General features: G+C 42.1%; 5 protein-coding genes across 5 annotated transcripts; 3 read left to right on the forward strand and 2 right to left on the reverse strand.

Annotated features, from left to right (window-relative positions):
• Positions 1 to 26212: 26212 nt before the first annotated feature.
• Positions 26213 to 29247, forward strand: Burs (Cuticle-tanning hormone bursicon). Its single transcript, XM_080271412.1, has 3 exons — positions 26213 to 26389; positions 27516 to 27641; positions 29028 to 29247. The coding sequence occupies exons 1-3, from the start codon at positions 26213 to 26215 to the stop codon at positions 29157 to 29159; spliced, it is 435 nt and encodes a 144-aa protein (XP_080127538.1). The 3' UTR covers positions 29160 to 29247.
• Positions 29248 to 32236: 2989 nt separating this feature from the next.
• Positions 32237 to 38520, reverse strand: Manf (mesencephalic astrocyte-derived neurotrophic factor). The gene is made up of 5 exons (XM_080271549.1): positions 38440 to 38520; positions 37072 to 37153; positions 36350 to 36457; positions 34235 to 34393; positions 32237 to 33278 (listed from the first exon to the last, which is right to left on the reverse strand). Exons 2-5 carry the CDS (start codon positions 37151 to 37153, stop codon positions 33112 to 33114), a joined length of 516 nt encoding a protein of 171 aa, XP_080127675.1. The 5' UTR covers positions 38440 to 38520; the 3' UTR covers positions 32237 to 33111.
• Positions 38521 to 40636: 2116 nt separating this feature from the next.
• On the forward strand, positions 40637 to 44457 carry Gos28 (golgi SNAP receptor complex member Gos28). Its single transcript, XM_080271548.1, has 3 exons — positions 40637 to 40821; positions 41932 to 42067; positions 42624 to 44457. Exons 1-3 carry the CDS (start codon positions 40637 to 40639, stop codon positions 43014 to 43016), a joined length of 714 nt encoding a protein of 237 aa, XP_080127674.1. The 3' UTR covers positions 43017 to 44457.
• Positions 44458 to 48095: 3638 nt separating this feature from the next.
• LOC145398605 (calmodulin-like) lies at positions 48096 to 50699 on the forward strand. The gene is made up of 3 exons (XM_080271413.1): positions 48096 to 48196; positions 49221 to 49425; positions 50349 to 50699. The coding sequence occupies exons 2-3, from the start codon at positions 49228 to 49230 to the stop codon at positions 50586 to 50588; spliced, it is 438 nt and encodes a 145-aa protein (XP_080127539.1). The 5' UTR covers positions 48096 to 48196; positions 49221 to 49227; the 3' UTR covers positions 50589 to 50699.
• A 2674-nt stretch (positions 50700 to 53373) lies between these two features.
• Positions 53374 to 63147, reverse strand: LOC145398796 (uncharacterized). Its single transcript, XM_080271605.1, has 8 exons — positions 63116 to 63147; positions 58918 to 59075; positions 58253 to 58424; positions 55757 to 55954; positions 54882 to 55126; positions 54327 to 54533; positions 53834 to 54026; positions 53374 to 53533 (listed from the first exon to the last, which is right to left on the reverse strand). Exons 1-8 carry the CDS (start codon positions 63145 to 63147, stop codon positions 53374 to 53376), a joined length of 1365 nt encoding a protein of 454 aa, XP_080127731.1.
• Between the last annotated feature and the right edge of the window lie 1853 nt (positions 63148 to 65000).

The following is a 65000-nucleotide window of genomic DNA, read 5'->3' on the forward strand; positions in this document are numbered from 1 at the left end:
GTGGTGGTGTGGTAGTGGCGGTGGTGGTGGTGAGAGCAGGTGCGGTGAGGCAGGCCGCTGCAGCCTTATACGGTGCTCCTACCCAAAGCCACGCCTCCGCCCACCTCACTCTGCCCCCTCAGCTGGTCTGGGCAGCTGGAGGGACAGGCACAGGCGCAGGCAAGGGCGCAGGCACTGACGAAGGTTCAGGGACAGGTGCAAGGGCGGGAGAGACGATGACACGCAGGGGTACCAAGGACGATGCTAAGGGTACGGTACAGACGCAGACGAAGGTACTGACGAAGGTACGAGAGGACGAGAGGACGATTTTTAGTCAAAGGCGTAGATGAAGTTACAGTAATAAGCACAGGGTGAGGCAAAAACACAAGGACAGGAGAGGTAGGAAGCTGCACTGCCACCCACACATCTTGACTCACCCTCTTGTTATCTCGTTCCTCCAGTCAGTCACAGTTCTTTTTATCCCTCCAGTCAGTTACTAGTCCTTTTATCTCTCCAGTCAGTCACAGTCCTCTTCTCTCTCAAATCAGTCACGATCTGTACTCTGTTACAATCACGTTTTTCTGACACTGTATTTTCACTCCTCTTCTCTCACTCCTCCTTTTTCCACTTTCCTTTTAATTCTTTCTAGTTTCTGCTTTTTATTTCACTTTTTTTGGAGGTTGGGTCTCTCTCCCCCACTCTCTTCCCACCTAGAACTGAAATAGGGACCTGGGTTGATAAGTAGATGGTTGTGTTTTGTTATTATGGGGAGTGTTTAGCAAGTGTTATCCTTGTCAGTTACGCAGAGGCTCTTAAGCAATTTCGGACAGACTTTTCGAACTGAAGGGGGTTGATATAGCCTAATTTAAGCCCCCCCCCAATTCAAAATCCTAACTATAATGAATAAAATCTCTCTCTCTCTCTCTCTCTCTCTCTCTCTCTCTCTCTCTCTCTCTCTCTCTCCACCTTCTCAAAATCTTCAAAAATTTTACTTAGCCTCTCTCACCCGTAATTTTTCCCGCGTATGACCAAATCTCATAGAACAGATATCGGAGTGTGGTGGTGGTGTGGTGGGGGAGTGTGGTGCGGTGGTAGTCGGGTGTAATGTGGTGGTGTTGTGGTAGTTTGGTGTGGGGGTAGTGTGGTGTGGTGGAGGTGTGTTACAGTGGTAAGGTACTGGGGTTGTGTGGTGTGGTGGTGGTGTGGTGTGGTACAGTGGTAAGGTACTGTGGTAAATCTGCTCGCCTATGCCCCTATCTCACATTAGCCACAGACGTCACAGTGCGGTGGTGTGGTAGTGCGGTTAATTTTGCTCACCGTATCTCACAGTACAGATATCACAGTGTGGTGGTGTGGTGTGGTGTGGTGGTGCGGCGCTCTACCACACACCAGCGTCGTCGCCACAACACTGGGGAGAGTAGCTGGTGTGGACCGGTGTTAGCAACCCACTACACCCCTCCCTTCATCCCTCCTCTCCCCCTCTCTCCATCTTACCTCCCTCCTCCATCCTCTCCATATCTTTCCTTCATCCCTCCGTTCCTCTTCTCCTTATGTCCTCTTCTTCCCTCCTTTTCTCCTCTCCCTATCTTTTCTTCCTCCTTTCCTCCCTACTGCCCTCCTCTTCCCCTCTCCCTGTCTCATCTCCCTCCCTCCCTCTCTCTCCACATCCCCTCCCCACCTCCCCCACTTCTCTTCCCCACTCCCTATCTCTTATCCTTCCCTCTTACCTGCCTATCTCTCTCGCGCTTCCAGATGCTTCCTCTCCCCTCCATCCCGTCCCTCCCTCTCCCCCTTCCCTCTCCCCTCCCTACCTTAGCTCCCGTCCTCTCTCCCTCCACATTTCCCCTCCACTTCCCCTCCCTTCCCACCTCCATTCTCCCTCCCTTTCCACCCCACTCTCCCTCCCTCCCCGCTTCTAAGCCTCCCCTCCCCTCCCTACATCCCCTCCAGTCCCCCTCCCTCCTTTCCTCTTTACCTCCTCCCCCTCCCTACTTCCCCACCAGTCCCCCTCCCCCTCAATTCACCCCCCCACAGGTCCGCCTAACTAAGATAACAAGCAGAAAGTACACAACCTCCATCCCTATATACCAACTACGCATGCGCCGCTGATGACGTCACTGATACTCCGCCCACCTCACTCCATATTGACTAAAAAAAGATAGTAGATTAAATTATACTTCTTTTACATTAACTTAGCGTAGATATTCGTCCTTTTACACTAACTTCGCCTAGATTTTCGTCCTTTTGTAGCTTATTTCACGTAGCTCAGTGGCAGAAAAAGACAATACTACGGTTCTGCATCCTCTCCACATCGCTTCTTCGTGACCAGCATCATATTCTAGCGTTGATCCATTGCCACAGCTCAGCATTCAGCATGGAGAGATGGCAATTTTAGGCCAAGTTAGTGGAAAAAGACTACAGTATCTTTATTTTCCATAATTTTTAGCCAGGTTTGAGTAAAAGGAGTATTGTTTTTACGATAAGAAGATCTCCAGAACAGTGAATTTTTATGATGAGATCGTTTTGTTTTGTATTACTCAAATTTGACAGTGAAGTATTTGGTGTTGTATAAGTGAAGAAAAAGTACACTACACTACACTACACTACACTACACTACACTACACTACACCACACCACACTACACCACACCACACTACACCACATCACACTACACCACACCACACTACACCACATCACACTACACCACACCACACCACACCACACTACACCACACCACACCACACCACATCACACTACACCACATCACACTACACCACATCACACTACACCACACCACACCACACCACACCACATCACACTACACCACACCACACCACACTACACCACATTACACAACCCACTTCGAGGTGTAAGGTCCCGGGGCTAGGCTAAGGTGTAATCAAGCACATAAAGGGCATTACAAAAAAAAAAAAAAAAAAAAAACTACGCACGTCCGCCACTCCGACCGGTGCTGCAGGAGGAAGCACGAAGGAAGCTCCCTAACATCTCTTCCTAAGCGATTTATTTGGCTTATTACACCTTGCCGTCCTCTTCTGTGTTACATAAATCATTCCAATTTCGCCATTCTCTGCATAAATAACGTACAAAAGGATATTAGCCAGTCGTTTGCAAAAATAAATCGGTGTGGAAGAGGTGTTAGGGAGCTGCTTTACCCAAGGAAAATGCGAGCCAGTATCAATAATAGGTCGTGGCTGTGTAAAAATCGATGAGGTTTAGCCATCAGGTAAGAATGAGTCTCCTTGGTTACTAGTCAAATCACTCCTCCAATCTGACTACACCTGAGCATTCGACTGATGTGGAAGGAGTTAGGGATCTTTAGCAGGTTTGAGTCTCCTTGGTTACTAGTCAAATCACTCCCCCAAACTGACTACACCTGACCATCAACTGAGCTGGAAGGGACTGGGGATCTTCAACTGGTTTGAGTCTCCTTGGTTACTAGTCAAATTAACCCTCCGATCTGACTACACCCAACCATCAACCGAGCAGGAAGGGGTTGGGGGTCTTTGTCAGTGTCAGCAGCATAGCACCGTACATGGGGGCAGTAGGTGGGGGCAAGGTAGGGGGTAGAGGCTAGTTTTTCCATAGCTAAGATTGCATATGGAGGGCAGAGTAGGATAGGTCTGTGTGTGTGGGTGGGTGTTGGAGGGGAAAAAAAAAACAAAAAACAAAAAAAACAGTTGTACCAAGATGACATTGAACAAACGAGCTAAAAAATTGTGATCAGTTACTTTTGAGATGCCCGGACACACTGCGTTTAAAAGTCCACTGGAGGTCATAAACAGAGGGATATATAGATTAAGGACGAAGGGTTGAGAGTTGACCAGTTGTATATATGAAGGATTAAAGGAACAGACCAATTCTTGCATTAGAGAGTTGGACAGAAAGGGGTGAGAGTGAGATGTTATGTGTTATGTATTAGCAGTGTTATTTTATATATTTTTTTTTTCAATCTGTTCATCCTCCTCTCCACTCCTTTGTTCACTCCTCTATCTATCCTTCTGTTCATCTTTCAGTTCACCCTTCTCTATTTATCCTAATTTGTTCATCTCCCTTTGTTCATCCAGGCCTCACAATAATTCCATATCCCCTCTTCATCTTTGTTCAAGCTTTGTTCATCTTTGTTCACCGTGCTTTGTTCATCCAGGCCTCTCAATCATTCCGTATCCCCTCTTCATCTTTGTTCACGCTTTGTTCATCTTTGTTCACCGTTCTCTGTTCATCCAGGCCTCTCATTCATCCCACACCCCATTCGTCCTTCTGTCCTACCTTCGTCCTGTCGCAAAAACTCGTCACCAATAAGACCAAAGCCCATGCCCTCCCTTATGGCCACGTTGCTTCCATCCCCGCTACACCTGCGCACACCTGGATCCAAATCATGAGGTGGGATTGCGTCTCCTTGGTTACTAGTGGCGGTTCATTTACTCCTGGTACACCTGCTCACACCTGGATCCGAGTTATGAGGTGGGATTGCGTCTCCTTGGTTACTAGTGGCGGTTTGATTTTCTTCCTCACATAGCTTAATGGTAGAAAAAGACTACTGTGGCTCAACACCTTTTCCATAGCACTTCTTCGTGACTAGCATCTTGGTGTTCATCTATTGCTAGAACTCAGCACTCAGGATGGAGAGATGGCAATTTTAGACCAACTTAGAGTAAAGGGAGACTAGTAACCAAGGAGACTCATTTCTACCTCATAACTAAAGCTCAATAACTAAGGAAGCTCCCTAACTCCTCTTCCTAAGCGATTTATTTTGCTTATTACTCCTCACTATCCTCTTCTGTGTTATTTAAATCACACCAATAGCACCACTGTCAACACATTTATAGCCCAATCCGAAAATAAATCGCTAAGGAAAAGGTGCCAGGGACCAAACGGAGGGGAAAGAGGAGCAAAATTGGGGAGAGACAGAGGAAAGGGAGAGAGGAAAAGGGGAGAGGGAGAGGAGGGAGAAGGGGAGGGGAGGAAGAGAGGGTGAGAGCGAGGGAGAGAGATGGAAAAGAGGGAGAGAGGAGAGAGAGGGAAGAGGGGGGGAGAGGGGAAGAGGAAAGAGGGGGAGAGCACGGGAGGAGAGAAAGAAGAGGGGAAGAGAGAGGAAGAGATAAAGGAATGAGGGGGAGAGAGGGGGGAAGAGGGCAATAGGAGAGAAAAGGAGAGAGAAGGAAAAGGGAAGAGGAGGAGGAGGAAAGAGGGAGAGAAAAGGGAAGTGAAAGGGAGGAAGAGGAAAGAAGAAGGGGGGAGGGGGAAGAGGGAGGGGAGGGGAGGGGAAAGGAGGGAGGGAAAATGCAAAGGTTAGTTGAGAATTGGACGCCCTTTTTGGACGCCTCTCTCTCTGTCTGTCTGTCTGTCTGTCTCTGTCTCTCTCTGTCTCTGTCTCTGTCTGTCTGTCTGTCTCTCTCTCTCTCTCTCTCTCTCTCGCCACGTAAGACGACTCGGCTTCAGGGAACGAACAATCAGGTCTATACCCACATATATATCTATCTACTTGTTTTTTTTATCTATTTATCTATCCATCTATTCATATATTTATCTATTTATTATCACCACTAAGGAAAATGGCGGAGCTCCCTAACACCTCTTCCTTAGCGATTTATTTTTGGATATGGCTGGTTAATATCCTCTTGTACTTTTTTTTTTTTATAGAGTATAGTGATGATTGAAGGATTTATATAACAGAATTAGGACAGTACAGTGCAAAAGGGAAACAAAATCGCTTAGGAAAAGGTGTTAGGGAGTCCCCGACGAGAACACGTGTACAAAATATCCGAAAATATTGCTATCGGAGGGGTTGATTAGATTTGTAGGGGCTGGAGAGGCGGAATGCGCGGAATGAGTCGCAAGGGAAGAGGTGTTACGGGATGGGAGTAATAAGGTCGAACCAGGGACACCAAGTATTAGCATTATTGGACCCCGCCTCTTCTGAACACGCTCGCTGACATTGAGATACCTTAGTCTTTCTTAACACTCTTCCCTGAGCGATTTATTTAGGGTATTACACACTAACATTCTCTCGTGCGATATATATTTCTAGTTTCCATTACCAAAATGATGAGAATATGAAGGTTTAATAGTCAAAATAAGTCGCCATGGAAAGGGCGTTAAGAAGCTTTTTTTTGTGTGACCTAGAATGTGGCCTTAAGTGGATTTACATATTTCGTAACAGTTCCTCCTAAGTGATTTATTTTGCATACATTTCACATAAATAAATTGACTCAAACCGTGTCGATAATAAAGCTACAAGAGAGAGAGAGAGAGAGAGAGAGAGAGAGAGAGAGAGAGAGAGAGAGAGAGAGAGAGAGAGAGAGAGAGAGAGAGAGAGAGAGAGAGAGGTAATCCATTAAGGAACAGGAGAGTGATTAAGCAACTAGACGGTAAACTTATGTGCTAAACACCACACCACACCACACCACGCCACACCACACCACACCACGCCACACCACACCACACCAAACCACAGCTGCGGAGGGCGGGAAGGCGGAGGAGGCCTGAAGGACGCTTGTTGATGTAAGCGACCTAACTGAGATTCAAGAAGGAACGAACCATTTCAGAATCGATTACTGTACGAGGAAGAGAGAAATTTGTGTGTGTGTGTGTGTGTTATCATATTTCTTTCATCTGAGGGAACTGGGTTAATCTTGCAATCTGAATATTAAGCCACGATGGTATAAAATCCGATGAGGCTTATATTTGATGTAGGAATGCGTCTCCTTGGTTACTAGTCAAATCAAGCCTCCAATCTGACTACACTTGGGCTTCAACTGAGCTAAAAGGGGGGGGGGGTTACAGACCTTTGCCAAGTGAAAGGAAAACGACTATAGTTCTGAAAGAAATGAATAAATAGGTTAATAGATAGATAGATAGATAGACAGATAGGTGGATGGATGGATGGATTGATAGATAGACAGATGGATGGATGGATGGATAGATAGACAAAGTAGATAGATAAACTGAACTGGATGGCTCTATAGATAGATGGGTACATAGATAGATAGACAGATAGATAAATACAGATAAATATTAGCTTCAAAATCACAATTCAAAGGGCAAAAGGAAAGATAAAACCTCATTTATAATATATTTTTATCAACCACCAGGTGAGAACAGAAAATACCTGGCCATTTCTTATCTATCGCCACCTTATCTGTGTTGTGGCATGCAGGCTAATCTGATAGACATAAAATCTCTAAAATCACCTCCAATAATAATAATAATAATAATAATAATAATAATAATAATAGTAATGATAATAATGATGATGATGATGATGATGATGATGTGGAGGTTTGCGTTCGGTGATGGTGAGTGTGTGGATGTAGGGCAGGGCGGGTACTGGTCCCACGCCCACGCCCACACACACACACACACACACACACACACACACACACACACACACCGCACCCACGCCCACAGCCCCACACACACACGCCCAAACTCCACACACGCCCACACCATCCACTAACACGCCCACACCCCTCTTAAACACCACACACACACACACACACACACACACACACACACACACACATACACACTGGCGACTCCACCCAGGGCCGCCCACACCATTCCGCCGCCCACAGCCCACGCCCACACGCCCATACCAGCTTGCTCTAACATTTGCTTGATGGAATGCAGTCTTGGGGTATCTCTCTCTCTCTCTCTCTCTGTTGATGTTTGTCAGAGAGAGAGAGAGAGAGAGATTTTCGTCCTACTGCAGCTCATTTCCCGTAGCTCAGTGTCGAAAAATACAGTACTATGGTCTTTCATCCCGTAGCACTTCTTCGTGACTAGCAACAAGGGTACAGTACGCGTTCTCAGGCCACATTCCCTTCACTTATGTACTCCATTGGCCAACCCCCTCCCCTTTCCTCCTCTCTCTCTCTCTCTCTCTCTCAGGTCATTTGGAACTTTGCCACCAGCTTTATGATGATGATGATGATGATGATGATGATGGTGATGATGATGATGATGATGGTGATGATGGTGATGATGATGATGATGATGGTGATGACGACGATGATGATGATGATGATGATGATGATGGTGATGATGATGATGATGGTGATGATGATGGTGATGATGGTGATGATGATGATGATGATGATGATGATGATGATGATGATGAAGCTCGGCCCAATATATACAGCGAAATAAGGATGGTGAGGCGAAGGGGAAGAGGGGAGGGAGAGAGGAGAGGGAAAGCAGAGGGAAGGGGAAGGGGGAGAGGGAGAGGAAAGGGTAGGGGGAGGAGAAGGGGGAGAGGAGAGGGAAAAGGAGGTGAGGGGAAGGGGAGGTGAGGGGACAGGGGAAGGGGAGGTGAGTGGGTAGGGGAAGGGGAGGTGAGGGGACAGGGGAAGGGGGGAGGAGGGGAGGGGAAAGGGAGGGGAGGGGGAGGGGAAAGGGAGGGGGAGGGGGAGGGGAAAAGGAGGGGGAGGGGGATAGCAGGCCGCCCACAATCAAACAACCTGTTCTCACTCACCATCTTCCCCGCCCGTAGAAGTGGGGAGGGGGAGGGGAGGGGGAGAGGAAGGATGGAGGAGGGGGAGGGGGAGAGGTAGAGGTAGGGTGGGTGAGGGGAGGGGGAGAGGGAGAGGGGAGACAAATCAAGCAGGTAGGGGGAACGAGAGACGCGAGGGAGGAGGGGGGGAGGCATAGGAGGGGGCAGAAAGGGGGTGGGGGGGAGGAAGAAGGGGGGGCAAGAAGGAGAGGGGAAAATTTGGGCGGGGGGGGGTAGAAAACATAGCTAATTCTCTTCACTTTTTTTTTTTCCCTTACGTTAAATAATAGACACAAAATTATCAAGCCCACCAACCACATCTCATTGAGCCCCAGGTGTGTGTGTGTGTGTGTGTGTGTGTGTGTGTGTGTGTGTGTGTGTGTGTGTGAGTAGCGTACCTCCCTCCTCCTATGGGCTCACAGTCGCGAAGCTCGTAAAAGAGAGAGAGAGAGAGAGAAACTTACCCTACAACACATATTCCGTCATCCAATCATCAAAAAAAAAACAAAAAAAATAAAAAAAAACAAAATATCTCTTCCACGCCTTTCGTCTCCACAACACAAGTAGGATATAAGAGTAATGACGTCAGCACCCGCCTAGGCCTGGGGTGAGGAAAGTGGCTGAATTGAAGGTATTTTTATTTTTTCTCTCTTACTTTCTGTCTCTCTGTCTCTCTCTCCCCTCCCCTTCTCTTCCTCCATATCCTCTTTCTCTACCCCTCCTGTCTCTCTGTCTCTGTCTGTCTTTCTCTCACCTCCCTTTCTTTTCCTCCATATCCTCTCTCTCTACCCCCCCCTCTCTCTCTTCCTTTTTTTACTCTCCCTGTATTCCTTCATTTCCTCTCTCATCTGTCTCTCTCTGTCTCTCCCTTTGATCCTTCTTTTCCCTCCCTCTCTCTTCCTTCCCCCCCCCTCTCTGTCTCTGTCTCTGTCTCTCTCTCTCTCTCTCACTCAGGGGCGTACAAGATAAATATAAGGTGAAATACGTAAAATAAATCGCTTAGGGAAAGGCGCATCGAAGTCTAATATTAATGAAGTGAGAAGGATCCAGGCATGAAAATAAATAATTGAATAAATGAAGTGATAGATAAATGTAAGATAGCTAGATAGGTAGATAGATATATGTTGGCTAGATAGATAGGTAGATAGACAGGTAGGTAGGTAAGTAGAGAGAGAGAGAGAGGTATAAATAGATAAGTATGTAGAGATATAAAAATAGATAGATACAAGGGCAATACATACCAGTGAGAGCGAGTTGGTGTGGTGTGGTGTGGTGTGGTGTGGTGTGGTGATGTGATGTGGCGTGTGGTGTGGTGTGGTGTTAAACTCGCTTCGTATGTCTAGAATTCGAATCATCAGTGGTTTTGGCTATCCTCTAATACCTTTTCATTAGCGATTTTTCCTGCCATCACACCTAAATATCCTCTTATGACAATGGGGATATTAAGACCAGAGGAAAAATTGCTCATATGGCTAAAATAAATCGCTATATAAAAGGTGCTAAGGAAGTCTACTAAACCACTTACTATTCAGCGCTGAGGTTAAAAGCTGCAATTCGTGGCGGACACTGAGTTGCTTCTGGTCGTTTCTCTCTCTCTCTCTCTCTCTCTCTCTCTCTCTCTCTCTCTCTCTCTCTCTCTCTCTCTCTTATTAGGCAGGTACAAAAAGGGAGGCAGGGAATTTCTTTATTAAATTACATAAACATTTTTTTGCCAACAAGTCACTGTATTCATAATTCAAACTCTTACTCAAAGCAAATTATTTAAACATTATGCCAAGGAGTCACTATTTATATTTCAAACTCTATCGTTATATAATCATTCTGCCAACGAGTCGCTGTATTCATATTTCAAACTCTTTATTACATTACATAAACATTCTTCTCAATAAGCCACTGTATTATATTCCATCCATACATAACGGTGAAGAAATGAGAATAACTGACATAACCTGCTTTGTTATGGCGTGAGAATAATTGTAACTTAGAATTACAAGCAATAACTGATGCAGGAGAGGGAAGCCTTCACGTGGTACGTATGTATATATATATACATTTAACATTATGGCTATTGACATTAAACTGTACTTAACAATTAACTCAGATGATGATGATAATGACGATGATAATGATGATTTTGTACCGAATAATGCCTAGATGAGGCATAGATAAGGCATGTGCACTGATATCACGGAGTCCACAAGCAGAGATGGACTTACACCCTTGTTGTCTTGTGTAGGGTGGACTGCTGGTGGGATGTGGAATGACTGTCTGATTGATTATAATAAAAAGATCAAGGCAGCACACCACGGAGCTCACTGCCACTGTACAACAACAGTTAAAGCAGAAGAAAGATAGCATTTATACATTATATACATACAGTACAAACAAAATAAATTATTAATAAAAAAACAAAAACGATCCTCAAATCTGTATGGTACATTGATCATCAGTGAAGTGCAATATGCAGTATGTAAAATGCAGTAGGTAGTTCCACATCCCATGCTACAGCTGACAACATGAGCTGGTAAGTACCTTATGTATAAATGTGGCTGTACAAAGAATGGTTATGTGAAAAGAGGTAAGGTGGGTAAGAGAGGTAGTTTGGTACAGATATAAACTTCAGCACCTACTGCACACTGACAATAGGTCGTACAGGACAAAACACACTCTCAGGCAGTTCCATGTCATTCCACTCTCATATGAGACCTGGTGTGATAGGAAGATATTCGCACACACTTGTATTTCATGCCACTTTCACAGGGGAGGTAGTGAGGTATGAATAAGCTCTTAGGTATTTCCACATCAAGCTACCCCAAACCCTTTTTTCTGGTAGGGGTTCCCTCAGCTAAACTAAACAGTCTGGTGATACCCTATGTAAAACTCCTAGGTGTACCAGTAACAAAGAAAGAGTCATCCATCCATCCATCCATCATCCAAACCACAGTAAAAAATTTAACCTGCATTTGCATCACTTTCACGACAGAAGTAGTGCGATATAAACAAAACTGAGCAACTCCACAGTCGATACTTTCACAGTCACTCCCAAACAGCATGGTGACTTTCTGCCATCCTGTTGAAGAAAATGGGTTCATCAGTGAGTTGGTTTTGGCCTTTGTTTTAGCTCCCAGTCCACAGAAAACATCCACTATACCACGGCCAACTTCAACATAGGGTTTCCTAAGGAGAAAGTATAGCATGAAAGTATAATTTGATCTGATTTGATTTTCTCCGGTATAAATGCATTTAACATTGCCTTCAAGACAGAAACACACCTGAAAAATCCTGTGCATTTTAGCAAACTCTGGGCAAGTTCATTCAAGGAGGCTACTTCTTCTGTGGTGACAGCACGGCGACACACCTCTATGTAGTCGCCCACCTTGACCTCAAACCGCGCCAGGGCCTCCAGCAATGTCTTCCATCCATCGGCACCAAGAGTTGCACGAGGGAAAGAAAGAGCGGAGTATCTGGGTGCCAGAATAATGGGAAAGGTACATTAAGTCTTTGTTATATGTTGCCCTTATTATGTCCCTTTTTTTTTCTTCTTTTTTTTCAATCAAGACCACAACAATCTACTGTACAGTACTAAAGGACTAGCTCATAAATTTTCATTGCTGCCTACAAAGCTATTTTATCCATTTCCCCTGACTTACAGTAATGATCGTAAAAAAAAAAAAAGTGCACTCACTTTTAACACATAATAAAGACTACCTGTGTTTAACCCCTGGAATCCATAATCTTGGAGAGGGATGCCTTCACTTGGTGGCACTGAAATAACCAGGTAGCTCCACCACCTATTTATAGTACACAGATCTCCCTCATTTCCCTCCCCATCCCCCAGAAGATGGATGGTGGACTCCAGAAGGGCAGTTTCAGCCTGCAGTTCACTGGGTTCACATTCAGATTTAGCCCATTCAGTCCGGTGATATGTTTTGCCGACTCGTTTTGGCCATCTGCCAGTGTTTTAATTCAGCTTTGGGAAGACCTCTCGTAACGATGGCTATATGTAACCTCTCCAGTTAAAAAAATTAAGTCCAAAACTGAAAAAACTGCCTACAGATAGCAAGGATAAAATTAGAAGTAATCCACTGAAATGAGGGGGTTGAGGGACTAACAATACGACTATGAGACTCACCCTATTTTGGGGGAGAGAGCGGCAATCTTGGCAGCAACTTCTTCCTCCATGCCTGCACCCACATCTGACACATCTAGGTTCACCCCAGGGACTTTCTTTCTTACGGGGTCATGCCGCTTGACATCCGGCAGCGGTGTAAGGGAGGATACAGTGACACCCGTCGCTAAGTGGACATCTGTGGAACCAAACAAACAGCTGCTGTGTTCATAATCAAACTGCCTGGCTGTACAAACTTCCCTCATCTTCACTTCCTCTAAAAAAGAGAATGGGAACTGCAGGAGAAGGAGGACCTAAAACTGCCATCTCTCCATACTGAGTGGTGAGCTGTAACAAGAGATTAACACTAGAATACGGTGCTAGTTCCGAACAAGTGGTATGATAAGAATGTAGAGTCATACTTTTGTCTTTTTATACCACAAAGCTACATGAAATAAGCAACAAAAGGAAAAAAAATCAGGGCCTACTTAACAAATGTGAATGTGAGTAATACTGTAGTTATGAGGGAAAAACTGTCAAGAACAAATTCATTTAATTACTTATTTATTCATTTACCTATTTACTCAGGTATTCATTTTTTTCTGCAGGATGAACGTGGAAAAAAGAATGGAGAAATATCCCACGTCTTGTTATCCCTGCAAAATCAAAACCTGAGCTACAAGTACAGTATTGGTCTGAATTCTGTAAGTTAGGTAAAGGGAGCATCAAAGTGGCGTACATCAATTACCAACCATACTTTTAGGTGGGAATGAGGATTGAGATGCTGATTATGATGATGATGATGATGATGGCGGTGGTGGTGGTGGTGTGGTGGTGGTGGAGTGGTGACAATAGCAACAAAGATGAAGACAATAATGAAAATGATGATGATGATGATGATGATGATGAATGACTAAGAGAACATCATTTACCAAACTCCTCGAGGTGCTTGAATCTGTAGAGGCAAGGGATGACTGCAGCCTGGGAGTCAGAATGGAGTACAACCCTCAACTTCTTTATGCCTGATGGCAATTTTGATGCTGGTCCTGGATTCAGATGACCAATAAACTCCTCCATAACACATCTGTGAATATTAAGACAGCGTAAAATTTATTGCCCTTCAACTGGGTTCTTCAGACGCAGTCTCTAACTCCACAACACACTATACTCCTTTCACCTTAACTTCGCCCACATTTTCCTCCTTTTGCTGCTTATTTCACGTAGCTTAGTATAGAATTAGACAATGCTACAGCTCTACATCCTTTCATTTCTTCCTGACTGGCATCATATCGAAGTGTTAACCTGTTGTTATAGTTCAGAATTTAAGATGGAGAGAAGGCAATTTTGGGCCAAGTTAGAGTAAAACCAGCTTCACTCCCCTTATGGACACTACTCTCACAACACAAAATACATCTCACAAACAAGCTCTTCTTCCATCACTGTAATGCAGCTCCTCACACCACAATACACACGCTCACCTAATGCACCTCACTCAAAACACAGACAAGTTTTCAACACAGTCTCTGCAAAAGATCTCTGGGAGTGTCCGGCTAAAGTGACTGGTTTCCCGCACTCCACTGGATACATAAACTTCCCTTCCAGATTAGGCTGGTGTTGCAATGATAAAAACTAGTACGGTTCTCATGTAAACTCTTTAAACTGGATAAAACTGTCTGGTAGCAACACATATTACATACCATAAACACCTCATCATCTGAGCAAAGTGGTTAAAAAGTTATAGGCCTATAAACAAAAGTGCATCACAATATGAAACATATACAGTAACAAGAATTTTTTTGTGATGAGATTTAAAGTCATATTCTTGATGGCTTTTGAGATTTCATGACACAACTTCTGCGAAATTTATTCTACACTTTATGCCCCAGAACTGATGCAAACTACGCCAGTGTTCAAATTATATGAATAAGAGAAAACAGACCACTGTATATGGGGTAATATACAAATTAATTGCCAGGAAATAGGACATACAAAACCTCTCATGCCACCCAGAAATGTGGCTATGTGGCTGCATTCGGAACCCTCAAGACAAAATACCTACTTGCCTGTCAAACACTTGCTCCATGATGCGGTCAGGTGCTAAAGTTGTCTGGTAGGGATGGTAGTACTGATGCAACAGCCCCAGACATGTGCAAGTGTGAGGTACAAGACACGCCACCAAGCCAGTGGGGTCTTTATCGATCTTAACACTCACTTTAAATGGTGGCATATGTGGTAGAATTTCCATATACTGCTCCAAATAATCCTGTCTCACCACAATGGTAGTATCATGCTGGGTAAGGCTAGGCACTAGGTCTTGTAACGCTGAGGTAGGATCTCCCTTTAAGACAACCGTTACCTTTGACCAGGGAAGGAGAGGCAGGAGTGCCACATAGCTCTCCACTCGACCATCATCCACTTCTATCACATTGTCCCGTGGAAAGTTGGCAGCAATGGCTTTTAGGACAGCAGGGACAGCCCTTGTATCCTCAAGGACATCCAGCCACTGAGATCTGGCCTTCACCCCAGCCTGACTCAGAAGATCCACAACATCTTTTGCCAGTGATTCTGGTATGGGTTTTAGATGCAGATGCAGCAACCCTGCTAACTGCTGAAGTGTGTTCTGGAACTTGGAAAGGCTTACATCTTCAGTTCCAAGAGACTGATTCATTACTTCCTTAATGGTGTTCTTTCTTCTCCAAAACTGCATGAACCTTTCCATCATTGAAGGGGCTGAAGGTTGCTGCTGCTGTTGCTGAATGAGGACCAATGCAATGTGCAAGGCCCCATAATAGTCTTGAAATCCTTTGTGAGGAGCCTGGTACTGTTCTAAGACTGCCCTTGCAGTCCAGGTTGTTCTCATGCTGAGGAAGGCTGCCATAACCTCGTCTGGAGGCAGGCCCACTGAAATACACTCTGATGTGAGCTGGTTAACAACCTCCTCCAGAAGAGTCAGTTGATCATGTGAGAGAGCCTGTAACTCCTTGTGGTAAAGGTGGGGGAGCCAGGTTTTCACCTTATTTATCCGTGACCTTCTGTTCATTAACTGAGTGTGCTCGTTTTTGGCCAGCCTCTGCTCCAGCTTGTCCTGACATAGCTGGTGGGTGAGGTCATACAGTTCTGTTTGTGTTGTGGTCTTGTTGACAGTGCTTGGGTCATAGAAGAACAGCCAGGCAAGGATGACAAGATTAAGAGGCAGTCGGAAATGCTCCTTATACTTATCTTTCTCCACCTTCTCAATGAGGTCATCAATGTTAGGTATATTACTGCCTCCAGCAGTTGGCTGTTGGACTGACGCTAATACTGATGCTGATGCTGATGACTGCTGGAGTGATGGTGACGTTGACATGGACGGCTGTTGGACTGCTGTTGATGTTGTTGGTTGCTGGACTGATGGTGATGGCTGCTGGACGGATGTTGATGCTAACAGTTGTTGAAGTGATGGAGATGATTGCTGAACTGATGCTGATGTCGATGGTTGCTGTACCGATGCTGATGTTGATGGCTGCTGTACCGATACTGATGATGGTTGATGGACTGAAATTGATGTTGATGGTTGTTGAACCAATGTTGATGTTTGCTGGAATGATGCTGATGTATGTGAGGTTGGCACTGTTGACTGTGGGGCTGGTGCTGATGTCTGTGGGGCTGGCACTGATATCTGTGAGGCTGGTGCTGATGATTGTGGGGCTGGCGCTGGTGTTTGTGGGACTGGTGCTGATGTCTGTGAGGTCAACATTGATGGCTGCTGGAGATTTGTGACCTTGATAATTTCATTGAAGTATCGGCGAACAAACTCTGCCCTGAGACCGGCTGGGATGCCAACCAGTTGGGCATGGGTGACTTCATATCTGGATGGAATTGTGCACAAGAAGTCCTGCAATGCCTCAGGCCTGGAGGTGCACACAAAGGTACATCCAGGTACTTCCTGAAACTGGTCCAACAGGTCTGTCACCAGTTGACGAGAGTTCCTATTCCTCTCATCCAACCCATCAACAATGATCAGAAGGCGGCACAGCTTCACCAGCCTGGGTAGTAGGCTGCCATACCTGAAGAACAGTGGGTGAAGGAGGTCATCAAGGAGGTCAGCAAGTGAGGACAAGTGAGAGTTTCGGCACTGCACTCGAAGCATCAGCTGGTAGGTATCAAGGCCATTGAAAGTACCCTGGCCCCCACCAAGCCATTCAGCTGTCAAAAGTGTAACCAAGGTAGTCTTGCCACCCCCGGCCAATGCATTTACTAGAAGAATCTGTGGTCGAGAAGCTACTCCTGTCGTAGATGATGCTCCTTGCTGAGCTAGAGTCAGCAGATTTTCATAGTCTATCTCATCCCTTCTCCTTATACCCTTACAAACCATTATTTTGGTAAATATCTTTTGGACATCAAGGCGTACTCTGTTACCAATGAGAAAGGACATTGGATCCATAAGAGTATCCTCTCTTGTTGTGGCTTTCAGGTGGACTACAGCCTCTCTGAGGAAGTCTTGTAGAACAGTCGGACCAAAGTGCATTAACAAGTCATCCATCCCGAGTGGTTCTGCGATAATCTGGTCTATATTATCATTCACCATACTGATCTCATTGGCTAACTCTCTGCTGTCTCGACTGTACCTTTGCTGCGCAGACATCAGGGTGTCAATGAACAACTGACGCAAAGTACCTGCCCTATTCACAAACTCAATTTCCGTCATTGCTAGCTGGCCATGCATTATATCGTTGCGTTGAAGTTTGATCATAAATAATAAATTCTCCAACTCTGTCCCTGATGAGTGCCAAACAGGGTCATGGAGCCCTGCCACATTCTCACAGGCCAGCTTAATAACAGCAAACAACATTGTTATATCAAATGTCTCTCCAGTGTTGCTATTTCTGATTTGCTGCTCCTGATTCGAATTGAATCTACGTTCTCTAGAAGTAGCACTGAGAAAGTTGGCTGTGGACGTTGCGGGGAGGTTGTTGAGGTAGGTGATAAGGTCTGTTTGGGGTGGCTTAGCAGGCGTCCCCCAACGAAACACTGTGTACATGACTCCTCTACCACTGCCGTCCAGGATCTTGACTGCCCTACACCCATAGTTGATACTTGCTGGGGCTATGGCAGGAGGAGGGGGCCCTGCGGTGGGGTTAGAGGGCCCTGCAGTGGGGTTAAAGGGCCCTGCAGTGGGGTTAGTGGGCCCTGCAGTGGGGTTAGAGGGTCCTGTGGTGGGGTTAGAGGGTCCTGTGGTGGGGTTAGAGGGCCCTGCAGTGGGGTTAGAGGGTCCTGTGGTGGGGTTAGAGGGCCCTGCAGTGGGGTTAGAGGGCCCTGCAGTGGGGTTAGAGGGTCCTGTGGTGGGGTTAGAGGGTCCTGTGGTGGGGTTAGAGGGTCCTGTGGTGGGGTTAGGAGGGCTTGTGATGGGAGGATAGGGCCCTGTGGTAGGAGGAGGTGGCCCTGCAATAGGAAGAGCAGGACCTGGAGTAATGGAGGGTCCTGCAGTGGTGGAGATGGAGACCCCTGATGTGGTGGAGATGGAAAGTCCTGGTGTGGTGGAGCTTGTGGGCCCTGGTGTGGTGGAGATGGGGGGCCCTGGTGTGGTGGAGACGGAGGGCCCTGGTGTGGTGGAGCTGGAGGGTCCTGTAGCTGTAGTGGAAGTAGTAGCTGTCATAGTAGTGCTAGTAGTTGCTGTCATTGTTGTAGTTACTGCAGTTGTAGTTATTGTTGCAGTTGTTGTTGCCATAGTAGAATCTGACAAACAGTGACAGATTAATAAAACAGCGGCAGTGACTAAAATCAAACACTGGCACTCAGAAAAGCACTGCTGCACTTCTTGCACCATATGTTGGCCCAGACATTCGTTATTTTGCGATTTATTTTGCGTAGCTCAGCAGCAGAATAAGATACTGCTAAAGCTCTACACCCTTGCCACAGCACTTCTTCATGACTAGCATCATTTTCTAAGTTACAACCAAGCATTCAGGCTGGAGAGATGGGAAGTTAGGCCAAGTTAGAGTGAAAAGAGTACAGTTTACCTCACAAGAGCCAAAGATCATAACTTATGGCTATATTCTTGTAAACTTAAGAGATGCACTAGCACTTCTTCATGACTAGTTTATTTGTGCTCATGACTCGTGAATACTTTCTTGCATGGGTCGTAATCTATGGTAGGAGGCTTTGGGGATTCCTTATCACATCATCCTTGGCTACTTATTGTGTAACACCTCTTCCTTGGCGATTTGTTGTGTAGCACTTCTTGATTTGTTGTGTAGCACTTCTTTCTTGGTGATATATTCTACATAACACCTCTTCCTTGGAGATTTATTTCACATAACACCACTTTAGCTATTTTTTTTTATGCTTAACACCTCATCCTTGGTGATTTATTCTGTGTAACACCTCTTCCTCGGCAATTTATTCTATTTAACACTTTCTTATTAGTGATTAACTTTACATATTACACTCCCATGTCCTTCTCATATGCAGCAGGATGCGACAGAACACATTAGTAAACTAAGGTGTAACAGCCAAAATAAATCGCCAAGGAAGAGGTTTTAAGAAGGTTCCCACGCCACACTAAGTACGACCCAAAGACATTTATACAACGTGCTTCAGCAGATTTAGCTCCCTGTTGTCCTGTTTTTGTTTTTTCTTAGAGGGGACAATCTTTTGGACTTCTGGCCTTTGGTTCCTTCTTATATATATCAACTTTTCATTACTCATACAAGACCATACAGATGTACATTTTCAAAGCCTTTGTTCAGACTCTTTTATATACATAATATCATGTCCTTATACGAGTCACCGTGTCCTTATACTTCACCACGTCCTTATTCAAGTTACTATGTCCCTTTACGTGTCACCACATCCTTATACTCATCACCATATCCTTCTACGAGTCACCATGCCCTTATACAAGTTACCATGTCCTTGCAGTCACCATATCCTTCTACACAAGTTATGCGTCATTTTGCCTCTTCTTGGCCAGCAAATGACACTGTTTCTTCACATGACAGCTTCTCTATACACGAAGCTGCAATGTTGCCCGCCAAACACAGAACCTGGAAAAGATACGAAGCATTAACTCATCATTCCAGTAATCACTTTGTATATTCCATCTTTGCAACTTTCAGACTCTCTCTCTCTCTCTCTCTCACACACACACACACACACACACACACATCAGGTCTGAAATATACACTGAGATATCTATATACAGTACATACCGTAACCCATTTCCTGCTGTCCAACACTTTGCCAGAAACAAAGAAAAGCGTATAATTTTGGCTATATAAAAACAATTACAAGTGAATGGGATATACAGTCTATTCCACGTACCTGATAGGCTACTCACAGACATCCTCCTACCTTCAGGCTGCTGTAGTGAAGCTCTGTAACGCTGATGTAACTGGATATGGAAAAAGGAAAAAACAAAACTCCCCTCGAGCTATCTGAGAATACTGGCAGGTCTACGCCTCCCAGTTAGCTCTCCTTGTCATTTCCAAATTCACACAAGGGGCTAAACTTGCTTTCAAATATCGCTAGAATGTTAAGGAGCACATAACATAGAAAATAACCAAAAAAAAAAAACAAAAAAATGTTAAGTATCTAGAAAAACGTAAACTGTGTAAGCATCCCTAATATATCACTAGATTTCATTTTAGACGTTTCTAATTTTATCATGAGAGAGAGAGAGAGAGAGAGAGAGAGAGAGAGAGAGAGAGAGAGAGAGAGAGAACGTGGCTGAGAGCTTGCGAAGTGTCCCTTGTAAAGAAACCTGCACAAAGAAAACCAATTGAGCACCTCTAAATCTAGCAAAGATAGCGCTACATTGGCAGCACTGAGGAGATAGGGAGTAATGGAGAGGGAGCGGGGGATGACTGCTGTTACCAATACGCCCATTTCTCTCTCCATTATTAAGCACTAATTACAGTTTTCTGCTTCATTACGTGAACACTAATCACCCACTGTCATTATTAGTACGGTGACCTGGTATGTAATTTCGCTGGAAGGTTATTAGTGACGTTAAATCCATGCTGAATTGTTTACCTGATAATTAATGTTACAATAAACTATGTATTGAAATATTTAATGTAGAAGGTATACAGAGTATTTATACAAAAAAAAGAAAAGAGGGTGTGGATCTTGCCACACACCTCCTTCAGCAAATAGTTACATACAGTCAGTGGTTATAAAATCATGGGTGTAGCCACGAGCCGTTTAGTAAATATCAGCTATAGTATGTGCTATGAAGTGTAAATGAATTTATATATTACAAAGAGGAGTGAGAAGCAGACACCAATCATGCGGGCGTTTCAAGCACCGGTGTTGAAAGCCTATCGAATATCAAGGAAGTTTGTTGCTATCCAAGGCTCATCTATTGTCCTACTGCAGTTCACCATCCTCCTTTCAGGGATGAGGGATGTGTTGTATAATTATGTACTCTTTACCTTTACAATCAATCATCTGCATAGCCGGGCAATGGTGTCGGGTTATTATCGATGTCAAGGCGTCCCTCTCCACTGCCATCAGTGGGACTCATGTTTACAAATACTAGTAAAAGTCACGTGGACGGGATTAAAAACCACGACTGAATGAAGTTGACTGTCGCTGAATGAAATTAAATCTCGAGAATGAATGACCTTTTAAATCGAGAGTAGAGTAATATTTACAATCAAAACACTGTTTATATACTGAGTGTTTCAGTCAGGAAATCTGAATGGAGTGCAAACTATATTTTTAACAGACTTTCCACAATATATAGTCAATTCTAGCCTTCCTTAGAAGCTTCTTTATTTATCTTATTACAATATTATACTCTCAAAAACTAATCAAGAACTGTAACATGGGGAAAATATATTAAAATAATTACCTAGAAAGCGAATGTTTGCAGTAAGTAAGACCGCCAATGAGAAGCCAGGTACAGTTGAAAGAAAAAGTTCGTCTAACATTTCGCTTCGACTACCTCTAGCTTTTCCTGACATTCCTACGCGAAGAAAAGCTTGGTATCGCAGGTCCCTCTGTCAATAGATGATGCTCTTTGATGTAATGCGTCAGGGGTTATGTGAAGAGCATACTGACATAATATTACCAGTACTGGGAAAACACGAGAATTTTTTTCCAGACTGTATATTGTTGCCATACAGTCCAAGCAGTATTTTGTAGATTTCGATTCGCGCCGATTCTAATATGCATGTGCCTGTGAAGGTGAAGAGACATTCTCATATGACTGAGCATGGTATTACTGAAATGACTGTACAATGTTTACTCGTAGTACATCTGCACAACACCAGTGTTATTCAGTGGCAAAATAATATTGCCAGGAGTATCTGGTAAATACTCGCTTACTTGATTCAAATGCCTTCCGGAAGAGTATGTTTTTAAACAATCTGCAGAGATGTTACGTGGATAGTTTATAAAGAACGTGGTTTACAGTGTACGTTACATGCGTCTTGATATGGCTACCAGAAGCGAAATGCGGATATTGGCAGGATAAGCCATGAAAAACATACACTTATTTCCGTCTAGGAATCTTGATTTTATGTCGCCGCCATACGCCTTAACTTTTACATAAATTCTCTTGTTCACACACTGTGATAACATCAAGCTTAATTCTCGTGCCATAGACGACTTCATTATACATCCACCTTAGCAGCTGTGTATATTACCCTTCTCTACGATTATATCTTTTACATTCAGAAGATTTTATTCGGCATAGCCTGCATTAAAGCTGTCACTACAAAATTGTCTGGTTATCAGCAAGAATAAAAGGTCATGTAGCTAGGCGGTAATATGTGAAGCTCGGAACAACTCTATTTTATTCAAGGTAACTCCAGACGATTTTATTCATCTGAGTATGAGTATAGGAGCCTGTGAGAGTTAAGCCCGTCATTAAAATCAATCTTTATTATATTCCTGTTGTAACCGGACGATTTTCAATGCTTAGAAAAAATTACTTTGCATTTTTAACATATACTATACGCAATAATTTCCTAAGGGGCATGTGGCTACACTCACGAATTTATAACCACTGACTGTAGGCTATATATCTGTATTTGCTGAAGGTGTATGGCAAGATTCACCACCTTCTTTTGTTGTATTATGTGCTCTGGAGTTAATTACCTAAGCCCATGGACGTATAAATTTTAATTCTGTTCTTGCTACAGACGATTTTATATACTTTATGATAGTCTACTTTTTCTCGAACTAGGGGGGTTAGATTTTGCCTTAACCCTTTTACTACCAGGCTAACCTACTGAGAGAGAGAGAGAGAGAGAGAGAGAGAGAGAGAGAGAGAGAGAGAGAGACCAGCTGATACACTCACTGGGTGGCGATTCATTTTGACACAAACTAATTAAGTAATAACCCACATATATAACCTCTTTCACGTACTTACTTTGCCCAGTGTGTCACCGCAATAAAGACACTGAAAGATGATCCATAACGGAGATATTCCCGAAAGTAGACGTAGGCACCTACACACACATGGAACCTTGTGGGCACTACTTACTCGTCGACTCGAGTTGCCAAAATCATCCACAAAAGTCGCTAAAGTTCCTATCTAAAGCTGCTAGAATTCCACTGACAATAATCCATAAAGTTGCTCGGAATAACACTAAAATCTCTATGGTATGGGCAAAACATAGTAAAAATATATAAAATCCCGCTAAGTTTCTTTTAAATACAGTAGATGTAATGGTCTGTACGCAAGTAAACATCTCGAGGGGCAGCGAAAAAAAAGGTTTAATTGTCAACCCTGCTGACTTTTCTTTCCAAGAACATGCACTAATTTTTGTAAACTGTCTTTCTCGGAACATTAATCACTTCTTGTAATAATAACAATGGTCAATTATTGTGTCTTATTGTAAGGTGAAATGTTTAACGGGGATAATCGTGCCCCCCCTCCCCCGGAAAAAAAAAAATCCTCTAGCTGCCGAGTGTTTATATACAAAATCTATGTGAATTGAATTGAATCGAAGTATTTCTTTTTGTAAAAGGTACACAGCTCTAATACAACAAAAGAAGAAGGTGGGTCTTGCCACACACCTTCTTCAGCCAATACAGTGACACACAGTTAGTAATTGAACATTTCGTGGGTGTGGCCACACCATGGTTTTTGGGTGTAGCCACATATACTCTCTGATAAAAATAAGTTACACTCTGTTACAAAATATTGAGGCATTCGTAAGGTGTATTACATACAGGAGTAATGGATAGTTTTAAAGTAATAAAGGAATACAGTGAACACAGCAGTACCAGCCCTGGCCGAAGATGATGACATAGTATGGCCTTATCTTCAGGTCGGTGAAGAAGCTCTCATACAAAACGTTTTTGACAATACTACGTAGTCTAGATGGTAGAGTAGTGAAGACCGATGGAGGTGGTATATTTACGATACATACCTTGATTATATAATATTTAGCGAGGTAAAGAGGGAAAGAGGGGAGTACGTGGGCACCGATCGAGAGGAGAAAGAAAAGACCCACAAAATGCATCTATGTCGCTTCAACCACCCTGTTATGTAAGATGATCTAGCATTACACTTCATAATTTCTCACGTCATCTTTAGTGTACTTATTTCTTAGAGATCTTAGCGTTCTGAAGCAAGAAAGGGCGGTGTGTGTGTGTGTGTGTGTGTGTGTGTGTGTGTGTGTGTGTGATGGGGGATATGTGCGCACTTTGTGTAACAGGACAGATTAGGACCGTAGAATTACCCGACTATGTGAGACTGTAAAAGTACTCGTCTGGCAGGAAAGAGGAATTACAGCAGTAAACCACAAGTTGTATTGGCGCTGGAAGGGGTATGTTCCATAGAATTGTCTAGTTGTTAGTAAGGTCAAATGTGTGGCTATTGTGCAGTCGGTTTAAATGTATGTATGGATGGAAAAATAGATGGATGAATGGATGTGTATTTATCTATCAGTGTTAATAAAATATCCTATCGACTCCTGATCAAAACTGGCTCATGCACTGTGTGTGTGTGTCTGGGAGGAGGTGATTCCATTTTGGTGCAGATTAATTAGAGGTCAAGGTCAAAGGTTAAGGTCAAAGTTAGGGATGAGGAGGGTGGTGGTAGTGATGATCATGGTGGTGATGGTGGTGATGATTCTGTTGTTGCTGTGGATGTGGTGATGATCGAGGATGATTTAGCTGCTTTTATTTTTGTTCTTCTGTTCTTATTGCCTTTGTAACTGTTATTGTTTATTTTTGCTATTGTTAGTAACTCTTCCTTCTTGTTATTGTTCCGCTTTTGTTCTCTTTTAATGGTATTGATGACAGGGATGATATTGATGGGTTTTGATGAAGGCTGGAGGGGGTTTGGGTGGTGGGGTGTGAGGTGATAATATAGGTGGGGTTTTTATGGAGGTTTGGGGGTTGGGAGTGAGGGGTTTGGGTGAGGGATAGGGGTGGTGCTGGCAGGGTTGAGTGGTTTGGCAGGGGAACAAGGAGACAGCATTAACCCCCTGCCATGATACTGCTCTGACCCTCCCCTTCACTCTCCTCTCTCTCTCTCTCTCTCTCTCTCTCTCTCTCTCTCTCTCTCATCTATCTATCAATCTGTATATTAGTCGGGGCGTTCACTATCCGCTCACTCAATGTAGTGCACCTCCAGACAACTCAGCGCTAAATGAAAAGCCACACGGTCACCTGTAACCTAGGAAACCATATTCTACGCTGGGAAGTAACCATATAATCAAATGACAACTGGTGATCTAGTGGGTTACGGCGCTCCGACGGATGGGACCTGTAAGGGTTTGCATCCGAGGGAAAGATGGGATTTATTGCTCACATAATGCCGCTCAGGGTTACGTGAGGCTGGTTACCCTCGCTTTAAATGTGGGAATGAGTAGCCTAACCCCGTCTTGCATTAGCTGAGTTGCCCCGACCATGAGAGGGTTAATGGTGACAATATCAACACTCTCAGGTTTACAGGACTCATCTGAATAAATACCGGCTAGAGTTGTCCCAGACATGAGACTTACAGAGACTATACGACGTCTGGTTTAACCTGGCGAAGATCCCTAACCCCTTTCAGCTCAGTTCATGGCCTGGTGTAGTTAGACTGGAGGGTAGTACGTCTGACTAGTAACCAAGGAGACTCATCCCTACCTCGTATCCAAGAATCATCGAATTTTGTGCACCACGAATTGGTATTTAAGTTGTGAGTGTGGTCCAGTTCCCTCAGATGAAAACATATTGACTACTCTCTCTCTCTCTCAAACTCAAGATCCACTGCGCCGAATCCTCCTCTCCCGCGTAACACAGGGCGGGGTCTACCACACAGGGGCCTATATAAACAAGCAAGCCCGCGGAAATTTCAGGCGGCACTCCCTCACTTCATACACACACACTGTCACCTCACAAACTCTCTCCCCTAACACGCACACACTCACGCACACTCTCTCTCAAACTCACACGCACCCTATCCCACATATCTCTGAGAAATTCGTCCCTTTCAGCTCACAAACTCACCCTTTTCCCCCGACAAACATACTTTTCTCACCCTAAACTCACCTTCTTACATCAAAATATTCGTACTAGACTCATATCACCTGTAATTTAAATTTTCCCAATTGGAGCGCCGAAATCGGAACCACTCACTTGAACGGGCGGGAGTTTTTAGTGGTATGGGTGGACATCTGAGGAGCATGGGCAGGCTTTCCTGGGCGTGGGTGGTGGTGGTGGGCGTGGGTGTGGGCCTAGGTGTGGCGTGGGCGGATGAATGTTCCCTCACGCGCGTCGTACACATGCTGCACTACCCTGGTTGCACGGCCAAGCTCTTCCCTTCCTATGCTTGTCAGGGCCGATGCACTTCCTACGTCCAGGTGAGATTTTAAGTTGCCATGGTGTTGTTGTAGTTGCCGTAGTGTTCTTTTAGTTCCCATAGTGCCGTTTTAGTTGCCACAGTGTTATTTTAGTGGCCATAGTGTTATTTTAGTGGCCATAGTGCTGTTTTTAGTTGCCATAATGCTGTTTCAGTTGTCATGGTCTTGTCCGAGTTGCCATATTGTTTAGTTGCTATATTTGTCCCACTTGCCATGCTTAACTGTGTTGTTTTAGTTGCTAGAATGTTGAGGAAAGTGGGAAGTGAAACATTAGGGCATGTCCGTCACTTTCCTCCCTGAAGCACCATATCAAAAGAGAATCACCTATGGACAGAGAAACAAACCAAGCATCTCTCAGCTTGGGAATATCGACCATCAGTGAAAAAAATCATAAACAAAGAAGAGATGAAACTAATTTTGTATCTATGGACAGAGAAATATACCAAGCCTCTCAGGTTAGTCATATTAGAATGACTAACCTGAGAAAATAAAAAGCAGAAGAGGTGAAATATTAGACGAACTTTTGTATCTATGGGCAGAGAAATATACCAGGTCTCTCTCAGCACAGGAACATTAGCAAGCAGAGAAAAATGAAAAGAGGTGAAACGTCAGGGGAATTTTTATCCCTGTTCGTCCAAGAGTCGGTTTTATGCAGTTGTATGGAGATTTGATACTGATAGCAGATAACATTGGGTGGACTTACGAGAAATTCAAGAAGTGAAAGGAGAGTCTGGGGCCTACACAGAGTTAATGTTGGCAAGAGAACCGTGTGTGTGTGTGTGTGTGTGTGTGTGTGTGAGTGTACAGAAATGCATTGGTGGGGTGTGGTCAAGGACTGCATGTAAGAATGGGCTCAGTATAGCCAGTATGTTTCTACCTGACGGAACTGGGCCACTTCCACAACTTGAATACAGTGGTGTGGTTGCACGAAATTCAAGGAGCCCTCTTTATGAGGCGCAAGGAGTCTCAGTGGTTATGAGTCAAACAGACCCACGAAGGTGACTACACTTGGCCATCAACTGAGCAGAAGAAATTAGGAAGAATAGATTTAACCATGAATTGAGCTAAAAGAGGCCAGAGATTTTTATGATGAAATAAAATGCGTTATAACAGTGTCTACTTGCAGGTGTCTGGCAGCAAACTGTGGCAGACTGAACGCTCGTGCATGTGTTGTCAAGAATCTGGGGAACGAGAAACTTCAGTCAAGCTCAGCTGTCCTGATGCACATCCAGGGGAACCAAAGGAAAGAGAGGTTAGCAGTTTGGTTCAGAACTATTGTATGCACACTTCTGGTCATAAGGATCAGTACACGTCTTTCTATTTCCCTATCTGTCAATCTACCTATATCTCTCTTTATCTATCTGTCTACAGTCAGATGTAGTAATCACAGAAGGAGTGGCAGTGGTGTAGGCACAGGAGACTTCGGAGACCGGGACCTCCCCAACCAGACCCTTAGCCCCTCCACCGGCCCCAGATTTTAAATTTTGGATTGTTTAATGTGTGGGCGATGTGTTGTAATGTGTCCCTTCAAAAACAGGACTTGGCCCCACCTCGCCCTCCCCTTCATCGAAACCTGGCTACGTCACTGTTAGCACCCCCTCCACAACACCACTGCTAATGATCTGATTCATCTTCAAGTAGACCTATTGTAGTGAAAGGGTTAATGAAGGTTATATCTAAGCTCTGTTCAGAATGTCTTTCCTAGGCTGCATAAAATCGTATGGATAGCAATAATAATAAAAAAAAGAAGAGCCTTATGAGAGTGCAACACCTGCCCCCACCATCTGGTCCAAGGGCTGAATATCTGACTTTGCCCACTGACCTTGACTGAAAATCGAATAACTTCATTTGTGTCTAAATCTTAAATCTTCCACCAATTTTGGTTCACAGCAGACAAAAACTCATTGACCTTGATAACTGACCTTTTCTTGTGACCGACCTTGACCTTTGACTGGTTGTTCTCATTATATACTTCATTTTTGCTCCTGCCAGCCTGTTCAGTCTGGGAGACCTCTAAAGAGAAATGGGTTTTGTTTTTCATTTTCCACCAATTGCGTATCGGGTCAGGGACAAAAGTTCGCCAATTTCACTGCATCTACTCACACACTTCTCCAGACACATTATGTGAGAATATCATCTATGGGCAGAGAAATATACCAGGTTTCTCTCAGCTGTGGAATATTAGCTAGCAGAGGGAAGGGAGGCACAGAAAAAGAGACGAAATTTTGTTCCTGGTTATACTGTACATATACCCATATATGTCATGTGTATGGGTAAATGACCAATGTGGTATTGATGAGGATGTGATTTTAAATGTTAAGGGAACTACTATGAGATGGTTTGGCCATGTGGAGAGGATGGAGAATGAGAGACTAACTAGGAATGTATGAGTGAAGTGAAGGGGGAAAGTGAGAGGGAGGGCCAAGGATGAGGTGGAGAGGAGATATGAGAGAAGGCAATGTGAGCTGGAGGGAGGGCAGACAAATGGCAGATGACAGGGCAATGTGAAGGCAATTTGTTTGTGGCCACCCCTTATGGAATTAAGGCGTCTGTCTAAAGATAGCTAGATATATAGATTATAGGTATGGAAGGAGATACCTCTGTAAGCATTTCAGCACTCCACCCTTCTCCCTAACAGATCCAGACTCGTGCACCAATTGACTGCATGTGCCGACCATGTACCGATGTGGAGGAGGGCACAGTCTTGGCACAGGAGATAGCCAACTTTATGGAGGATGCACCATATGATAGTGTCCCATTCCTTAAGTAATGGCATTGCCGAAAGACTCGTATTCTTATCAACTAAGGAGATCCCCTAGTCTCTCTTCCTTACCAACTTATTTCTGTATCTGATACCATTTGTCCTTGCTGAAAGTGGTTTGTATCTTCACTGTATTAAGTTGCTGAAGAAATCATACCTACTTTTCACTTGAAGTTGCTTTACAAAGAGAAATTAGTACATGTTTTGCTTTCGGCCTCTTAGTCATAATCCAGAAGCATGTTTCTCGTAAAGATAAATGCATTATTAGAAGTAGCATTGTCTTGCACACATCCCAGACTTTGGGAAAAACTGTCCTTTGCTATATTCTTGTACTATGTTATTCTTATAATCAACATCAATATAATATTGCATAAATAACATATACAAGAATACATGTAGCAGGCTGCAATAGACAAAATAATTAACTAAGAAAGAGATGCCACACAACCTCCAAAGTTGATAAGAATATTGCACAAGCCCATCCCTCAACCCTCATACTTTCTAATTCCTTGAACTAGGGTTACGTCCTTTTTAAATTTATTCTCTTGCTTCCACATTATTTTCAACTTATGAAAGGCCTCTTCTATTAAAGGGTATATTAAGGCTCTGTCTAACCCTTCCAGTTCAAATGAAAAGGCTTCTCATATTGAAGGGGCTCATCAAGGCTATATCTAACCCCTCCAGTTCAGAAAGACTATTGTAACTCAATAAGCTAACCCTGTAAGACTCAAACCTGAGATGATCATTATTAAACTGAGCCTTGGAGGGACTATATTTTTCCCATTTGACTAGTTCATTCAGCTTAGGAAAAACTTTTTGAATTTGAGGGGTTACATGTGGCCTTAGTAGTACAGTTCCCCAGGCTCATCTGAAACATGCACCCAGTGGACTGCAGGTTCAAATCTCCCTTCTGCAGTCCACCATCCTCCTTGTAGGGGACTGGGAAATAGGTGAGGGACATATGTATAACCAGGCAGTGGAGCCACCTTGCCTTATCAGTGCCATGATGTGTAGGCATCTCTCTGCAGCACCTAACCTTAGCAAACCCCTTCTGTATGACATGCCTTACCTAAGTGTAATACAATCATCTGGTAGCAGCAGGAATAAAGTAAAAAGGACAATATTCAGACTCAGGGAGATCAAGACTATGATATGATGAATCCTGGCAGTGGAGACTCAATAGACAAGTTCTTCTACTACCACTTTATGAATGAAAAGTTGAAAACATGTAAGTGTTGTGTGATAAGGTTTAGAGCTGTCACATATGCCAATGCTTTTATAACAACAAAGCACCATCAGCACCATAATTAACATCTTAAGAGCAGCATTACTGGATTGCAGTAAATCACCATCACCACCAAAATTATATCCTATGAGCAGAATTAAGTGAACAAGTTGAAGCATCATCTAAACCATCTTAGAAGAGTACCATCAAGCAATCACCATCTTGTGTATAACCATATTGTGCAACAGCTTTGAGCCAGATACAACACAACATCTTTACAAACAATATAAATGACAAACCCTGTTGTAGAAATATATGATCAAGTGTAGATATGTATGTTTGTGTGTTTAAATGCCACATTTGGGTTTCACATTTCTTCCTCTCCATCTGACAGTATTTTTAATTTTCTTGTTTGTATATTTTTTCTACATTTACAACCGGTATTAGTTTTAAATACTGTATCCATAAACCATGAGCCAACACATTCCCTTACCACCAACACCACCAGATCGATGTACAGTACCCATAAACCATAAAGTAAGTCACCATCCTTACCACCGTCACAGCAGCAACATAATTTCTGCCTACACCCATCTTCATCACTATCTTTTCCCAGTAGTACCATAGTTACCAACACTCCCAGTACTGTATCACCATCACCACCTTCACCTCCAGTATTTTCCCAGCAACCACCACCTCTTTTTTCATCTTTTGTACCTCTTTTGCCAACTTCATCACCACAGCCATCAGAGATGAAACAAATACCCAAACCACTACAAGCAACACCAGCAGTCTTGTTACCATTAACACCACCTCCCCTGAACAGAATAGAATTGTCTGGAGGCAGCAAGAATATCATTAGACCGAAGGAGCTGTGCAGCTTTGCATTAATAGATACCTTCACCCTTCTAAATATGTACACAGTTACTAACAGAGTAAATTACAGCAAGTGTTACAACAACAAAGTTTTGAGATTCCTAAGCTAGCCATCCCATTATAAAGCTATGTCAGTGATACATACCACAAATATCCACTTCACTGACCAGAATGTGGGTAAAGGTATGAATGGTAGCAAATAAATATACAGCACTATACTTTGTTTCATTCATCCAGTCCATTTAGTATTTTAACAAATTTCAGTGCTGGAGAAGGCCACCTACACATAATGGTACCAACAAAAAAGGGCACCTCCACTGCCTCTTGTAATATCCCTTAACTCCTTGACCCCTGAAAGGAGAATGGTGGACTGCAGGATGCCAACTTCAGCATGCAGTCCACATGGTTCATGTTCTGATGAGACTAGGAACAAAAAACCTCCCAAGTGTAGCATTACGGTGTCCAGTGGGAGAGAGGTCACATGACCAAGCATTTTAAATACTGCTATCAGTTATTACGATTCACTGTGGGTAATGGTTCCACTACCAACAAAGCAGCTTTCAGTAAAATTTCAATTGTTGTTCACCCCATCATTAGGGGAAAAAAAAAAAAAAAAAGTCATCTTGCTAAAACCTACCCTGTTCTGAGTGTGCTTAGCACCAGTTTTAGAACATTTTTCTATATAAAGGTATGAGAAATTACTGTATTGCATCAAGGTGACTAAGTGGAAATCAAAATTGAAGTAGAAAAGACAACTGAGACAATTTGGACATATTAAAGGAAGGACCTGGGGAGCTCAGTGAGGTGGTTGAGAAGTACACTTGATGGAGAGGTAGCCATGGAAAGAGGTAATGTGTGTCAATCTCCAATGTTGAGGAATTACTACAGCTAGCACAGAACAGAGTAAGGTGGAGTGCTGAGGTTAAACCATCAGGCCTACACCACATGGACAAGAAAACTGAATATAAATGAAAGTAAATGAAACTATTTTACAAAAGGGTTTATTATCAATATTCATAAATCTCATTTTGTTATTATTCACTTTGTGCTAGTGAATGACAAACAGACATCCATCACAGGCAGTTAAGTTGCACCAAAAATAAACAGTGCTTACTCTAGCCCTTTCTTAAGTGTGAATGCTACCAACTTTATGGATACCATAAAATGGACAAACTATGGTTAATTTGCTTTAAAGTTCATCACAGTACAAGTAAACAAATTTTAACTTTTTAGCAATACAAAATGAACACCTAATAATCCACATACTGTTGATATTAACTGTCAGAGAACCATAGATAAAAACATCCACTAGTGAAAGGGCTGACTTGTTCAATGAAATAATAACAAGCTACTAGAAACATTTCATTTCCTAACTTCATAAATAACCATCTTAATACTGACACTAAATTTTCAAGAGATTACAACTTTAGACATTCCACATTGTACCAAATGACACAATTCCATATTATGTAAGTTCCGCTGAGATGTCATGACTTCTAGGAAAATACGAAAATATAGGTTATATTCTAAGTGGCTCTGGAGATTTTGTAGCACCTCATTCCCACTGCAACTTATTCTGCACTTAACACCTCAATATCCACTTTTATATTACTGATGCAAAGTACACCTACCGGGCATATCATAATCAACATACAAGATAAGGTGTATTAAAAACAAACTGCCAAAGAAAAGGTGCTATTATACCTCCCGTACCACCTAGAGTTTGGCTCAATTTGCTGAATAAGACAAGTACCAAATATCCCTTGGACTTCAAACTGAATATTACCAAATAATTTATATAAAAAATGCCCGATACATAAATAAATTACTCCATCCTTAAGTTACCTATATACATGCACATTACAGCTCCTGTCTCATATACTTTGGCTTCAAGGACTCGATTCTTTTGATATAGTCTCCCTTTTCCAGGCAGTCGTCACAAGTCTCGTCCCAGTCGTTCAGGATTTTCTTCAGGTCACGTACCTTCAGCTTCTTCAGGTCAACATTGTTTAAGTCTATCTGCTTCTCTGTAATGACAAAAAGAAAGTCAGTCACAAAAACTGGATTCACTGTAGTCAAATTGTGCTGGAGGGATACCAATAAAACCAGGCAGCTCTATTGCTGGTCATATAAATGTCACTAAATGCCCTCTCTATCCCCTGAAGGGAGAAAAGTGAATTCCATGAAGACAGCTTCAGCCTACATTCCACTTGGTTCATGTCCAGATATGCCTGCAGCCACATGTCAGTCTGATAAATTCATTCATTCATTCATTCATCATCCAATCCATTGTTGCCCCAAGAGGAGCATTGGAGCCTGTGGCTAGGCAAGTTGGTCCTCACATTTAAGATAAGTGATCATCCTCACTCAACCGAGTGGCATTACATGAGCAATAAACCCCAACCACCCCTTGGATATAAACCTGTACTGGCTCAATCCGACTGGAGTGCCCTAATTACCCACTAAACCACCAGGCGCCATAAATTGGTTATATGGTTACCATCAAGCATAGTAAATGGTTTCCTGGTGTACAGGGAACCATTTGCCTAGTCACTCTGTGCAGTCACCCATAGACAGTAGGATGAGGAATGAATGAAGGAAAGAAAGACAAGAAGAAAGAAGGAGGGAACACTGGAAAGGGCAGGTACCCGAGAGCAGCACTACTGTACACTGAGTAAGTGGATGGTGAGTGCCCCCACCTACCATGTGAATCAAATCAGACAATGTGGGCACATCTAGCATTTTATCAAAGAGAGGGGATCCAAACTTTTTCCTTGACAACAGATTAACAGTAAAACACAGTATGATGCTAGTCCCCCACCCCCCACGAAAAAGGGAAAGGGTTTAAACCCATACTGTAATATTATTCTATTTCTGCCATGGAGATACATGAAGTAATCTGCTAAATTGCAAAAATGTAGGCCAAGTTAGGGTGAAAAAAGTTACACACTTAATGCAAATGCCTTATTATACTGATACTTACCATATCTAAGTTCACAAATCTGTGCATCCTTCTTCTTCAGTTTCTCACAGATTTTTTCCACGGGCATTCCCCAGGACATAGGCTTGGACATCTCCCCAAGAATACCTGTAGCTGATTCTTCCAGTCCACCCAGGTAATAGCAAAAACGATTGTCTTTACCTGTAAAGATTGTCCGGTGTTATTCAACCTTACTATGGCATCAGATTCTCTAGTTCATATAAAGTTTTTGAGATGTGGGAGGACTAATACTCAACGACTCTACTGATCTGCAACAGATTATCAAGATATGAAGATTAAAAACATAACTGTACACTTAACCCCCTGCTATCGCGCCTAATTGGTCACAGGAAACGCGTGTGATAGCTGAATACACGATAGCTGAACTGAACAATCAATGGGAAAATTTCTAATTGGTTTTTCGGTGGCCCATTTTTCTAACTTTTAACCACTTTATGCCTACGATTTCCTGCCAATCTCTCCTCTAACATGAAATAAAGCATTATTATATTAATAATAACAGTATAATGAATAAATAAACAACATAAAAAGCCATCAAGCTTTTATAAGGATTACGGCTTGGGTGGTTTGATGGGTTCCGAGGCTTAGGAGTGGCTTAGTCGCCGCCAGATCTCTTTGGCTGTCTCCATTTCTTTAGTGTCCACAGCTAAAGAGGGTATTACATGGTACCTTATATCAGGAATGGCTGAGGAACATTTAAGTGGGACAAAACTTGGACGCTATCACACACGATCCTCACACTGTCGTCAGAGCCCCGTCTCAGTTGTAAACACGTGATTACTATATTGACATCACAGTTTTTTCGGCATACGAAATATTAACTCTTTATAAGGGTTTCAAAACGATTGATATTTATTCTAAAATACAATATTAATAAGTATTTCAATGCTGTAGTACGATATATTCTTTGGAGCCGAATGGGTTTTGGTCACTGTTTTGCCCATCGTGTCCTCGGCAGGAATCCGTTCAGATGCATTCCAAATGCCCATGCTATAATCAGGAATTTTACCACGTTACCGTTCCGATTAACCATCGTATCCTCTGCAAACCTCGTATGAAGTGCCGTGTGAATAAGTTTCGCTTAGCCTGTCTTCAAACTAGACGCGTGATAGCGGTCTTGGGGTGTGTGATAGCATGTATGGTTGTGCATTTGATGTGTGCGTGATAGCAGATAAGCGTGATAGCTGAACGCGCGATAGCAGGGGGTTGAGTGTAATAATTTCTGAATTTCAATGTTGTAAAAACTCTGACCTAATACTACATTATATACAGTGGGAGGTCTTGGCCATATGGCTTACATGCCTGTTGTAACCAGGCATGTAAGTTGGATCCAAGGCTGGAACAGGGAATAGTTTGGCTATCTAATCTGTGAAAGTACTCATTATCTTCCACAAGATCTACTCATGTCATAAAAATGCCCTCACTTATAACCACTGCACCTGTTCTGAATGAGACTGCTTCCTCATATATATATATATATGGACAGTAGGTATTAAGTGCCAAAGTGACATGTAAAGATATGTGACCAGCGGAATAGCCAGGCTTAGACAAATGGTGCCACTGCTAGTGTAAATATGCTTAGCTAATAATCTGATACTTCTGTTTAAAACGGAAAGGGAGGGAGCTCCATGGGACCAAGCGTCTGACTGGAGGTGCCTGGGCACTGTTGCATTTTTCCCAAGAGAAGTATTTTTTTCTTGGATTTTGTGATTTTCAACTGTAGCACAAATTACTCCTTTATTGCATACTCATAAAAATGGGAGGCAAAGATATTCATGAAAAGTTACCAGGGATTATTTTCAAATGCTTTATCCACTGCTTCAAATGTGGAGATGGAAACATTCAGATCCTTTTTTTTGGGACTGACTGTACACAGGTGGGCAAAAATAAGACTTTCTTAAGCCAGACAGAGTTCCCATTCAAGCCTTCTAGAAAATCAATAAAAATGAATGTTTCTGTAGCACTAACTTGTCCTGTCGTAAGCCTTCTCTTTCAGATCATATATTTTTATTAGCATATTTTCTACTGTCCAGTTTATCTGAAACACTGGAAACTCTCAAGCCAATACAGTTTGAAAAAATTAATGTTTTCACTTACCTTTCGCTTGCTTGCAAAAATCTTTAAAGCTGGTTTCCAAAAATTTGGGGTTTGATCTGTCATCTGATGGTACGGACTCTGAGAACTTTGTTAAGACACCGACACACACTGAAAAAGAAGCCCAGAATCTGAATACACAAGCCTTCAAGCCATTTTACATTATAAATATGCACAGCAGATACAAAAACTTATGATTTAATGTCATTAATTTGTTGTTGCAAGAGGAACAAGAGTGAAAATGCCTTGTCTTTCTTGCAAAACAGAACACCAAAGTTTCTCTCATAACTTACATCTATTTTTGCAAGAACAACAACCATGGGAACAATCTACATTCTTTTTGCACTTCCTGTGAACATATATCAGAAGTTAAAACAGGGAATCAATCTAGGTTTTTGGGGTCAACCTGGCCTCTTACAAGCTAACTTTACGTACAAAATCTCCCTTATGACTTATCAAAATGTTAAAGTTTTAAGCTATAAAAGTTTTTTGCTGGAAAAATTTTCATAAATTAACAATTATATAAAGCACAATGAAAAACTGGTGTCTAAAGTGCAGTCACAAATCATGAATGGTTAACATATCAGGAACAAGAGTGCATCATTGCACACCAGATATAATAACCATTAAATACAAAGAAAAAATGCTATAAAGACAACAAAGCCCCTAAAAATACAGTCCTGATATTCAAACAATGAATTACAAAGAAATAGCCTAAGGCTTACCTTCACATTCATCTGGCTTTAGTGCTGCTGCTGCTGAATAAATGCTTATAAGCAGTACCAACATTCCCGTGTGCCAACTCATCTGAAATAAATAAATAACTGAGCTGAGCTGCCTAGTCCTATCATAACTAGATTAAGTTCATTTGGTAAACATACGCTTTATTTGAGGAAGCAGAAGCACCTTATGACTTCCACTCATATTCCTCCAGTTTTTTTGTATTTTTCTTACTATTTTCAGGGTGGTAAATTACTTTTTCCTGCTGAAAAATTTCCAACTTATCATCATCACATTCCCTATGCCATACCTATGATTCTTTGTTAACAACGTGCTGGAAGGTGGAACTCGTTTCCCAACTGGATGCCTGGTCAAGTTAGATTAAACAGAGTTAAGCTAGCTTGGGTTAGATTTAAACACTTCGGTTAGGGCAGTCCTTCCACCATTACAGCTAACCAGTCAAACAAGTTAACACAGCGGAACATAGCTAAAAACAACAAGGGAAACAAATTTCGCATGAACCATTTATTTACCACCCCCAAAATATTAAGAAAAATATAACAGACTATCAGGAAGAACTGATTTGGTAAGGTGCTTCTACTGCCTCAAATAAAGTGTTTACCATTTGTTCTAACAAGTATGGCAGTACCTGTGCTTTCTAATTTCATGTCCAGGGGAAAGCTAAGCTTCAAAATGGTGAAAATTTTGACAATTTACCAAACTTTGTGGAGGCACAAAGTTTACTCAACTCCTGACATTTTATCAGTTTACTCTTCCAATCTCCAGACCTGCCTACTAATCTGTTCAAATCTACACAGACTTTTTGGCATGGAGCAGTTAATGTGAGGATATCGTTTACTAGTACACACAGGCCTTGGCTGTCAAGTATCGAGTGGAACTGAGTGAAAGCCTTCCAAATTAACCCCTCCTTTGACCCCATTTGCATATCATCTCATTTAGTCCATATGATTGTCTTCTGAACACCCACGTAGGCCAGTTACTAGGCCAAGCAGGAAATTCTCAATAAGATCTCGCAAAATCCCCGCTTCGGTAATTAGGAGCCTGTGTTTAACTCCCACCATTAGCCCTCTCATGGCATAAACAACCCTAGTTTCCTATTCCAACATAAACCAGACAATTGTATTCAGCTTGGTCTGGGTTACAGGAGCCTGAGAGTGTTAACGCAAGGGGAAAGAAACGAGGTAGTCAGAATTCTCCACTACTGGCAACAAAAACTAAAAGTACAACATTGCAAGTTCCTTGGCAGGGTTCCTTGTCATTCAATACCCTATTACTCTACGGTACACAAGCCACAAAGGTAAAGTTACAGTACTCAGATTAATACCCCAACATCGTGGGATACCATTACTTACCTTGGTGGAGTGAACGTAACTGCTACCTGATCCGTAGAGGTTAATGTAATGAAAGAGGTGAGTGCTCGTGTTGGTCCCCAGGCCGCCACACTGGCACTAAACACAGTTGGCGAGCTGTGATTGGCTGCTTTCTTGCACTATCTCGCACTAAGGCTACATCATTTTTTAAACACCACTGAACGCCTACAACGAGATTGTTCGCTAAAATTAAAGTTTTATATAATAGTGTAAAGAAAAATTATTGCATATGTCTTCATTGCTGATATTTATTCAGTAGTTACTAGTTCTTAGGTTAAGATGCGTCATCCCCTATCAACCGCGACAGTCGAATGTTCGAGCCCACTCCAAGGTAATCTACGTGTACTTTACTGTCAAAAAGCCGATGGCCTTGGCTAGTAGACTCAGGGCCATAGTCATCCTCTTTACTCCATGATGTATTATCTATTTTAATCTGAATAGCTTACCACCTAACTACTGCACAGTATTTAGCTTCAGAAAGACCTCACATGTGTCAGAAACCCATAGACTTAATAAAAAAAAAAAAAAAAAAAAAAAAAAAAAAAAAAAAACGTGCATAATCTACTTGGCCCAGAGTTTCGTTCTTTTACAGCTTATTTCACGTATTGTACCTCTGTGGCAGAAAAAGACAATTCTATTGTCCTCATCCCTCCCAAAGCACTTCTTCATGACATATGTTAATCTATTGCTGCAACTCATCCTTCAGCATAGAGATGGTGATTTTAGGCCGGGTTGGAATAAAAAAAAGTTAGTCAAAAGATGAAACTATCAGATTTTAGTGCAAGTACGTCAGAGGATAAGACTGTGTAAAAGGCTTTATACCTACTGAGTGTCCTTCCAGATCTGTACTCTTTACATTTTAACTCGGCCCAAATCTTCGTCCTTTAGCAGCTTACTTCACATAGCTGAGCGACAGAATAAGACTATACTACGGCTCTACATTCTTTCCCCACTTCTTGAATAGTATCGTAGTCTAGTGTTGATCTGTTGCTACAACTCAGCATTAAAGGCGGAGAGATGGCAGTTTCAGGTCAAATTAAAGTAAAAATGGTATAGTACACTTCCTTGGAGAAAAGCTTCTCTCTCTCTCTCTCTCTCTCTCTCTCTCTCTCTCTCTCTCTCTCTCTCGTTTCAGCGTCCTTCGACATATGCGTCACTAGTTTTGTTCCTGAAAGATAAGATGCACCACTTAGATAGTCTTGCAACCCTCTTGATTCGCCAAGAAAGAAAAAAAGGAACATGTAGCCTACTCTTTGATTCACCCATTTCTTCCTTTATCCTTCATTAAACCCGGAATTCATCATCAGCTTGCATTTCGTCATCACTTTACTCATCTCGACACCTCCTGTCTCTGCTTCCCCCACCCCCTGTCCTCCCCACCTTTTTCCTTAAGCTTCCTTTCCTCTCTTCTTCACATCCCTCCTTGTCCTATTTTCATGCCTCCCCATTTTCTTCACACCCCTCCCTCTCTCCCACCCATCATCCTTTCCAGTCTTCCCTCGACCCTTTCATATTTCAGTTCTTCAGTCCTTCCCATCCCTCACTTTTTCCTTTCCATCTTTCCCCTTCCAGCCCATCCCTTTCTCTTCCCTTCCTATCACCCTCCGTTCATTACATCCCTCCATTTCTCTTTCCATCTCATCCCTCCCTCTCGCATTCTCTCCTTCCTTCTTTTCATCCCCCTCTCCTTCCTTTACATCCCCTCCTCTCTCATTCATATCCCTCACTCCCCTTTTCGCTTCTTTTTCTCTCTCCCATCCCTCCCTCTTTCCTCATTCGATTGTCCTGTTTACCCTTTTTTCTTATTTTCCTATTCTCTTAGATCCAATAATTACTTTCATTTCCATCATCACATCTAATTATGCAAGATTATAATCAATTATTAACCTTTCATTCATGCTTCATATTCTCACAATCTTTCATTACTCTATTTTCTTGTTTATCTCTATGACAGCAACGTGTAATCTCACGTCCCTATGTCCCAGTCACGTAAAAGTGATAATGATACTAAAGTTTCACTAATGCTGGTCATAAAATTACTCGTACTAGTGCTAGTTTTATATATATCATACTTTTTCTTCTCTTTACATACAGGTATCGAAGAAAAATCTGTAAATAATGCTAATAAGTATCAGTCCTACCACCGTTAGCGACATAGGTAAACAAACAGCCGTAGCAAATGTCAACAACGGAGGAGGCAGAAGTTAAAATGTCCTTTGAGGATTTAAGAAAGCGGGCCAGACAGTTAGAAAGTGAAATAGACGTAAAATTAGTGTCCTTTAGTAAGATAGCAGCCAGTTATGGAAGCAGCTCGGTGTCAAATAGTAACAGTGAGACGGTGGCCTTGCTCTCCGGAGACCAAATGTAAGTGACGTAGCATAGGGGGATTTCGTATTGTCCTGAAATAGCCTTCTTTGTGCTGAATTTAAGTAGTCATGTTGAGTGTATGTTGTAGTCAAAGATCTCCAGTGTTTCAACAGCAATGAATATTAACATGTACTGAAAGCAGGAGAAATACAGTATATACTTTGCTAGTTGTCTTTTCTTTCTACCGTAAATATTTTCATGATTTTTTCCCAGTTCGTTTTCCAAATTTATTGATGCAGAATTGTTGTGAAGAGCAAGGTTTGGCCTTGGAATGTTGACAAAGAAACACTTGTTTTAGAAGGGCTGAAATAGTTTACTAGCAAGCTTTTTTGTATTCCTCATTGTTCACTGCATTTTTAGAATTCATTTTCTAAGTTTCTTGCAGTAGAATTGTGCAAAGTAAGGGTTTACATAGGAATCTTGTTGTAAAGTATGGCCTTTCCAGTAAATTATCAATGCATATGTCTGTGTCCGTAATTTGGGATAAGGGAAAGCATTCTTCCTGGCCAGTAGTTACATAGAAGAGAGCTGCCATAATTCATTTTTGTTTTCTGGTAGGTTAGGTTCTGTTTGGTTTGTGTGATTCCCATTAATACCTAACAAATATATATTGTGATAGGATTAGGATCAAAGGACACCAAGGGTAGAACTAAAGGATGTTAAGGTTAGGAAGAAAGCTTGCCTTGGAAGAGTCATTTCTGTTAAAAAGGGGAAAAAAATATAAAAGAGTTTGAAATCAAAACAATCTTGGCTCTTTGCTGAGATGGACAACTTTATATGTAATTCAAGGTACTAATATATCAGACAATGGAGAGAGGGAGAAATCTTTGAAGCCAAAAGTTAAAATACAGTAGTATTAGTATTAGTAGTAGCACTAGAAGTTACAACCCCAGGCTAATCTGAATGTGAAAGCAGGAGACTGCTGACCCCTCTGCAGCTCATCATCCACCACTTAGAGGATAGTGAGGGAGATGAGGGACATATGTATGATTGGGCAGTAAATCTGTCTAGTATACAGTATATCGGTAGCACCACATGAAAGTGCCCATCTCCAGCACCTAAATAGCAGAGTAGTGTATATGTAATAAAATCTGTACCCTCTTACAGGTATGAGACCATATCAGTTGAGTTAGAGCAGCTACTAGCAACCCTGACAGACATCAATGAGAAGATGAACAACTGTTCCCATGGCTCCTCTGTTGCCACCATCCACACCCTCCAGCGCCACCGTGACATTCTCCAGGTCTGTTTATGTTTACGCTCGGGAAATTATGTTTGTCGTTATCAGCACCACACTATAGCATAAGAGGTTGTATTCTAGGTGGCATTGGAAGCTTTGGAACACAAATTCCTTTTGCATTTGATTTAGTATATCGCAACAGGCATTAGTGGGAATGAAATACAGTATTGGAGTTATGCCAACCATGAGAGGGTTATGGTAACACTATTTACACTCTCAACCTCCTATTATTCACTCAGTTGAATACAATTAGCTAAATAATGCACAAGTACTGTGCTAGAATTGTCCTGACAATAAGAGAATTCATATCTTTTCTGTATTACATGTCTGTTCTTTCAGGATTGCAAGCAGAATACCAGTGCACCAGTAGAACCATAATATCATCATCATATTTGTTTTTGTCATCCTCATCACATTTTCATCATCATCATCTTTGTTTTTGTTATTTCTGTTACGTATTTATGATCATTGTCGTCATCATCTCAGCCCATTTTTCCACCATTGTGTAGTGTGATAGATGTTAGTAACCAGTCTTCTTGACATGCCTGTATTCTTTCAGGATTACAAGCATGAATACCAGCGCACCAACAGTGCCATAATATCCAGAAAGGAACGAGAACAGCTTCTCGGAGGTGGACGAGGGGGCAACAGCAAAACATTAGCTGGTCTCTCCCGCCGCGATCTCTACCTCAAGGAGAGCGAACACTTAATGAACTCTGAGGGGATGGTGGATGAACAGATCTCCATTGCCATGGAGACCAGGGACCACCTCAAGAGTCAGCGTGAGGCCTTTAAAATGATACAGACCAAAGTGAACGACCTCTCAAACCGTTTCCCAATCATCAACTCCCTCATGACGAAGATCAACATCCGTAAACGACGTGACTCTCTTATCCTTGGAACCGTCTTGGGCCTGTGCTTAACGTTTATGCTCTGGTGGATGTTTTTCTAACACTGAGTTATAGTTACGGTATTGAGTTGTATTCTTGCTGGCATAGGAGTCTTCATAGCACCTCTTCCTTGGCGATTTATTTTGCATATTAATCCTTAATTATCATCGGGTATGTTGCTAATGGAAACTTTGTTGATATTAAATAGGCATAAAGAACTTAGAAGAAAATATGAATATGTAATGTGCAAAGTATATCACAAAACGAGAGGCATTACAAAACCTCCCAAGACAGTGTGGATAGGTTGAGTATTCAGTATTTAGATATTTTGACGAGGATGAGTAGCTGGTCACTTGCCTTGATCCTTTGAATCTGCATGGCCTCCATTTTAGTTTATTCTTGCTGCAACTAGATGGTGTTATTCAGTTTATGGCTGACTTTGAACTGGGTGTTATATCTCATCATCATCATCCAGCCCCTTTTCCCCACTGTGGGATAGAATGATGGGTTATATGCAGCCTTAACCCGCTGAGCCTGGTGTAGTTTTATCATTTATACTCTCATCATCTACTGATGATTTTATTCAACTCAGGGTAATCTTTTCATACTTGAGGGGTTTGATATAGCCTTCATAACCCTTTCAACATAAGAGGCCTATCCCAAGTTGAATTTAATTGTCTTGTAGCAGGAAAAATGAACGAAAGAAGATGTCACTCATATTCAAGAAGTCAGTAGAACCAGTTGGTGCAAGAGTCCCTTCCTAAATTGAACAAAAATCACCTTGTAGTAGCAACAATAATTTAAAATGAGTTCACCTGGATTTAATGGGGTAAATGTTTGGACTGAGTAGCCCAGCCCAGGTCCCTACACTCCTGATGGGGTAGTAAAGAATTGGATGATGATGGGTGGATGAAGTTTTAGTTATTGTCACCCATCCCTAAGATTACAAGGTGTGTCAGGGGAATTCTGTATTGGTATTACCCCCTCTCATTGAAACATACCCTCTTGAACCTGGTGATGGATTTTTATTTTGTTCATGCCATCTCCTAGTGATTTTATTTAGCTCAGGATAGACTTTTTGAACTGGAGGGGCTCGCTTTAGCTTTACTAAGCCTCTTCAGCACAATATGCCTTTCCTTTGATGAATAGAATTGCCTGGTATCAACAAGGATAAAGTATAGAGGTGCTGTAGAGGGATGCCTTCATGTGGTGACACTGATTAAGCTGAGCAACTTCACTACCTGGTTTTACAGATGTCTCTCATCTCTCATCCTGTCCCTCAAAAGAGGATGATGGACTGCAGGATGAAGGCAGCTTCAGCATGCAGTCCACCAGGTGTACTTTTTCAGATGAACTTGGGGCTACAGCTACCACAAGAATGAACTGAATTCATTGGAGTCAGTGATTAAACTCCGCAATATGGGGAGTTTTTTTATTTTTTTATTCCAGCTTCCTCCAAGTCATTTTATTCTGCTTAGGAGCCTGTATGTATTGAAAGGGTTGGTAGTAATAGTAGCAGAAGTAGTAGTAGTAGTAATAGTAGTAGTTGCAATCTCAGGCTCATCTGAATGTGCTCCCAGAGGACTGAAGGTTGAAGTTACCTTTCTTTTGCAGTCCACCATTCTACATTTGGTGGATAGGTAGTCAACTGATGGACCAGACAGCTGTGCCACCCAGTCTTTTCAGTGCTGTCACACAATGGTGTCCCTCTCCAGCAACACTGAAATGGTTAAGGGCTATATCTAACCCCTCTAGTATAAAAGCTCTCTCCCAGGCTAAGGAAAATAACCTGGAAATAGCGAAAAAAATATACATCACAGTGGTGGAGCTTAATGCATTCAGTATGATGATGTCATACTCACTTAGGCTTGCCACCATGAGACCTTTTTATTTTGGTATGGGGAGGATGAAGTATTTTGAAGAGGCTAATTAGGGCTTTCCCTAATTTGAAGACTATCTCCTAAGCAGAACAGAACTCTTAAGCCAACAAGAATAAAACTGTATGAAAAATATGTGCTGATATTGAATGTAGATTTTTTTTTATCTGACCTTTTTTTCAACTTGGGAGAGAGGCAGTGATCAGGTTGGAAGCAGACTCCATTAACAATTTCACTCCAGCGATATACTTTTTAGTTAATTCTTGCTGCTTCCAGATGACATTAGTTTAGAAGAAATGTTTCTGAAGTTGAGGGGTTCAGTATAGCCTCAATTAATCCCTTCACAACATGAGATCATTCCTAAATTGAGCAAAAATCTTCTGGAGGTGGTCAGAATAAACTAAATACTGCATATACCTGCAGCAGACCATTGGATTCAAATATATAACTCCTTGACTGTTGGGGAGGAGGTCTGGATAATGGTGATGATTAACTTGACTGGTCTCCTTCAAGCTGAATATAATTACTTGGTGATGGCAAGAGTAAAACTAGAACTCATCATTGTACAGCAAAAGTTAATCAGTTCTCTCGGATGATGTATTTTTAATTTATTGTTGCTACCTTCAGATAATTTTATTCACCTCAGGAGAGAATATTTTAACTATGTTCACTTTAATGTGGTGGAAAAGTGCCATCTGTCCATCTTGAATGCTGAGCCATAACAAGAGATTGACACTGGAATATGGTACCAGTCACAGAAGGATATTATGAAAAGGATGTTCATACATAGTACAGTATTATCTTATTCTGCCATTGAGCTACGGGAAATTGGCAGCAAAAGGACAATCATCATCATCTTCATCATCATCATCATCATCCAAATTAAAGTGAATGAATTATAGAGGGGTTAGATAACAGCTTTCATTAATCTATTCAGTGTGAGAGATCTTTCCCAAGTTGAATAAGATCATGTGGATGTAGGAAAAATAAACTGTAAAAAGACCGCACCATATTAAAGGATTTTACGACCATAGTTTTTATAGTACAGTACATCTATACTTTGTACTGGTATTGGTACAGGTAATGATTATACCTTGTTATATGCTGAGTTGGCTGGTGGGAAGAGTTTTCATATATATACCATACTTTGGTACAGTAACTATATACAGATATCACACTGATTATCTTCATATACAGTATGTCCTTGTTATATGTTACTTTTTTTTTTTTTTTTTTTAAGGTCCACAGTGGGTTATAGAAAACTTCCTTATTAAAGTGTCATTGCTATGCGAGCAATAAATGTGTGAGAAATCTTTCCCGATATGCTACATGGCAGTGAGACTTGGCCTATAGGAGGATGCCAAATATGCAACTTGGAATGCATAGAAATGAAAAAAGTAGTGATTGATGAGTAGGATATCACAGAGATTTAGCATAATAAGTATTAGAGAGGTAGGCAGAGTGGTAGTTTAAGATGGTGTGGAAGTATTGAGAGGAGCGAGGAATATGGCTAGCTGAGGAGGGCCAGAGGTGTGATTCTGGAGGGAAGACTGGCCAGAGTCTGACTGAGGAAACTGTGGGTGAGGCCCTGCATTGATGCTTGTGGACTAAGGGACTGATTGTGGGGAATGGCTTGAGATCACAACACACTGAGATCTGCCACTTGGTGAAGGAACCTTACATATGCCAGCAGTGTCAGTGGTGTCTAAATGTATATGTTAAAGCACTGGTTGTATGTAGATGTTGGAGAGAGGTTCTGTCATGTGGTGGCACTGATATAACTGGATGGTGGAGTTGCCTGGTTATACAAATGTCTCTCAAGTCTGTCTTCCTGAAAAGAGGATGGTAGACTGCAGGAGGAGGGCAACTTCAACTTGCAGTTCACTGAGTTCACATTCAGATGAGCCTTGGGTTGCAGCTACTAACTACTACTGGTTGTATGAAATGAGTTGTGATATTCTGGAACACATCCCTGGCATACATCAAGGACTTACTGTATTGTACTGTTTATGCTTATCATGGGTGTGTTTTAGCTTCCATTTGATAAGTAGCAGACTGTATTTTTCCACTGCATGCACTGTTATGATTGATTTGCATAAATCTTGTGAGCTGTGGTACAGTACTGTATATATGATGTACATGCAGCTTACTTTGTTTAATTGAATAAATGTTTACCTACATTCTCACTTTGAAGAGTCCATGTACTGCAGTTTATCTTATTGTGATCTTTGAAAAATGTACAGATATGTTGACTTGTGAGATGGAGCCAGAAATTGGATGGCTTGAAAGATGTGTGAGAGATTGTGTGGCCCATCTCACCAGGCATGATTTTGATAGTTCTCCCACTTTTGTACTTACCCTTTCTTTGTTTCAGGATCTTATCACACCCCATCTCTTATATGGAAATTAGGGTTGTGATGATGGTGATGATGATGATGATGATTATGATAGTGGTGATGAGGGTATGTTAGGTGATTATGATGGTAAGCACTTGTTGTATGAAGTATCATCATCATCATTATCATCATCATCATCATCATCATCAAAATTTGGACCTCTTTTCCCACTTAACGATGGAGTAAAGGACAGTGTATAGAGTATCTCCGTATATATTATACATGTCATCATCCCACTCCATTTGATATGGATGTAATCTGTACTGATTTCAGCACTTTTAACTCCTTCAGCCTGAATATGTCATTTTTATGTTTTTCTTGGAATTGCCAAAATTTTATGCTGCTTAGGACAGACTTTTTGAACTTGAGGGGTTAGATATAACCTTCATTAACCCCTTCACTGCTAGGGGGCCTTCTTAAACTTCATATAATTGTCTGGTAACAGCAAGAATAAAGTATCAAAAATGTCCTCAGGTAGAGCAGGCTTCCAAAAGTTTATTTATTTATTTATTTTTATTTTTTTCAAAGGGGATATTTCTGTCATTCAGATAGATAAATATACAGTAACTTGTTAACCTGCATACTGCTGTACAGTCACACTTTGGATATCATTTGTAGCTAATGTCCAGTGTTTATTATATGCTCCCTCTTCATCCCCAGAATACACCTAGGCCTTTTATTTTAGCAAACAGCAGACAGGTTTTATCATCTGAGAGAAGTACAGTAGTAGCAGTGAAAGAGTTAACTGTAGAGCAGAATTTTTGTGCATAAACCACAACACATCTAGCTTGCCTGAGTGATAAGGTTGTTATCTGAGTGGTGTAGGTGTTATCTTGATTTCAGAGATATCATGTCTGCCTAACTCACACACACCCTCTCCGTTGAATCGTCTTGCCCTTCACATTCGCATTTTTTTTCCACCCCTGATCACTTCCAAGGATCTTACTTGCACACCTTTATTTACTAAAGGTATGTGGGAATGTGCTAATGTGCAGTTGGCATTAAATTCAGTATCAGTTGTTCCTCTATGTAGTCCATAAAGTGCATTAAACCTTAGAACTACCCCGAAGTCACTGCCAGATTGACTTGTGTCACTTTATAAGCTGTTGGTATTTGGTGATATGTATGTGTATACAAGTAGTTGGGTTTTTGCATGTTGTTTCTAGGCATTTCTCCCCTTGACTCTTGCACTTTTTCCCACCCCAGGTTACTGGGAGAGAAAACAGAGAAAGTTTTTTTTATCTCATTTACATCCTCGTTTACACACAGCCTATCCTCAGGAGCATAATGTCCTCTCTATGGTAGGTTATGTTTAGTATTAGAAGTAGTTGTCTGTATATCAGGCATGGATTTTTTTTGGGGGGGGGCATGAAGCAGACTAATGACTGCTTATAAAAAAAGAACAATGATATTTACCAAAATATATGCAATAAATATCTTATATAAACATTGTCATAGAATCATTTTGATGAAAATAGGATATCTGGTAATAAATTTTGAGAAATTTGGTTAGTCAGTGTGACTTCAGTGTTGTGGTAATTCCACTAGGTTTCACCCCTCCCTTCATCCAAAGTGCTGGATACAGCTATGTATGAACACAGTATTTTTTCACTTGTTTCTCATTTTGTTCTTTTTTGTACTGGGAAAGAGGGATTCTACCTCACCCCATCTTTGGCTGCATCCACACCAAATGCTTCCTTTTGCAGGTGGGAGTTCTGCATCACACTAACCCATAGAGGTTCTCACCCGCACCCACCCATGTCCAGTGGGGCCACTTGCTTGGGTTATAGTGATGTAGAAGTTTCACCTGCAACCAACCGTGTCAGCAAGCATTTGGTATGGATATGGTTTTAGGGGGAAATGCTGATGATGTACAGTAATAAAAATAGTAATAATAGTAATATTAATAATTATAATTAAATATTGAGGGGAATGGATCTATAGATGGGAAAATTTATTACTATTATTTCTTCCACTCCTCTCCCCCCCCCAGCACCACCATGCCACGAAGAATGTCCCCTGATGAAATAGCCGAGGCCAAGGAGTGTTTTGCTGTTTTTGGTGGGAAAGGTGGCATCCCTGTCGAGGACCTTGGAAACGCCCTGCGCTCCCTGGGCATTAACCCCACCAATGCCGAGATCAAGGGCCTAATCTCAGAGCTCGGTTCACCTCGATCCATTAGTCTTGAACTTTTCATGGTAAGGCCCCCAATGTCCGTCTGTTTGTATGTATCTAATTTTAGCTAATGCCATTTTTTTTATTTTTTAAGATGATTCACAGAAGTGTGAAAGTATTAACTGCAAAAAAGGAATATAAAAAAAAAATGGGACTTAGAATGAAGATCTGCTGTACATATAGCTGTTTTATCCTTGCAAGTCACAGAAGTAAATAATCAGTCGTACTTTATACTTTTTATTTTATTCACAGGCTCAAATGTACGGAAATGGCAATGATTAGGGGTGGTGCAGTGCATCATTGAGTGCAAGGCCTGGGGGGGCTAGGTTTGCAATGGAAGAGTTTAAAGGTAGGATGGGACTGGAGTGTATTGGTGTTGTGATGAGGAGAGGTAGACTGAGATGGTTTGTGCATTTGGAGAGGATGGGGGATGATAATTGGGTGCAGAAAGTGAGAAGTTTTGTTAATGTTGGGGGTAGGGTAGTGAGAGGTAGACCAAAAAAGACCTGGGACGAGGTCACTGAGTGTGACCTCGGGGTTAAGGGACTAAATAGGGAAGCTGCCAGAGATTGAGCAGCATGGAGAGCAGCTATTAGGTGACCAGGACCAATGCATGCAAATGTGTTGGAGTCTTCAAAAACTAAAATGACGGAAATGAACTTATTTATTTATTCTCTCTCTGATTGGTGGTATAAAGCATGTAAGTATGGATGTTTATGCCTGCAGGGTGAAGTTAAGATTCTGGGGGCTTGAATGGCGGGTGAATGAGAGTGTGGCCCATTTGTACAGGAACTGGGCAGACTTATTGTTAGTTTCTCCATCTATTAGGTTTTTCTTGCTCCCTGGACCTTACCTTACCCCATCCGTAGATGGGAAAAGAAGTCTGGATGTTGATGATGATGATAGTTATTATAATTATTATTATTATTATTATTATTATTTACAGTCTGTGCTGAGTAGGGATTTTCCGCCGACTGAGTCCCCAGAAGAAATCAGGGAGGCATTTGGCGTGTTTGACAAGGATGGAAATGGCACCATCGCGGCCTCGGAGCTGAAGCACGTCCTGATGACCATGGGGGAGAAACTGTCGCAGGATGAGGTGGACGTCATCATTCGTGAGGCCGACATCGATGGAGACGGACAAATAGCGTATGAGCAGTTTGTCCACCTCATGACCCGCAAGTGAAGCATTTGCCATCATCATTTGCAAGGCCGACATTGATGGAGACTGATGAATAGGGCGCGAGAAGTTTGTACACATCAATACACGCAGGTGAAATCCTAATCCGTACAATGAAACTTTTGACGATCTCATTACCTTAACCCCAACCCACACAATGAAAGTTTTGCCCACCTCTTGATCCATAAGTGAACTTTTCATCCACACAGTGAGATTTTATTTATTTTATTTTTTTTATTACACCTTATGATTATACTGTACAGGGTGGTCCATAAGTAGCACTTCACTAAACACCCTCCTGGCCGTATCTTATATTTTTAGGGAACAGCTCAGTCTGCTGGTATGGGCAGTGGAAGTAGGATATGAATAAATGATGCTGGATAGACATTGATAACACTGACTGAGCCATCCCCACAATGCACGAGAATTCATCCGATAAGGGGGAGAGAGAGAGAGAGAGAATGAATACAATGATGACAACAATGACAACAACAAGAGAAAAAGAGAGGGAGGGAGAGGAAGAGAGAGAGAGAGAGAAAATATCCATCCATTGATCATATGCAAGTGAAACTGACTTGATTACATGTCTTTTACCTTAACTTGGCTCAGATTTTCATCTCTTTTAGCTTCTTTCACAAAGCTCATTGCAGAAGTGGATAATGTTAATGCTGTGCTGCCTTCCCATAGCACTAATTTGTGATTAGCATCATATTCCAGTGCAAACCGATTTCTTGTCTTTCAAATTTTAAGGTGGAGAGATGGCAATCTTAGGCCAAATTAAAGTAAAAGGAGTATAGTCAAGGATGGGAGGGCTATCCAGGTCTTAACTCCTCCCTTAGAATTTTCCACGTTGTTATCACCTTTACTTTGTTCTGACTGTGGTACCTTCTTGTGATTTTATTTATGTATGGCAGGGTCTCATAGTCAATGTTTTTCCTCTTTATTACTGATCTGTTTATGTTATTCTTGCTGTTGTGGCATAATCTACCTTGTGTACCCCTGTCAATTCAGTGACCTTTATCTGAATTTATTGCCACCTTCATTTTTTCACAATATGGAAGAGTGGAGGGCTGTATGCAATTCCTCTCCAGAGTTGAATAAATTTTGATAATGGCCTGTAAATAAAAGATACATAATTGGACTGAAGGGGTGAAGGAAGCCTAATTAACAAGAAAAATTCAAAAATGGATTCCATACACTTATTTTGTGAGATAATTTCTTTCTTAACCCTTTTGCGATGAGGTTTCCATCCGAAGCTGAAAAAAATTGTCTGGTGTTAGTATAAATAAAAATACCTGTATACAGTACTGTATGTCCTTGTCTCCCTCTGGCACCAAACGATTTATTCAGCATACAGATCTTTCTAGGAATGCTGCTGTTTAGTTGGGGATAGGCACCTGGTGATGATGATGGCAATAATGATAACAATAATGATGATGACTGAGGTGGGGCAAATATCAAACAACTTGTGCCCGTGTCATATGTTTATTGGAATTACAAGAAACTGGCAGTAATACAGAGTTACTAGAACAAATATAGTGCATTTACCCTAAACTGGAAAGGGATGCCTTCATGTGATGGTACCGATATTACCGGGTGGATGAGCTGCCCAATAATGCAAATGTAGGCTACCCTGAAAGAGAGATGGTTGACTGCAGGTGAAAGGCATTTTCAGATTGCATTCCACTAGGTTCATGTTTCAGATGAACCTGGGGTTACAAGTACTGCTACTACTACTCTGACTTGACAACAGTCCAAAACTCCTTTTCAACTCAGTCAGTGGCCAGGTAGTCAGATTGGAGGGTTGATTTGACTAGTAACAAAGGAGACTCATTCCTACCTTTGCTTTGTTAAATTTCAGGCAACCATATCTCAGTACAGTATTCAAATTGTAGGAGTGGCCCAGTTTTATGAAATAAAATAAACGGTCTGTAGAAAGGGGCGAGATTTACAATATCACTGCTTCCTACAATTACTTGCTACTTTGGTACAAGAGAGGGGCATGTTCATGTGATGGCACCGACATAACTGGTGACTCCAATGCCTGGTTATGCAGATGCTCTTCAGCTCCCTCTCTATTCCCTAAAAGAAGGATGCTGGACTGCAGGAGGGGGCAACTTCTACCTACAATATTGGGTTCACATTGAGATGAACCTGGAGTTATAACTACTACTACTTACTACTGTGAATTTGGAGACACTGGCATATCAGCTTCATGTTGTCATTGTTATTGTGGCCTTATGCTAATCTGGAATGTGAACCTGGTGGACTACAGCCTTAATCTGCCCTTCTGCAGCCCACCAGGAACTTTTCGGGGGATAGAGAGGAAGTTTAAGGATGTTTATATAACCAGGCATTGAAGTTGCCTGGCTAAATTGGTACCACTGTATGAAGGCATCTTTTACCTGTACCATATCATCAAACTGAAGGTTGGAGTGACAATCAAGCTGCATGCATAGGTTCTGTCTCTGAGAGGTGAATGGAGGATTTTCATTTATGTAATGCCATCAAGGGAAGTAGGCTGGTCATCTGATCATAAATGTACTGAACTATGGTGGCCTAGACTTGGAATCCAATGCTTTTCTTTATTTATTGTTTAGTTTTTAGGGCAAAGCATATTGAAGCTGAAAAAGCTAATTGTTGTATAAAAATAGGTGACTGGGGATTTTTTATATTTTCACTAAGTATACCCCAGTACCAGTCATTAAATGTCACAAAGCATACAAGTCATCTTCATCTTAAATGTACTGGATTAGGGAGCTTAGCCTGTAAATCCCATATATTTTTTTATTTAGTATTCAGGACAAAGTGTATTGAAGTTGAGGAAGCAGGTGTTATCGAACGAGGTGATGATGATTTCGTAGGTGGCAGTGATGGTCGAGAATATGCCACCAACTATGCCCACTATCATGATCTCGATGAGGTACAGACGCTCCCACAGTGGCATAGTCCTGGGGAGAGAGGGAGGGGTGTGTGAGATTATGCTTCTAGCTTTTGGTTCCTTCTTTGTTGTATTACATAAAGAGATAGAAAAGTAAAGGAGAAGAAATTGGAACTTGACTACCGGTAATTTGGATCCCTAACTTAGGCAAAAGGAGTCCAACTTGAAGCTCGTATGAAAGCAAAGGAAATCCAACATGACTTAAAAGCTCTAACTAAATACTGTAAAAAGGAATTTATCTTAACCTTAAGCCCCAACTAAATCAAAGTAATCCAACCCTACATACTCGACTCAGTAAAAGACAACTCACTTCGTCTCCCAGTTTGAACTCTTCTCATCCATGAGCTTTATATACATCAGCGGGGGCAGCACGAAGGTCACCAGAGTAATAAGTGAGCCGCCCAGCAGGTCCAGAATTTTGCCGAAGTTTGGGATAGCCAGGCCAATCAGAATTTGAAGCATCACCAGCGACGTTCTGAGTACGATTCTCTGCCATCCGAACTCTGAATGATGAAAAAGATAAGACGACTTAGATTAATCCATTCATTTGAAGTATAAGATTTGTCAAGTTATAAGACTGACTTGCTTCCCTCTGATAAAAATGCCTGTTTCACCTGTCCTTACCTAACCTCCGCAAAAACGTCCCTCAACCCCCTCCCTATCCCCTGAAAGGACGATGGTGGACTGGAGGAAAAAGGGTGACTTCAGCCTGCAGTCCTCCCGGTTCACATGAAAGAGAGAGAGAGAGAGAGAGAGAGAGAGAGAGGAGTAAAACGATGAGAAACATGGGAAGAAACACTCACTCCTGGGCAAGTTAAAGGCCTCCTCTAGCGACTGAGCCACGGGATTGAAGCTGATGATGTAGGTACACAGAATGTTGATGGTTTCAAGTGCAATGGCAGCCAGGACAGCGGCGTTGACTGGAAGCATCAGGAGAATGTTGCTGCCCACCTCGTCCCCCACTGCAATGTACCCCACCATCCCCACAGGCAGGTAGAGAGAGATGATACCTGGAGGCGAAGGGGAGGAATGGGTGTACGTGGGGGAATTAGTGAATGTGTGTGTGTGTGCGTGGAAATTTTGAGGCAGTTATAATATCTGCCTCACCAACTCCACTGGCAGATAGAGGAATGTGAGACTTGGAAATTAGTGGACTGATATGTTAAAAGAAAGAAGCAACGGATGGAAGTTACACGCACACACACACACACACACACACACACACACACACATTCACACACTTGCACATTCACACACTCTCCGCCCTCATTCTTATTTTCTCCCTCCCCGTCATCCCCTTCTCCCCCTTCCTCTCTCTCTCTCTCTCTCTCTCTCTCTTACCCATCCCTCCATCTCACCAGCAAAACCGCCGATGACGCTCTTCCAAAACTGAGATCGATCCGCCATATCATTCTGGATGGTAGGGAAGACAGCGGACCCGCCAAATGCGTACAGAATGGCGCCAAAACCCAGGGAGAAGGACCTTATGGTGGGGTTCGGGTACAGGGGGTTTTCAGGGCGGAAGTTTTCTGCCGTGAACACCTCGATGATGATGACTACGATGGCCACGAACGTCGCTACCACGGCCAGTAAGGACGCCTGCCTGTTGGGGAGAGGTGCTGGTTGTAGTGGTGGTGGTGGTGGTGGTGGTAGTTGTGGTGGAAGTGGTAGTAGTAATGGTGGTGGTAGTTGTGGTATTAGTAGTGGTGGTGGTGGTTGTGGTGGTGTTGATGGTAGTAGTAGTAGTGGTAGTAGTAGCAGGAGCAGTAGCAGCAGCAGCAGCAGCAGTAGTAGTAGTAGTTGTAGTATAGTAGTAGTGGTGGTAGTAGCAATGGTAACAGTAGTAGCAATAATAGCAGTGGCCTACTATCAATAATCTGTTCATTAACCAGCACGTCACAGTTCCCTTATCTCCCACCAACAACCGATTTATCCACAATTAAAGCGTTTTATCTACACTTTAACATATCTACATTTAATTTCAAAACACAATGCCCTTCCAAATTAAATCGTGTTTCGGGTACAAGAATTAAAAAAAAAAAATTGGGGAGAACTAGAGAGAGAGAGAGAGAGAGAGAGAGAGAGAGAAATCTATAGAATCACGGACACATCATGATTGTTTAGCAAGCAACGTAAGGATGACACTAGGAGGACGCAGGAGATAGATAGATAGACAGACAGACAGACAGATAGACAAACAGGTAGATAAAAGGTGAGAGATGTTACTACCTACCAGAAGTCCTTAGGTGTCGCCAGCCAGGTCAGAGGTGCCATACAAGCCCCTACAATCAGAATAAGGTGGCACTGAGAGAGGACGCACTGATAGTCTGTCGTGTGCTGGATGATACGGTGGATCAACTCGGAGGTCAGGATCACGTACACGGTCGTTGTCCCCATTAATTTGATCACGACGACGTACTGGGTGATTTTGCTAAGGACAGAGAGAAAGTGATAAGATAGATAGGTAGATGGATAAGTAGACAGATACATAGATGGATCAATTAAACAGTCGTTGTCCCTGTTAGTTTGATCACTGCGATGTACTGAGTGATTCTGCTACGGAGAGAGAGAGGTGATAAGATAGACGGATAGATAGATAGATTGATAGACTTATGTTTCTAATATCTTCACAGATCTTCTACAACTCTCTTTGGAACCCTCTCAGATCCTCCAAGAAGCATTCCCACTCCCCCAAAGTCGTCGCAGATCCCCTAAAAACCCATCCGCCGATCTTTCCCAACCTCTTATACTTCTAAATACTTCACAGGCAGGGCCGGATTTAGGGCAAAGTGGGCAGCTGCCCAGGGGTCTCCACACATTTAATGTGATTTTATGATCATCATCATTATTATTATCATTAATATTATTTTACAAATTTTTATATGGACAGGGATAAAAATTTTGATTTTACCTTTATCGATTTTATCACGGAAAACTACCACCAGTCCAGAGGTCCGGAAAGAAAGCATATCAAATAGTTACCCCTTAATCCATGAAAACTTGAGGTTTTCTATGAAACATTTCATGTATTGTAAAAATAATACATTCAACTGACTCTGTGTAGCTTAGGCTATATTAGACTGATACTTTCATTATAATATTCTATACATATTTATTAACTACTTGGAAAATGAACGAATATGAGAATATCAGTTATAAATATATATATTTTTTCCATGATCGAATGCCCCGGAACGTATTCTTGTCCCGCTGTTTGTTGACAAATTCAAAGGGAATCAGGAGCAGGTAAGTTAGTTAATTTCAGAAATTAGTATATATTTGGAATACGTTATTGGTTTCAGTAACTATTCCTATGGTTAACTTATATAACAAAGTCACATGTGCTATTAGTAGATGGAAAGGAGACACCGAGGGTGAAGTTTTGGGAAAAACGAATAGTAGAAAGGGGCTAGTTCATCTAGCCCGTTTTCATTATTATGCTCGCAGTTAGGTTTGTGTCTAATTTGACTGATTATATCGTATATTTAACAGCCTAACCTGTGTCACTTATACTTGATACGATTTCGTAGGTAGGTCTACTGTAGCTTAACTTAGCCAGCCTACATTTATTAGTTACTACATACATTAGGCTATGCCAGTCCTAGCTTAATTCTGAATTAATTTATAAAGGCCTAGCCTATTTATTAAGTTGAAAAGTAATTTTGGTGGATGAAAAAAAGACCCCAAATCAGACACTTTGACCATTTATGGTTTTATGAACCAATTTTACCTTACCCAATCCAACCCTGCCAGGGGCACGATGGCGGTGGGAACCGTTTGTGGTATCTGAGTTGCTTTTGACGGAAGTGTGTTGTTCTTGGCGAAACTCGTGGGACTGGTTAACGGTAAGCCAGCGTATATAGCGCGGCGATGTCGATTTGAAATCAAGAAAACGTGATGGAGATGATGGGGGATTCAGATGTATATTGATCTCTTCATGGTTTTCATGTTGTTTAGTTGAATATCAAGTTTCCGGAAGTCTGGTGTTTGGATCGTATGTTATACTGTTTTTACCCCTTTCACGTACCACACCTAACCCTGCCAAAGCCATGGTGGGCGACCTCCGTTTTTAAGCTAAAGCTAATCATTACCCCTACCTAACCCAGCAAAAAGCAAACAACCACTTTCGAGTTCCATTTCCAGACGGATCTCAAATAATGCCTTCTTATATTACCGTATGTTTTTAATGAAATCTTAGTAGCTGACAGGTCACCTTTTGTTGTTGCAGAAATGAGTGGAATTAAAAACCTAGCTAACTATTATAGCATATAAGCTGTGGCGCATAGCTCGGTGACCACCATAGTGGAGATGCTCTGTTAGATGTAATACATATATTATTTCCGACGAAATCTAGTCATATCTTACTATACTTTGTTGGAGAAAACCATTATTTGAGGTTTCAACTTTCAGTAATGTGAAGAATCTTGAAAAAATATATATTTTCTGCAATGAAATTGCTTGAAATTTTTCGTCATATGAGGTGGTAAATTGGAACCGGTCAACTTCAAACCTCATGAATGACTTCAACTATGTCTTCAACTTTATATAATTCTAAGGTAGGGGGGGCCTCCACACGGAGGCTGCCCATAGGCCTCCATATGTCTAAATCCGGCCCTGTTCACAGGTCTCCTACAACTCTTTCAAATCCCCTATAACCCCTTTGGATGCCTCTCAGATCCTCCAAGAAGCTCTGTAACCAAAAGTCGTCGCAGATCCGCTAAAAACTCACCCGCCGATCCTTCCAAGCGCCCTTTTAGCAATCTCGCTGTAGGGCTGCCGACACCTGGCCTTATACTCCTCTGGCCAGCGCTCCTCCAGAATGACGTAACTCTTGCCCAGGCGCGTCCCAGCAAAGCCAACACTAATGCAGAAGATGATCATCATAGGAATACCCAGCCAACCTAGGAGATGGGTTAGATTAAGTTAGATTTGATTAAGCATGGTTAGGTTAGGTTAGGTAGGGCTGGGTAGGGTCAGAGTATATTGGTTAGGTTAGGCTTAGGTCGATTGTGTATGCTTGTATGTGTGTGTGTGTGTGTGTGTGTGTGTGTGTGTGTGTTTGTGTGTGTGTGTGTGTTTGTGTGTGTTTGTGTGTGTGTGTGTTTGTGTGTGTGTGTGTTTGTGTGTGTGTGTGTGTGTGTGTGTGTGTGTGTGTGTGTGTGTGTGTGTCTGAAAACACTTTGTATACCAGGATGCACATTTTCTTTCACACATCCTTTCTGTCTGTCTGTCTGTCTGTCTATCTGTCTCCTTTCTTTAGTCCTAGTTTCTGCCTTCCCTATGAAATACCCGTCTATTAATTTCACCCTCACCAGGTATTTTGAATCATTCCCCCAACTTTTCTTTTATTTCAGACCTGCTTTCAGACATTCCCACAAAATTTCCCCGCCTCACCAACATCAGCAATGGCGCGGGGCAGTGCCAGGAACCCCGCCCCCGCCATCTGTGCCACCAGGAAGAAGGCTGCCATCTGCGGGCTAATCCCTTTCCTGATGGCACCCTCGCCCCCTCCGCCGCCGCCGCCATCGCCAGGTACCACTGCAGTCTTCGCTCTGTAAGGGAAAGGATCGGTTAGGCTATGCTAGGTTAGGGTGGGTCAAGTTAGGCTAGAGTAGGTTAGATTAGGTGAGACATAGAGATAGATAGATAGATAGATAGATAGATAGATAGAGATAGATAGATAGATAGATAGAGAGAGAGAGAGAGAGAGAGAGAGAGAGAGAGAGAGAGAGAGAGAGTGTGTATTTGTTCAAGGATAAGCTTAAATACATACATTTGCAGACATAAGTGCTGGATCACTGAATAATGATGATGATGATGATGATGATGATGATGATGATGATGGTGATGATGATGATGATGGTGATGATGATGATGGTGATGATGATGATGATGAGTATTGAAAAAATCCAAACCCGGTGTCTATGTCATAAGTAGGATTATTTTAACAGGAAACACACACACACACACACACACACACACACACACACAGACAAAGACAGTACTGTATTTAGAATCTTCCATATCTATATGTCCTCCAGCAGTAGATATATAATAGACAGATAGATAGATAGATAGACTGATGGTACAAGTCCTAAGTTACGAGAGTAAATTTTCTATTAAGTTTGTGAAGCGTGGTAGGTGGTGGACGACCATCATCCACTCACTTGATGTAGTGCTGCCTACTTCTTCCTTCACCTTAAGCATTCTTTTTCTGTGACTACCCTCTTCTCTTCCTATTTCTTCCATGTCTTCTGTCACTTTTTATTGCTCTTCTTTCCTCTTCACGTGGCTTTACATGGAGTGAAAGTCAAATGGTTTCCTGTAAGACAGGAAACCATTTACATCGCTGGGTGGTAACCATATAACCAACCCTAACGTGTTCCCTTGTGTCAGCAAGTGGGTTGGCGGAGGGTTTGTGCCCCTCCCCGAAAAACAGCGAACTCAAAGTCAAACGGCCACTCCTTACAGGATTATGGCGTCTGGCTATAAATAGATAGATAGATTGTGAATATGTCAGGTTATGCATATTGCGACATCTGGTACCTCGAGCATCGCCAGCAGTAGATAACTCAAGGTTGTGTTATCGAGAGAGAGAGGGGAGGGTTGTGTAATGGAGGTAGATAAAGCTCGTGATCGTAGACGTATGGGGAAGCGGCAAGATTAGGAGAAGAAAATGATAAAGAAGTAGAGAGAGAGAGAGAGAGAGAGAGAGAGAGAGAGAGAATGCACGATATATAATTATAAAAAAAAATGAAGTCTCGCTCTACGTCATTTCTTGTTAAGCCAGAATGACGATATCAACATTGTATTAGCCATATATCACGTGCATGGAAGTATTTCTCATCAGTATTCGCTATATCTAGTAGTCAACTCACGTCTTTGAACGAAATGTTGCTCAGGTGTTCATTTTATCAGAGAATTTTCGTCTGAGTTCGAGATAAAATGAATTTTTATGACATTTAATACATATGAAATACGTCCAATATAAAGTTCACGTCTGCATTTCATCAAAAAAAAAAATAAAAATAAAAAATAAAGGAAAAAATAAGAAAAAAAATTCAACCAGGTTCTAATTTCGCGCCATTAGTTCGCGACTCGCTATGCCAAAATGATGTAAACAACTCACTGATTTTACTGAATTAACCAAAATACATCAATCAGTTTCCATTCCCCCCGTGCTAATTTGAAGTTCAGACTTAAAGTGAAATTATATGAACTTGAAAGACGCAGGTTGAACTATTATTGATCATCGGAGGTGTTGGAGTCTGGCGGTGGAGAATGAGTGGAAAATAATTATTGTGTTGAAAAATGAACGCGAAACTCTACCTGAAATATCAAACCTATAGTGAATATGTGCCTTAAAATAACCTTCATGCAGTCGATACGCATGCATCTATTTTATCTAAAAAAAAAAAAAAAAAATGAAGGCATGAAGTGAAGCAGCAGCATCTCCGTTTCCGAACTAGTTTTTATTGCGCGTTCAGTCTCGTGCCTCGAAACAGCGAGGAAGTGAGCTTGGCAAAGACAGACGCCCTCTGACTCGTGTGAGCATTCTCAAGCAAGGGATCAGTAGCATCTTGTTGTGCTGGATCTATCGTTACGTGTGCGTCTGCTCTATCTATCTGTCTAAAGAAATATTGACGAAGATGCGGCGATGTGAAGCAGCAGCAACTCAGCTTCCGACCCATTGTTTATTGCGCGTTGTCTCGAGCTTCGAAATGGAGAGGCAGCAAGCTCGAACAGGCAGACGCCCTCTGACTCGTGTGGGATATCGCACGCAGTCATCAGCAGCATCCTGTTGTGGTGGGATATTTCGTGTGTTTTATTGTGTATTCTTTCGTGCTGGCGTCTATCGTGTATTCTCTCGTGTTGGAGTGTTTTTCTGTTAAGGGATTAGTGTTTGTGGCTGCCCTGAGGTGAGTAGAATCCATAAAACATCAGTATTTATTTTCACCTTCACTTGTCCCAAACTTTCGTCCCTTTGCAGCTTCTTTCACGCATCTCAGTGGCAGGAAAAGACCATGCTGCCGCTCCGCATCCTTTCCATAGCACTTCTTCGTGACAAGCATATCAGTGCCACCGCGTGAAGGCATCCCTCCCCATCACCCCACCCCAAGTGCACGGTTACAAGAAGCTAAGATAGTGATGATTAAGAGTCGCAGAGATAAGATAAGGAGAAACAACAAAGGATTTTTTTAAAGAAGCGATTAAGATTGTTTTTGGCTATAGTTCTTTTTATCTTAATTTGGCTCAAGTTCGTATTTTACTGTTCTTACACACACACACACACACACACACACACACACACACACACTATAATCTGATGCTATACTTTTCATACTTTTTTCGCCTTGACCTAAAATTGCCATCGCTCCGTCCTAAATCCCGAGTTCTAACAACAGATCAACACTAGAATACAATGCAAGTCACGAAGAAGTGCTACAGAAGGGGTATAGAGCCTTAGCACAGTCTTTTTCTGCCACTGAGCTACGTGATATTAGCTGCAAAAGCACGAAAAACTGGGCCAGGTTATAGTGAAAGGACTCATGTTTATTTTAACTTCTAGATAACTTTTCCAAAATGTATGAAACGGAAAGGAAAAGGCCAGTTTGTAAGCATGTATATGTGGATGCGTTTTAGTTAGGATTCCGGGAGATTGAATGGTGAGTGAGTGGGAGTGTGGCCCATTTTGCTGAGGGTAGAATTTTGGTTAGTTGCTGCTTCTGATAGTCTCTCTCTCTCTCTCTCTCTCTCTCTCTCTCTCTCTCTCTCTCTCTCTCTCTCTCTCTCTCTCTCTCACCCAGTTCTTAAGTAGGAAAAAGTATGGATGATGATAATGATGATGATGGTGATAATTATGAAGATGATGATGATGATGATGATGGTAACGATGATGAAGACGATAATGATAATATTTATGAGATGATAGTGATATTTATGTGGACGATGATGATAATGATGATTATATTTATGATGATAATGGTGATGATTATGATGATAAGGGTGATATTTATGATGATGATGATGATGGTGATAGTTATGATGATGATGATGATGGTGATGACGATGATGATGATGTTTATGATGATGATGATGATGATGGTGATAGTTATGATGATGATGATGATGGTGATGACGATGATGATGATGTTTATGATGATGATGATGATGATGGTGATGACGAGGGTGATAGTTATGATGATGATGATGAATAACGTAACCGCACTATTATCCCCGGGAATCTTAATCTTGGTGATAAGATGATGATGATTAGGAGTGGCCTGAACAGAGACGATCTCGCGTTCTTGTACCCTGACTCAGCTGTACCGTACCACTGCATCGTGTGTGTGTGTGTGTGTGTGTGTGTGTGTGTGTGTGTGTGTGTGTGTGTGAGGAACCAAAGCATGTACACTTCCCTCGAGGAGAATTATATATGCGAAGGAGAAAATCATACGACATTCATAACCCTAACTTAGCCGTCCCCCCAACACACACACACACACACACACACACACACACACACACACACACACACACACAAATAAGCAGCGTAAAAAAATGGACCCCCCAATATAATTAAAATCATTACCTGGCGAACCAAGAAGTTTTGTCACTTGTCATTTCGGCTGAGTTTCAAAGCTGTTAGTAGAGCCGAATCATCCAGGACTTTGTTTTGGTCCCCAGTTAGTTTTGAAAATTCTGGGGCTTTCGTATTGTCTTTTTATTCGCTCTGTTTGCCCTGTTTTCTTTCTGTTTTTACTGTTTAAGGGGTTTAGAAAGTCGGGAAGTCTGTTTACGGTGTCTGACTTTGCCCTTCTTTCTGTTTGCAGTGCCGTTTTTGTGTCTGCTTTCGTCTTTCTGTTTACACTTTCCTGATTTCACTGTTTAGGGGTTTTAGGAAGAAGGCAGATTTGTGAACAGTGGCTGGTTCAATTTCTTCTCTGTTTACACTCACTTTCTTTCCTGTTTGCACTGTTTGCCGTCTATTCTCGTTTTTCCTGTGAGCTCTGGAAGTAAAGAAGTTTGTCTCCACTTTACAATGTTTCTGTCTCTCTCTTTTCACTCCAAATTCTCTCTGACTTCTCTTTCTGTGCCCGTTTATGTTCCGTCTACGCCCTCTTTCTTTGCATTCTCTCTGTTTCTCCTTTTTCTGTCTTTTCTCTCTTTTTATGCTATCTTTTTTCTGTGTTCCCTCTGTCTTCACATGTTTCTTTTTCTGTCTTTATCGTTTCCTTCTCTCTGTTGCCTCTCCGTCCCCTTTCTCTTTCTCTGTACTGTGTTGTCTTTGTCTTTCCTCTGTTTTCCACTTCTTTCCTTATCTTCTCTCTGTCTCCTCTCTATCCTCTGTTTGCCTCCTCTTTTTCTACTTTATCTTTTCTTCGCTGCCTCGTATCTGCCCTCTCTCTGTACCTGTCTCTCTCTCTCTCTCTTTTTTTCAATGTCTTCTTTCTGTCTTCCCTCTATCTCTTGTTTCTTTGTCTTCTCTCTATCTCACCTCTACCCTCTCTTTTTTTTCCCCCCTTCTCTCTTCTCTGTCTCTGTGTCCAAAGTGAGATACAGAGATAGCGCAATTTCTCTACCCTTCCCCGTTCACTGTCAGACTCTCACTGATACCAGTCGTCATCTGTCCTCGTCATATACCCTGACCAGTGGAGAGGGGAGCCTTCACGTGGTGGCACTGATATAACGTGGCCGCGCAACTACCTGGATATGCACACGTTCCCCACCTACCTGCGGGAGATCGCCTTCAGCCTGTAGTCCACCGGGTTGACGATGTAGATGAACCTGGGGCTACTACTTCTACTACTACTATTACTCCTCCTCCTCCTCTTCCTCCTTCTTCTCCTCCTCCTCCTCCTCCTCCTCCTCTTCCTCCTTCTTCTTCTCCTTCTCCTCCTCCTCCTCCTCCTCTTGTAGTCATAGCTTTCTCTAACAAGCAGCCTCGAAAGGACCATAAGGTCTGTTGCTGTTTGCTTTCCTGTGTAATCCTGTGTAATCCTCCCTTCTAGCAAGATTAACTAGAACAGACTGAATTTAGACTGAGATAAGCTAGACCACAAGTGATATTAGCTGTAAGAGAGTGAGTTTAGACAAAGATTAGCTAGATCAAAGTAAGATCAGAGTGAGATTAGCTAGAACAGAGTGAGATAAGAGTGAGATTAGCTAGAACAAAGAAAGATCAGAGTGAAATAGGCAAGAGTAAAGTAAGATCAGACTGAGATTAATTAGAAGAGTGAGATAAGAGTGAGATTAGCTAGAACAGAGTGAGATAAGACAGAGATTAGCTAGAAGAGAGTGAGATAAGAGTGAGATTAGCTAGAACAGTGAGATAAGACAGAGATTAGCTAGAGCAGAGTGAGATAAGAGTGAGATTAGCTAGAACAGAGTGAGATAAGAATGAGATTAGCTAGAGCAGAGTGAGATCAGACTGAGAGTAGCTAGAAAAAAGTAAGATCAGACTGAGATTACCTAGA

The sequence above is a fragment of the Coenobita brevimanus genome, chromosome 46 (assembly GCF_032717465.1).
Source record: "Coenobita brevimanus isolate Jiangsu-jjx chromosome 46, ASM3271746v2, whole genome shotgun sequence".
NCBI classification, from domain to species: domain Eukaryota; kingdom Metazoa; phylum Arthropoda; class Malacostraca; order Decapoda; family Coenobitidae; genus Coenobita; species Coenobita brevimanus.

What these genes read in the sequence shown, in the direction of transcription:
- LOC145398796 (XM_080271605.1), bottom strand. Translation starts at nt 63,147, where the DNA reads ATGACAAGTGACAAAACTTCTTGGTTCGCCAG. An exon ending in CCGCGCCATTGCTGATGTTG is followed by an intron (nt 58,425 to 58,917) that starts GTGAGGCGGGGA and finishes CCCATCTCCTAG; the next exon opens with GTTGGCTGGGTATTCCTATG. An exon ending in GCGCTTGGAAGGATCGGCGG is followed by an intron (nt 55,955 to 58,252) that starts GTGAGTTTTTAG and finishes CTCTGTCCTTAG; the next exon opens with CAAAATCACCCAGTACGTCG.
- Manf (XM_080271549.1), bottom strand. Translation starts at nt 37,153, where the DNA reads ATGAGTTGGCACACGGGAATGTTGGTACTGCTTATAAGCATTTATTCA. An exon ending in TTTTTGCAAGCAAGCGAAAG is followed by an intron (nt 34,394 to 36,349) that starts GTAAGTGAAAAC and finishes CAATCTTTACAG; the next exon opens with GTAAAGACAATCGTTTTTGC. An exon ending in GATTTGTGAACTTAGATATG is followed by an intron (nt 33,279 to 34,234) that starts GTAAGTATCAGT and finishes TTGTCATTACAG; the next exon opens with AGAAGCAGATAGACTTAAAC.
- LOC145398605 (XM_080271413.1), top strand. Translation starts at nt 49,228, where the DNA reads ATGCCACGAAGAATGTCCCCTGATGAAATAGCCGAGGCCAAGGAGTGT. An exon ending in TTAGTCTTGAACTTTTCATG is followed by an intron (nt 49,426 to 50,348) that starts GTAAGGCCCCCA and finishes TATTATTTACAG; the next exon opens with TCTGTGCTGAGTAGGGATTT.
- Burs (XM_080271412.1), top strand. Translation starts at nt 26,213, where the DNA reads ATGGGCAGGCTTTCCTGGGCGTGGGTGGTGGTGGTGGGCGTGGGTGTG. An exon ending in GATGCACTTCCTACGTCCAG is followed by an intron (nt 26,390 to 27,515) that starts GTGAGATTTTAA and finishes GTCTACTTGCAG; the next exon opens with GTGTCTGGCAGCAAACTGTG. An exon ending in GGGAACCAAAGGAAAGAGAG is followed by an intron (nt 27,642 to 29,027) that starts GTTAGCAGTTTG and finishes TCTCCCTAACAG; the next exon opens with ATCCAGACTCGTGCACCAAT.
- Gos28 (XM_080271548.1), top strand. Translation starts at nt 40,637, where the DNA reads ATGTCAACAACGGAGGAGGCAGAAGTTAAAATGTCCTTTGAGGATTTA. An exon ending in TTGCTCTCCGGAGACCAAAT is followed by an intron (nt 40,822 to 41,931) that starts GTAAGTGACGTA and finishes ACCCTCTTACAG; the next exon opens with GTATGAGACCATATCAGTTG. An exon ending in GCCACCGTGACATTCTCCAG is followed by an intron (nt 42,068 to 42,623) that starts GTCTGTTTATGT and finishes GTATTCTTTCAG; the next exon opens with GATTACAAGCATGAATACCA.